Source organism: Pelophylax lessonae (genome assembly GCF_965119305.1).
Source record: "Pelophylax lessonae genome assembly, chromosome: 2".
In the NCBI taxonomy this organism is placed as follows: domain Eukaryota; kingdom Metazoa; phylum Chordata; class Amphibia; order Anura; family Ranidae; genus Pelophylax; species Pelophylax lessonae.
In genome coordinates, this window is record NC_138769.1 from 332,812,115 (window position 1) to 332,884,203 (window position 72,089).

The 72,089-nt window shown below is 43.4% G+C and overlaps 1 protein-coding gene across 1 annotated transcript; it reads left to right on the plus strand.

Moving 5' to 3' along the window:
• The first annotated feature begins 16,885 nt into the window (after nucleotides 1-16,885).
• Nucleotides 16,886-51,290, plus strand: PSMB2 (proteasome 20S subunit beta 2). The gene is made up of 6 exons (XM_082244492.1): nucleotides 16,886-17,093; nucleotides 26,832-26,954; nucleotides 28,625-28,695; nucleotides 43,048-43,210; nucleotides 49,888-49,937; nucleotides 51,084-51,290. Exons 1-6 carry the CDS (start codon nucleotides 17,003-17,005, stop codon nucleotides 51,183-51,185), a joined length of 600 nt encoding a protein of 199 aa, XP_082100618.1. The 5' UTR covers nucleotides 16,886-17,002; the 3' UTR covers nucleotides 51,186-51,290.
• The last annotated feature ends 20,799 nt before the right edge of the window (nucleotides 51,291-72,089 follow it).

The following is a 72,089-nucleotide window of genomic DNA, read 5'->3' on the forward strand; positions in this document are numbered from 1 at the left end:
GAGACCCCCCACATCAGAGACCCCCCACACAGAGACCCCCTTACATCAGAGAGCCCCCCACACAAAGCCCCCCTAACATCAGAGACCCCCCACACACAAAGCCCCCCTTACATCAGAGACCCCCCACACAAAGCCCCCCTTACATCAGAGACCCCACACACACAGAGCCCCCCTTACATCAGAGAGCCCCCCTTACATCACAGACCCCCCACACAAAGCCCCCCTCACATCAGAGACCCCCCACACAGAGCCCCCTTACATCAGAGCGCCCCACACAGAGCCCCCCACATCAGAGAGCCCCCTTTACATCACAGACCCCCCACAAAAAGCCCCCCTCACATCAGAGACCCCCTTAAATTTTTTGCAGGAGAGAGACCTCACTTACCTCACGCTGTCTGCAGCTTTTTTTTTTTTAAACTTCCCGCCCACACATCCCCGGGGAGTGTAAGCGGGGCGGGAGGGGGAGGAGAAGTGGCGGGAGGAGGAGGAGAAGGGGCTGGAGGAGGAGCTGATGATCTCTCCTTTGGTGTCCCTGCAGGGGGAGGGATCTGTCAGCGTGGATTGGAGGCTGAGCTGTGTGTGATACACAGCTCAGACTGCAGCAGTAGGAGACTGAGGCAGAGCTGCCCAGCGGGAGGTAAGCGGCGGCCGCGGCCTGTGTTGACCCTGTCCAGGCCGCGGTTACCGCTTACCTCCCACTGTGTGGCCTGATCTTCTGTGAGCTGTGATGGCCGCATGGCGCCCCTGTTGCCCATGGTGCCCTGTGCAGCCGCACAGCTCGCACACCCCAAAGGCCGGCCCTGACTGCAGGTCCCTGCATAAAACACCGGAGCTCTCCTGGTTTAATCTGCAGGCCTTTGGTCCTGGTGTGTGTGTGTGTATACTGTATATGTATTTGATGGATGCTGAAAATTGTGAAAAAATACCATTTTACTGGCCCTGGGCAGGGACCTTTTTTTTTTGGGTGGATATTCATATAAATCTGTTGTGCAGAAAAAGGGGGTTCCCCTATGGTGGGACTTTTCAGGTACTCTAGTGAAAATACAATAGTATAGTATAATACAAATTAATTTTATTGAAAAGATAAGTTCATACATATAAAAGCATGGCAAGCAGTTTGAAAATACAAAAGTTGCATACAACGTGAGTACTGTAGAAGCAGGGACGCAACGCGTTTCGAAGTGTAATACTTCTTCCTCAGGGGTACTGTTTTGCTTACAGTGTCTCTATTAACTGCGTTTGTATGACAAATATCTTGCTTGCACAATAATAAAAGCAACCAAACTATGTTGCTGGAGATAGCTAAAGCCCTAACCTCTCTTTCCCTGTGAGTCTGGAGCAAATAAACATCTGAAAAAGACAAAAACATTACTGGCACCCAATGTTATTTTCAGTCCTCTACTGTGGCCATGGATCCACCCTGGGGTTATGTCAGCTTGCCCAGCGCTAAGGGTTTTCTTTGCTGCTGGAGGGTCGCTACACACAATGGGGTTGATTAACTAAAACTGGAAAATGCAAAATGTGGTCCAGTTGTGAATTGTAGCCAATCAGCTTCTAACTTCAGCATGTTAAATTAAGCTTTGATAAAAATAAAAAAAACATGGAAGCTGATTGTTTTCTATGCTGAGCTGTGCCAGAGTTTGCACATTTTCCAGTTTTAGTAAATCAACCCCAATATGTCACACAAAGATCTCTACAACTTATTTGTGACCTCATAAAGAATTTTCACACAAGGATCTCAAAAACGTATTTGTGACCTTATAAAGAATTGCACATGTAATAAAAATAAAGATACCCAAGCAATGAAAAGTCCTAATATGCCCTTACGTATAATGTGAGTCTTTTGAATGTGTTCACGTTTACCATGCATTTTTAAGCTGTTATGTTGTCTGTGTGTGTCTTCAGGCCTACACATTCCATACAAACATTTTGTGGTACAGAGCTGTCATTGAAGACTGTGAAATGAGAGCACCTCTTAGCCCATAATACCATTTTTCACCTCAGGATATCTATTATATTGTCTTATTGATCTGTTAACACCAGTCACCTTGCATTCCAGTTGCCCCCATTGAGTAATCATTTTCTGAAGAAAATATTATAGATTAGTGCATAAACCTGTACTTCAACAGCAAGTGTGCATTTTACTTGATGACTGATAAATGCACGTGCTGAAACTTCTCAAAAAAGCATCTAGACTTTCACAGGTTTCATATATGGGACCAATTGTCTTTTTCAGTTTGCCCACAGAATAGGTGAAAAGACTATCTATGATAACCATCACAATACACCTTCACAGCTGATTTGCCAGTCATAGCACATTGTCAATATCGACTACCAACCATCCCCATCCTGTCACGTTTGTCATTTTTCAACCCTTAAAAAAAAGACTCTTTGATATTCCCCTACTAATAGCATGGTCTGCCATTATTTTGTATGCTTGTATTGTTCACATTATCCTTATGCTAGCAAAGTAAGCAAATATTAGGGCCAGCTGGTGACATTAGTAAGAGCTATGCTATTTTAACAGAATAGATATTCATCCAAATTATCAGACAGGGAGTAACTGTACCTTAAGCAGTTTTATTAAAAAAGTGCACAGACAGGAGCAATAATGCAAAGCAGGGTAAGGGTGGCAAAGAGCATCCATACACTGCAGAATAATACAAAAAAAATTATGAGGTACACCTTGCTAGTACCGGGTTGGACCCCCTTTTGCCTTCAGAACTGCCTTCTTCGTAGCAAAGATTCAAAAAGTTGTTGGAAACATTCCTCAGAGATTTTGCTCCATATCAGCATCACGCAGTTGCTGCAGATTTGTCGGCTGCACATCCATGATGTGAATCTTCCGTTCCACCACATCCCAAAGGTGCCTATTGGATTGAGATGTGGTGACTGTGGAGGCCATTGGAGTACAGTGACCTCATTGTCATGTTCAAGAAACCAGTGGTGAGATGATTTGAGCTTTGTGACATGGTGCATTATCCTGCTGGAAGGAGCCATCAGAAGATGGGTACGCTATAGTCATAAATGGATGGACATGGTCAGCAACAATACTTAGGTAAGCCGTGGCGTTTAAACGATGCTCAGATGGTTCTAAGGGGGCCAAAGTGTGTCAAGAAACTATCACCCACACCATTACACCAACACCACCAGCCTGAACCACTGATACAAGGCAGAATGGATCCATGCTTTCATGTTGTTTACGCCAAATTCTGACCATACCATCTGAATGTCGCAGCTGAAATCGAGACTCATCAGACCAGGCAGCGTTTTTCCAATCTTCTATTATCCAATTTTGGTGAACCTGTGCAAATTGTAGCCTCAGTTTCCTGTTCTTAGCTGTCAGGAGTGGTACCATGTATGGTTTTCTGCTGCTGTAGCCCTTTTGCTTCAAGGTTTGATGTGTTGTGCATTCAGCAATGGTATTCTGCATACCTTGGTTGTAACGAGTGGTTATTTGAATTACTATTGCCTTTCTATCATCTCGAACCTGAGATCTGCCCATTCTCCTCTGACATCAACAAGGCATTTTTGTCCACACAATGCCGCTCACTGGATATTTTCCCTTTTTTGGACCATTCTCTGTAAACCCTAGAGAGAGCTGTGCGTGAAAATCCCAGTAGATCAGCAGTTTTAAAAAATTCAGACCTTAAATCCCCTTTCTTCCCCATTCTGATGCTCGGTTTGAACTTCAGCAAGTCGTCTTCAGAACGTCTAGATGCTGAAATGCATTGAGTTGCTTTCATGTGATTGGCTGATTAGCAATTTGATCAAGCAATTGAATAGGTGTACCTAATAAAGTGGCCGGTGAGTGTATATAGAACAGCAGACAGTCTCGGTCCCTGACATGTCCGCGCGAGTGACCGGTGGCTCCGATGTTAGCCGGTCACCCGCGATCTCCCAGTGGAGAGATGTCTGTCATTCTCCCTGATGTAACTGCAGAGATCATACGATCCTGCTATGTAGGATCGTATGTCTCTGTGGTTACATCACTAGCCACGCCCCTTTACAGTTAGAATCACGCCCCTAGGGACACACTTAACCCCTTAATCACTAATAAAGTTAACCCGTTCCCTGCCAGTGTCATTTTTACAGTAACAGTGCATATGTATAGCACTGATTACTGTAGAAATGTCACTGGTACCCCCAAAAGTGTCAAAAATGTCAGTCAAGGGTCCGATCTGTCCGCCGCAATGTTGCAGTCCCGCAAAAAAAAAAAAAAAAAAAATCGCAGATCGCCGCCATTACTAGTTAAAAAAAAACAATAAAAATGACATAAATCTTTCCCTTAGTTAGTAAACGCAATAACTTTTGCGCAAACCAATCAACATACGCTTATTGCGATTTTTTTTACCAAACATATGTAGCAGAAAACAAATTGGCCTAAAATGTTAAAAAATTTTGATTATTACATTTTTTTGGGGGGGAATTTCATATAAAAAAATGTGAAAAATATTATTTTTTCATAATTGTCGCTCTTTTTTTTGTTTATAGCGCAAAACGTAAAAATCGCCCAGGTGATCAAATACCACCAAAAGAAAGCTCTGTTTGTGGGAAAAAAAAGGACGTCAATTTCATTTGGGTACAGCGCCGCACGACAGCGCAATTGTCTGTTAAAGTCACGCAGTGCCGAATCGCAAAATAGGCCCTGGTCTTTGAGGAGGAAAATCCTCCGGGGCTTAAGTGGTTAATGCTGCACATTAAAGGAAACCTGTCAGGAAGGCTCACACCTTTAAGAGCCAAGATTCCTATGCTGGAGAATACCCAACTCCTGGAAGCAATGCTAGTTGAAGTGCAGCATCATTTCTGGCAGTCAGGGAATTGAATGTACAGTGTAGCATGGAACAGCTGTCCTGATGCATCTACTATTACATACCCCTCAACTTTCTGAGATGGGAAAGAGGGACACCTCGTAGCACAAAATATTAGGTCAAAGGCCATACCTCCTTTTACATGTCTGGTCATGCAGACCATAAAGGGAAAATAATATCACCGAAACCCACTTATATTTTCACCACTATGTTTTCTTTATACTTACTTATAATATTTGTGGAAGTTAAAGCATATCTAATCCCAAAAAACATACATTGTACATATTGCAGGTTCCCAGTCTGTACATGAGATGGCTGCATTCCTTTTTTTTTCCAGGCCTTTTCTGCTACAACATCTAAGAACTGGCAAACTCCAATGTATTATATTTTTGTTCTTTAGTTTAGATAAACTTTATATTGTTTATTTGTCCATATATACATCAAACTAAAGAAGAGAGATTTGCAGAGGAAGGAAGGAACAGAAAGATTTGATTACTAAAAAGGCACAGTCCCTCAAAATGAGGGGAACTATATTATATATATTTTGCTTACCTACAGCACACTTGGGTAGATTTACTTAAAAAGGAGAGTGCAAAATCTGGTGCAGGTCTGCATAGAAACCAATCAGCTTCCAAGTTTTTTGTCAAACAAGCTGAAGTTTGAAGCTGATTGGCTACAATGAACAGCTTCAACAGATTTTTCACTCTCCAGTTTTAGCAAATCAACCCCAATGCTATTTTTTTGTGGGGCATGCAGCTATAGGCAGATAGGCATCTTATTTCATAACCTCTTTGTTAAACTTATTTAACCTCCCTGGCGGTACGATTATGTCTGGAATTACATACCAAAAGCGGTACAATTGTTTTCATGGAAATTTGGCGTTATGTATTATAGGCCTACAATTCTTAGTAATTACTGACTTAAACCTGACCAAAACAAGACTCTAGTAGACATCCCAGATGTGATAAATTTGAAACACAAACACGTGAATTATAATCGAATCAATAATATTATTTTATTATTTAATATATAATATATATAATAAAATTATATTATTGATTAGATTATAATTCATGCATTATATATTATAGATATATGTGTGTATATATATATATATATATATATATATAATATATAACGCATGAATTATAATTGAATCAATAATATAATTTTATATATATATATATATATGTGTGTGTGTGCATATATATATATATATATATATATATATATATACATATATATATATATATATATATATATATATATATATATACCGGTATATATATATATATATATGCGCATATATATATATATATATATATATATATATATATATATATGCATATATGTATATGCATATATATATATATATATATATATATATATATATATGCATATATATATGCATATATATATATGCATATATGCATATATATATATATATATATATATATATATATATATATATATATATATATATATATATATAATACAAAATGTTTTTTGTGTTTTGTGCAACGTTTTTTTTTTTTTTTGAATTTCCCTCCCTAGTTCCGCTCCAATGCAGCATTGCTGCTGCAGGGAACGGAACTAGGAAGTGATCAGACCGACGGAGGGACGGAGGAGCGGCGGGACTCTCGGCTGGCGATCTCAGCAATGAGAGATCATCGCTGGATCGCCAGGATAAGGTAAGAGAACACCGCTGCGCTCTCTGCAATCCACCCCGTGCGTGACTCGGGGTTACCGCTCCTGATATGAAAAACCAACCCCGAGTCACGCTCGGGATTACCGCCTAGGAGGTTAAGGAGAAGGGTGTTGCAACTGTGATTTAAAAGAGATGTATGCTTTTAAGAAACCCAAGCCTAGCAGCCCCTTTTTGTCATCTCTATACTAGGTGTACCTCCCTGTACATACCTCAGATTAGTAGGTACATCAGCTGTGGCCTACACCAGGCATTGCCATTATTTACACAGATATTTACAATGCATGAAGCCAATGACATCATCGGCGCATGCGCTCTGAAGAAACAGCCGCCCGTGCCATTGTTTCAGAGAACTGTGCCGTGACCGGCGGCTCTCGTGTGCATTCGCGGGAGAGACGTCACTCAGCTCCAGACAGTAATACAGCCAGAGTCCGCAGACCCGGAAGGAAGTCGCATGCGATGCATACTAGCACATTATGCATTTACTTTGCAGGGAAGAAAAAAATGGAAGACTTTACGGTTTTTCACCTTAATGCATTCTATGCATCACATAGCTAGTCAGGTTGAAAAAAGACACAAGTCCATCTGGTTCAACCAACAAAAAAAAACAAACAGTAATGAAAACACAACCATACAATCCCGTATAGACAATCCTATACCTGCAGTTGATCCAGAGGAAGGCGAAAAAACCCAGCAAAGCATGATCCAATATGCTACAGCAGGGGAAAAAATTCCTTCCTGATCTCCCAAGAGGCAATCTGATATTCCCTGGATCAATTTTACCTAAAAAAAATGTTAGTACCCACTTATATTATGTACACCCAGGAAAGAATCCAGGCCTTTTTAAAAGCAATCTAGTGAGCTGGCCAGAGCCACCTCTGGAGGGAGTCTATTCCACATTTTCACAGCTCTTATGGTAAAGAAACCTTTTCCGTATTTGGAGACAAAATCTGTTTTCCTCTAGATGTAAAAAGTGCCTTCTTGTCCTCTGTGATGACCTTAAAGTGAACAACTCAACACAAAGTTCACTATATGGACCCCTTATGTATTTATACATGTTGATCATATCCCTCCTAATCTCCTCTTCTCAAGAGAGAATAAATTCAGTTCCTCTAATCTTTTCTCATAGCTGAGCTCCTCCATGCCTCTTATCAGTTTGGTTGCCCTTCTCTGCACTTTCTCCAGTTACAAGATATCCTTTTGAAGAAATGGTGGTCAAAACTGAACTGCATATTTCAGATAAGGTCTTACTAATGATTTGTACAGGGGCAAAATGATATCTCTCTCTCTGGAGTCCATGCCTCTGTTAATACAGGAAAGGACTTTGGTTTCTTTGGAAACCGCAACTTGGCATTGCATGGTGGTTAAGGCGAAAAACTGTCCCGGCAGAGAGCCCGCACAGGTGCTCCTATGGAAAGTGGCTTTCCGTTGGGGCACCCAATGAAGCCAGGAGCGCCGCGGGGGGACCCCAGAAGGAGAGGATTGAGGCTGCCTTGTGCAAAACCCTTGCACAGAGCAGGTAAGTATAGGCATGTTTGTTATTTTAATACAAAAAAAGATTTACAACCACTTTAACCACTTTTACTGTGGCAGGCAGCCCCTCTTGTGCAAACCGACGTAGGTCTACAGCTAGTAGCGGGGACTCCGATGCACGGGGCAGGTGGCTCCGATTGCCGTCTGCCACCCACAATCGCTCCCCGCTGAGAGAGAAGAACAGTCAGCTGTTGTAAACACAGCTGTAAACATATAAACATATTGGACTAGGTGGGACTTTAGATGAGACCCAAGCTGGTGTTGCCCGGCGTCTCCATCCCTATAACGAGAAACAAAATGAGGTTGAAGGATTGTAAGAGGTGCTGACCATCCTTCTCTCTGGAATGTTCACAGAGTGCCTGTGATCCTTCTATGTAGAATCACAGGTCTCTGTGATAATTTCACAAGCCCTGCCCCCTTACAGTTAAAATCACTCCCCTAGGCTCACATTTAAACCCTTGATCACCCACAGTGTTAACCCCTTCCCTGCCAGTGTCATTATTATAGTAACAATGCATATTTTTAGCACTGATTACTGTAGTAATGTCACTGGTTCCCCCGCAAAAGTGTCAAAAATATTAGTTATGGGTCCGATCTGTCCTCCGCAATGTTGCAGTCCCGCAAAAAAAAAAAAAAAATCGCAGATCGTCGCCATTACCAGTAAAAAAAAAAAAAAAAAAACAATAAAAATGACATAAATCTTTCCCGTAGTTAGTAGAGGCGATAACTTTTGCGCAAACCAATCAAAATACGCTTATTGTGATTTTTTTTTTTTACCAAAAATATGTAGCAGAAAACGAATTGGCCTAAAATTAAAAAAAAAATTGGATTTTTAAATTATTTTTTTTGGGGAATGTAATATAGCAGAAAGTGAAAAATATTGTTCTTTTTTCAGAATTGTGTTTTTTGTGATTATAGCGTAAAAAATAAAAATCGCACAGGTGATCAAATACCACCAAAAGAAAGCTCTATTTTGTGGGGGAAAAAAGGATATCAATTTTATTTGGGTACAGTGTTGCACAACTGTGCAATTGTCCATTAGAGTAACGCAGTGCCGAATTGCAAAAAATGGCCTGCTTGTTAAAGCGGAGTTCCGGCCACGAAAATATTTTTTCAATAAAAATACCCCCGGGACAGTCAGGGCTAGTACATTCCACAATGGATAGCCTCTGATCTGTCCCGGGTTGCACTTACCTTTTAGAAGAAATACTTACCTTGAAAATTTCTTCTCCAGCGCTGCCATCTCAGGTGTGGGCAGCTGAAGCCAGCGCGTCCTCTTCTGCGTTCTCTTCCGTGTCCCCTTTTCCCAGAATGCGCCTGCACTGGGCCCAGCTCGTCACTTCCGGTGCGTGTGCGTCATCTCTCCACAGCTTCTGGACATGCCCAGAAGCTGTTTAGTCGGGAATGACGCGCCGTCACTGGAAGTGACGAGAGGGGGCCGGTGCAGGCGCATTGATTCCTGGGAGCGATAACGTTCGGCTTCCAGGAATCAATGCAAAGAGGAAGTGACGGCACGGGCCGCGGCCACAGAGGGAGGAAGTGGAAGAAAGGTAAGTATATTTTTCTTCAATAAGAAGGTAAGTAAAAAAAATAAATAAATCGTAACTATCCATTTCTTTTTCAAGTGACCATAAGCAAGCGGATGGCCCAAAATCGACTTAACCACTTGCCGACTGCCGCACGACTATTTACGTCGGCAGTCAGCCCCTCACAGGCAGAGTGACGTAGATCTACGTCGCTAGCCTGTGAGGGTCTAGGGAGCGAGCGCGCGCCCCCGGAGGTGCGCTCCCGATCCCACGCGGTCACGGACCCCCCCCCCCCGCGCGCGTGTGACCGGCAGACCCGATGTCCGCTGGTCACTCTGCGATCGTCGGTGGAGAGGGAGAAAGGCAGGCGGCTTATGTAAACAAGCCGCCTGTCTTTCTCCCCTATGTAGGACCGTTGATCACTGTTCCTACACCTCAAGCCACAGCCAATCACAGTTAGAATCACGCCCCTAGGGACACACACCACCCCTCCCTCTCAAAAAAAAGTTAACCCCTTCACTGCCAGTGTAATTTTACAGTAACAGTGCATATGTATAGCACTGATTACTGTAGAAATGTCACTGGTAACCCCAAAAGTGTCAAAAATGTCAGTCAAGGGTCCGATCTGTCTGCCGCAATGTCGCAGTACCGCAAAAAATCGCAGATCGCCACAATTACGCGTTTAAAAAAAAACAACAAGGGGGCGTGGCCTGGCGCAGCATGTAAGAGGACGCGTGTGAGAGGAGCTCCGCCGGACCGATATCCTTTACCGCTAATCCTGCAGCCCTCCGGGCACAATAATCCTCTCTTCACCTCCCACACACCCGCGGCACCGACCTCCGCATGTCTCCGCCGAAGAAAGGCTCCGAAGCTGCGGCAAAACTAGCTGCATACCGGAGACTGGAGAAGGAGGCCCCGATCCAAGATGGCGCCGGCCCGCCGCTCGTGGTGGAGGCGCCTGAGAGCTCTGCTACATCTAGGGTATTGGAAGCGATTGCCACTTGCCAGACCATGCTGACAACTAAAATCGAGGAGGTGAAGGTAGATATATCATTGATGCGCCAGGATATGCAGAAGCTAAGGGACAGAGTTGGTGAGGCTGAACACAGACTTAGCGAGGTGGAAGACTCCCTCCCCCCATTACAAAACTCCTCAGACAGGCTGCAGCATCAAGTAAACCTTATCCTCCAAAAACAGGATGACATGGAGAATAGGCTGCGCCGCTGTAACCTGCGGTTCATTGGCCTCCCGGAGGGCTCTGAAGGTGCAGACCCCTCATCCTATTTGGAACAATTGCTCATTCAGACATATGGCAGAGAATCCTTCTCACCCACTTTTGTTGTGGAACGTGCACATCGCCTCTCAGGGCATCCCCCCCTCAGGGTGCACCCCCCCGCACATTCATCGCTAAATTCCTGAACTATCGGGACAGGGATGCCATATTACGCCTGGCCAGAGTTAAGGGGAACATTCCATTTGGAAATCACAAAGTAGCGATTTTCCCCAACTTCTCTGCTGAGGTCCAGAGACGCCGCAAGAGCTTTCTGGAGGTCAAACGCAGGCTGCGTATCAAGAATATCAAGTACTCCATGTTGTACCCAGCCCGTCTTAGAGTGGAGGGTGAGGACCGAGCCCACTTCTTCGAGGATCCGGAGGCAGCCATCTCCTGATTGGAAGGATTGGAAGCCAGAGCCTGACCGCCTTGCCCTGGCGACTTCATGACACTTTCTCCCTGATTGCCTATGCCTTTCACTGCTGCAGGGGTGGAGGGGGTTTTGTAGATCCTGCGGAACTCAAGACTTTGCATCCCCCTCCCCCCCCCCTCCCCCCTCATTTCCCTGGCCTACTGCTCCTGTGTTTGACCGGCGGAGCGTCCTAGCTCCATGAATGGAACTGTCTTTTCTGTTCTCTTCCTATGGATTTCCACCTACCCATAGGCTTTGCTACCCAGCGATACACCTGTTGGTTTTCGCCCCCTACACCCGCTCAGGCGTGTGTTTGCGCCCAACTCCCCTGTTGCCCCCTGCGACTTTTGTTGGACCTGGGCCCCCGGGTCCCCTTGCTTATCCTAGCTGTATTTTGCTGTATTTTTGCTGACTTTCCTGGGGGTCCCTGGCTCCCTGGTTTTGCTCTTTTCCAGTCGCATGTGGGCCTGTTCTGGTTGAGGCGCTTGTTTGGGAACATGCCCGCACAAGTTGGGGTTGGTGCAGGGCAGGGTGGGGGGATTGGGGTATTGCCATTGTTTACAGTTTATATTTGGTACAATCTCTATACTGTTTATGTTCTATGCACATTGACCTCAAGTAATAACTGCCTGCTCTTTTACTGCCGTTTATTAATGCCAGTGTATGACCGTGAAATTGTTAGTTCTGTGGCCTTATTGCCTGAGATCCTGGGAGCCTCCGCTCCACGCTCCGTATTACCCCTGCCATGGCCGCATTGAAATTGTTGACGTGGAATGTCAGGGGTATGCGCGATAAGATTAAACGGACGGCTGTCTTTAATGTCCTATGCCGTGTCCGGGCTGACATTATAGTACTGGTGGAAACACACTTGGAGGGCCGCGTACAGCAGTCTCTCAAACGACCCTGGGTTGGCTGGGTGCAGCACTCAGCATATAGCTCGCACTCCAGGGGTGTGGTGCTTCTGGTGGCCAAGTCGGTACATTTCCAGCTCCTAGGATCTCAGGTCGACCCAATGGGCAGATATGTCTTTCTCAAAACGTCAGTCTATGGGGAGTTGATGTTGCTGATGGCTTTCTATGTGCCCCCCCCCCCTTACTCTACTGTGGTAATAATGGAGGGATTGGCGTTTATGGCACAATGCCCGGGGGCCCCGGTGATCTGGCTGGGCGACTTTAACAATGTGATGGACTCGGGTCTGGATAGATCCGGTGGCGCCTCTCAGGCGCCGCCGGGGTCGTCCCCGACCAGGTTCTCCCGATTGTTGGAGAGCTTTGGTTTGGCCGACTCCTGGCGCAGCAAATACCCCGCTCAGCGTGCGTACTCATGCTTCTCGGCTGCACACCATTCTATGTCACGCATTGACATGATATTGTTGTCTCGAACCCTGCTCCCCAGGTTACTGGCGGCGGGCTTCGCCCCACGGACTCTGTCTGATCACTGCCCTTTTTGGATACTGTTGTCCTTGCCCTGTAATAGACCTCCCCCGGCCTGGCGCCTGAATCCCGCCTGGCTCCCCTTGGTGTCTGATGGGAACGACATTGAGGGGACCTGGACACAATTCTTTTCTGATAATGAGGGCACTGCCTCCCCGGCTGCGGTGTGGGAGGCATTTAAACTGTTTGCCAGATCCACTATGATTTCCAAAATCAAAGCTGTTAAGGCGCGGGCTGCCGAGGAGATCTCAAGGGCAACGACAAACTTAACTGAAGCTGAACAGGCCTTTATGGCGGACCCGACTCCGACACATGAATCCCAGTATAAATTGACCTCTAAAGTCCTTTCCCAACTTGAATATGAGAAGGCGAAATCTAAGATGTTTTTTCAGAAGCAGAATCTGTTTGCACATGGAGAGCGGGCGGGGAAACTACTCGCATATTTAGTCCATTGTGAGGATAGGCCCCCGGTAGTTATTACTTTAAAGGATGACCTGGGTAATGAGATCACTGATCCTGCTGCGGTGACACAGTGTTTCCGATCATTTTTTAGTACACTTTACACTTCTAAAGCCCCTGCTGACTGTACTGACATGCATGACTTTTTGGACTCTATTGACTTTCCCACTTTGACATCCGACCAGTTGGCGACCCTCGAGGCACCCATTTCTGTGGAGGAGATTGCAACAGCCGTGTCCAAGTTCCCTAGATCTAAGGCCCCCGGCCTAGACGGCCTCCCGATTGAGTTCTTCTCCCAATATTCGGAACTCCTTTCTCCTAAATTATTGGCTTTGTTTCAATCCCTGTTCAAGGATGCAGTCCTGCCCCCTTCTATGCGGGAGGCGTTAATTGTACTCATCCCCAAACCGGGCAAGGACTTACACGCCCCGGAGTCTTACCGTCCCATCTCTTTGCTCCCAGTTGACACTAAAATCCTTGCGAAAATTTTATCCCTTCGTCTTAACAAGGTGATCCTTTCGCTCATACACTTGGACCAGGCCGGGTTCATGCCTGGGAGGAACACCTTATTTAACCTTCGCCGGTTATTCATGAATCTCCAGGCACAACACGACGGAATGGGTGGCAGGGTGGTGGTCTCCTTGGACACGGCTAAAGCATTTGACTCGGTAGAGTGGCCTTTTCTATGGACCTGCCTGGACCGATATGGCTTTGGACCTAATTTTATTAAGTGGGTCAAACTCCTATATAGCGCCCCGGTAGCTAGGGTCCTGGCCAACGGCTGGCAGTCGACCGCCTTCCCTTTATCCCGTGGCACTCGACAAGGGTGCCCCCTCTCCCCTCTGCTGTATGCCCTGGCCGCGGAACCCCTGGCGATGGCCATTAGAGCACATCCCGGGATTCGTGGCCTACGTAGGGGACCACTAGAGGAGAAAATCAGTATGTATGCTGATGACACTTTGCTGTATTTGGAAGACTCTCGAGAATCCCTGCTCACAGCCCTTTCTTTAATTGAACGGTACGGACGATTCTCCGGTTTTGAGATAAACTGGGATAAATCACAAATCTTCCACTCGACGAGAGCCCGCAGGCGATCGCCCCCGCAAACCCGGCCTTACAATGTGTATCCCGCATCAAATACTTAGGGATTCAAGTGACAACTAGCTCAGCAGATTATGTCCCGGATAATGTTCAACCCTTGTTCCCTCTGCTTAAGGCTAAAATTCAAGTATGGTCTAAATTACCACTGGGAGTGATGGGTAGAGTCAATTTAATTAAAATGGTTCTCCTTCCCAAAATTCTCTATGTTGTATGGCACTCTCCTATTTATCTGCCACTCAAGCTGTTTAAGCAGATGGAATCGCTCCTCAAGACCTTTGTTTGGGGTGCTAACCGGCACAAGATCTCCTGGCGCAAGCTCAAGAATCCTACAAATCTAGGGGGGTTGGCCCTGCCGGATTTTAATCTGTACTATCTGGCAGCTCAGTTGTCCCAGTTCTTTCATATAGATAAAACGGATAGAGAGCGCTTCCTGACCCTGCTCTGCCCTGGGTGGGCTCATCCCCTCGGGGACCCCCTTCTAGTTATCCTTAGGGGCGTCAGGGGCTCGTTGGAGCCCCTGTGCCCCAGATCACTTCTATATCACTATTGTCGGATCTGGGAGGTAGTAGCGTCCAGGCTTTGATGCCCTCCATTCCACACCCTTAACCCTCTGTGGCATAATAGCACATTGCGTGAGTTTCTTTCCATCCCTGATTTGTCTGTATGGAGTGGGAGGGGTATTCTTCTCCTTAGCCATATCTCCACGACCACTGGTCTGCGGTCTTACGAGACCCTGCGAGACCAGTTTGCGCTCCAGGGCCCCATGCACTACAGATACTTGCAGCTCTCCCATGCCTATAGATCTCAATTCCCTGATGGCCCTCCTGAGATGGAATCGATTACCACCCTTGAGATTGTTAAAAGTACAGAACCCAGTCACCTCATTTCCATGTTCTACTCTGAGCTCCACACACCTTCTTCGACCACTTTAGCTTTTGCACTTAAGACCCGCTGGGAGCGTAGTGTGGGGGCCATGGAGGATGAGGAGTGGGAGGATGCCCTGGAGACGTGCCGCAGAGTGTCGCCAAAACTGTCGGATCGCCTAACCCAGACCTTCATATTACACCAGGCTTATCTCACCCCACTTAGACTGTCCAAATATCACCCAGACTTGGCCCCCTCTTGTCCTATGTGCGGAGACCCTGATGCTTCCTTCTTTCATCTACTGTGGAGCTGTCCCCAATTACAGACTTTATGGCAACAGGTGGTCACATTTCTACATGACAAAATGGGGTCTCCTCTACAACTCTCTCCTAAAGAGTGTCTCCTGGGGGTCTATCCGGATGGAGAGATGCCCAAATCCACTATCATATTTCTTCAGGAAACCTTATTTATAGCACGAAAATTGATAGCCAGATGGTGGATGAGACCCACTCTTCCCACTTTAGGGTTGTGGATTAAGGAAATTAATAGTGTCATCCCATTTCATAAACTTCTATATAAACACAGGGGGTGCCCTCAGAAGTTCAACAAGATTTGGGACAAATGGGTGCAATGCCCTGATACGGCTCAGTAGTGATGTGGGTAGCTACTTTATGCTGACCGTCCTTGTTAAACCAATATTGTTTGCTTGAGTGTTGGGCCGCATGAAAGTAACTGACTACTGCCTTATTTTTTTATTTTTTATTTTTTACTGTGTCTGTCTCTAAGTGTTAATTACTGTGAATATTTGTATTCTTGTACCCCTGTGTATTATGATTAGTCGAAGTTTCAATGCACGGTTTATCTTTGTATTGTACCAAAAGTTTCAATAAACCTCACTGTTTTGAAAAAAAAAAAAAAAAAACCAACAAAAATGACAAAAATCTAGCCCTTTGTTAGTAAACGCGATAACTTTTGCGCAAACCAATCAAAATACGCTTTTTGCGATTTTTTTTACCAAACATATGTAGCATAAAACAAATTGGCCAAAAATGTTAAAAAATTTAGATTTTTACATTTTTTTGGGGGGGAATTTCATATAAAAAAATGTGAAAAATATTTTTATTTTTGCAAAATTGACGCTTTTTTTTTTGTTTATAGCGCATGATCAAAAAATCGCACAGGTGATCAAATACCACCAAAAGAAAGCTCTGTTTGTGGGAAAAAAAAGGACGTCAAATTCGTTTAGGTACAGCGCCGCACGATCGCGCAATTGTCCGTTAAAGTCACGCAGTAAAAAAAATCGCAAAATACCCCCTGGTCAGGAAGGGGGTAAAATCTTCCGGGGCTTAAGTGGTTAAGGGGGCAAATCCTGCCAGTCCAGAAGTGGTTAAAGTAGGAAGTAAAGAGAAGATAGAAATCGCTCTCTGAATAGTGATTTGCACACAGATTGCTATTCAGAAAGGAACAGTCGAACAGTCCTAAGAGTCAGTCTGAATTGTTAATAGTTTGCTTCACAAATGTCCCTCAATGTATGCCAAGTACACAGCAACCTCAGGAAAAATTATAACCTAAAAGTGACTGAATAAACCCCTATGTGCTCTTTTTAGCCCCTCTTTTGCTTTACACTGGCTTTTTCACAAAAACAGATACAGTGATACCCTTTTGACCATCATATTAGCTACAATCCTCAAACAGACAATGAATCACATGAGGAGGAAAGAAGCAAGTCATTCGTGCTCTCCACTACAATCCCCAGCATCCCTTGCGAGCGGCGCTGCTCCTGACGTCAGAGGCGTGCGCCAGGATCCCGGCCTGAGGTGAATTGCTGTGTAACGTCCTGAGCCCAGGGTGCTGATTTACCGGAAAAGAAGAGCTCATTGCAGCCATGGAGTATCTCATCGGGATCCAAGGGTCGGACTACGTAATGGTGGCCGCCGATACCGTGTGTGCCAACAGCATCATCAAGATGAAGCATGGTGAGTGCCAACCGCCATCAGACACAGCACCTGACTGCCATCGCCACCACCATTCTTCCCCGCCATAGGAACCATCAACACACATGATGTATTCATGGCTTATGTACACCTGAAACAGTGTCATCCTCTCCATTATACAAGATCCTTCATAATTATATTTATATCAACTCCTCGTGTAATTCTAGTGACATCTAAAATTATATCCAAGTCTGTATCCTTATAGTAGAGCTAAAGGCAAAACCAAGTTTTCAATAGAGAAAGAGAGGAGTAAAATCCCTGTCAGGTCTATTTTTGCCATCTGTGCCCCATTGGGGTGATTTCGCTTCACTTCCTGTCTCATAGCCAAACAGGAAGTGAGAGGAAATCCCTGCAAATTAAGGGAATTCCTTGCTTGTCACCAGAAATGCCCCCGTTAGAAGATATCCCCTTTATTCCCGTTCTGGGGACAACCCTAAATGTGTGACTTTCTTTTACTTTCACTTTTAATGATAATGGTAAATAGGGTAAATCTCACATACGGGGACACATAAATCTCACATACAGGGTCTCAAGCTCATCCTTGCGACTTGATGAAAAAGAGCAAACTGAACAAATGTTCTAAGCTCTCTCTATTCTATCCAAAAATAATATTGTTGTTCCATGAGTAGGGATGCACCGAATGTTCGGCAACCGAACATTATTCGGCCGAAAATAGCAAAAAAAGCACTTTCAGTGTTCGGCCGAATAAGTAAAAAGGCCGAATAAATTTGTGCCGAACAATGTCCCGACCGGCGACCCGCCATCCCCGAGCATCACTGTAAACATAGCCGGAGGCACTACAGCGGCGGTCACTAAATGGCGGCCCTCGCGATGCTTCCGCCCGGACCGCGAGCCCGCTACCTAGGAGTCCTTCAGTCCCCTTCCTCACTGCGGCTCCCTGCTCACAAGCCGCCGGTGTCCTGTCTGGCCGCGAGTAGGGGGTGTGACGTCACGCGCGCGTCCCGCCCCCTGCTCCTGACTGCGGCTCCTTCACACTCGGTCCAGCGAGCTAGGACGTGACACTATGTGCACGCCCCGCCCCCCTGTTCGCGGCTTTTGGCTCCGACCTGGCTGCAGTTCAGGTATGTGGAGCACATTTGGGGGAGAATACGGTAGCTGCACAAGCATTAGTGTGCAGACTGGCATATTTTGCCATATGTTGCCATGCTCATTAGAGTGCCCTATAAAGTGCCCCTTAAAAAAAAAAAAGAAAAAAAATGTGCCCAACAGAGTGCTCCCTTGACATAAAATGTGGCCATCAGCGTGCCCTTTATTTTATGCTAAGGGACATGCTGATGAGCATATTTTATGTTAAGGGGCACTCTGATGGGCATATTTTATGTTAAGAGCAACGCTGATTTAAATGTTTTGCCCATCAGAGTGCCCCCTAACATAAAATGTGCTCATCAGCGTGCCCCCTAAAAATTGGCAAAATAAATGGAAAAAATGCGAAACACCGCGTTCGGTATTCGGCCTTCGGCCAAGCATTTCATTATTATTCGGCTTCGGCCAAGAATTTCATTTCGGTGCATCCCTATCCATGAGCTTTACTTTACCCCTAAAAAAGGACCTGCTATTACTCTAAACCTCCTTTAAGTGCCGGTTCACATATGCCATGTCAGCCATCACATGTGATTCAAAAAAGTAGCGCTATATAATATGACAAAAGTTAATGAATTCATTCATCATTATTAAAATATCCATACTGTGAAAATTAGCCACAGGGTGAATCCTTCACCAAAACGAAATGGCCTCTTACCAGAAAATCGTGACCCTCAAGGTCATCAACACTTGTGGGATTATCCCGCCAGGGCCTCTGGGATGAGAAGTAGCATGAAGTCCATGGATCCAAAAGGCTGTTAACACCACGTCCACCTCCACTTGCTACGACTGTTAATCACTTCCCATGTTAAAGATAATAATCCTTCAGAGTGTAAATTGTATCAACTTTATTATAAAATTAAGGCTCCGTTCACATGTCAGCGTATGGATCGCGGGCAGAACCACCGCGGTTCCGCCCGCGATCCGGAGATTATTGCAAATCGCGGGACGCCTGTGCGTTCCCCGTTGATTTGCAATAGCCCCCCAAACGCTGAGCAATGTTGCCGCGATTTCCGCCTGCCGAATCGCGGTAACATCGCGCCAAAAAAAATTGCAGGACGCTTTTCGTACAAGAGCTTCTTTGGCGCGTATTGCGTCCCGCGATTTTTTTTGCGCGATGTTACTGCGATTCGGCAGGCGGAAATCGCGGCAACATCGTTCAGCGTTTGGGGGGCTATTGCAAATCAACGGGCAACGCACAGGCGTCCCGCGATTTGCAATAATCTCCGGATCGCGGGCGGAACCGCGGTGGTTCTGCCCGCGATCCATACGCTGACATGTGAACGGAGCCTAAGAGATGCACTTACAGCAATCCAAACAAAGAATGCATAAAAATAAAGCCAGCCGGCTAATCCAACATCGCCCATCCTTCCGGGATATCACGTGGTGATGTCAGCACGTCGCCACATATGCGAACTGATCTGGGGGTGTTGTTCACTACGTATTGACACCCCCAGCGATTCGCATATGGCAGTGTGAACTGCCTGCGAGTAGAGTGCGATGCGGGAACCCACAGTGGATTTGCAGGGTTCCTACATCACATATGTATGAACCGGCACTAAATTCTTTTTTTTTTGCTGCTGTGGACTGACTTTCTGTTTGGCCCCTTTCACACTTTTGCGACTTGGGATTGCAAAGTTGCATGACAAGTTGTACTCCATGATTTCCAATAAGTACTGTTCATATCTGTGCAGCTTCAAGTCGCAGCAGCTTCTAAGTAGCACCTGCACTGCTTTGGTCTGACTCATGCATTTTGAGGTCCATAGACCTCAAGATTACACAGGCATTGCCTCAAGTCCAGTCAACACAAGTGTGAATGGGGCCTTATAGGCAATGTAGTAGAGGTGCCCTGAATGAAAATGTTGGTGCCAAAACCGAAAACCACAGTTTTTAAAAGTATTATATATATTTATATAGTAGAGCTGCACAATTCTAGTTAAAATGAGAATCACATATATATATATATATATATATATATAAATGTGTGTATCTATATAGATAGATAGGTAGATATACACACACACTGTTTGGGGGTTCTAAGTTATTTTTTGCTATAAAACATACCCAATAAAAAAATGTAAAAATCTAATTTCCTCGTCAGTTTAGGCCAATATTTATTCTGCTAGATGTTTTTGGTAAAAAAAAAAAAAACACCTCCCAATAAGTGTATATTGATTGGTTTACGCAAAAGTTATTGCGTCTACAAACTTGGCTTCTGTTGGGCCCAATCACAGTGTGAGTAGGTCTCTTGCTTAATGCGTGGCCCAAATCTTATGCACAAAATCATGTACAGGGATGTGATTTAGTTCAGCCAGGCCACCCTGCCACAGTATATATGCGGCAGGAGGTCCGGAAGTGGTTAAGGGTATTCCAACATGATGGAATGAATACCCTAATGGACTTTTTTGTATGTCATGTATTTTACCAAATGTTGGTGCAGCAATCCCTCAATTTTTTTTTTTTTCTTCAAATGACCTGTGGGATGGTCTGATTGCATTACACACAGAGATTCACCAAGTGCTGTTCACCTCACCTGTTTTTGATATATTCAACTTTTTAATTAATATCATGAATTTAAATGAATATGAATTTGTTGGCCATTATTGGCACCTTTAGTGTAGGAAAAGCCCAAGAAATTCTTTGTATGTCTTCACACTGGTCTGTTGGGCTTCTGTTGTGGTGTTAAAAATCTTGCCTGCTGCATTTTTGGTCAGTTAAAAATCCACATCAAAAATGCACCTCCTCGTTGAAATGCATTGAAAACGCATCAATAACGCACCTGTGTTGCGTTTTTGATGCAGTTTTTGAGTGACGTGACCTATGAAAAACACATTATAAGCGCAGTAAAATCACAGCAAAGTCGTGTGTTTTCAGTGCTTTTGTTGGCACCTTTTTCTCTCATCGGCAAAGTGCCAATAACACCAATTTTCGCCCAATGAAATGTCAGTGCATGTGGGAATGTAGCCACTCTCTGTTGCTCACTCCTGAGTTGACCTGTAGTACACCTGATCACAACTAACATGCCCTGCTCACTCCAAAACAACTGAAGTTAGAGGTTTGGGAGCTCACTGAGGACATCACAAAGAGACAGAAAAACTCAGTAAGAAACAGTTTCATGAAAAATAGTTTATAAAAATATTTTATATAAAAAAAAAATAGTTTACAAGACCATTAAAGTGGCTGTAACCCGCAGACATGAAATATGAACAAAGCATATGCCTCTATTGTGTGCTTGTCTCCAGACAATCCAGAGCACTAAATGTTGTTTCTGCCTGTTTTGTTCCTTTTGTTATCAGCATAGAGTCACTTCTGACAAGTTTTCCTGAAGCCAATAGAAAAATGGTGACAGGGGAGGGATCTCCAGCTGATTGACAGCCTCAGCTCTGTTCCTGTGTGATGGGGGTGTGTCCCTTCCCTCCAATCAGCTCTCAGAGCTCTCCTCACTGACCTAATTTCAGCTCTCCACACCCCTGCTTTTCAGAGATGAGATCCCCTGTAAATTCTGCTCTTTGAATGGATGTAGGGGAAAGTCATCTACAGATAAACAGATACAACTTATGTAGGAGGATTTATTTCCTCTCTGTGTATCATCTGAGGCCAATCAAGTAAGTAGTTACTGTATATGGATTATTTTTGAAGAATAAGGATGTTGTGTAGTGTCACACCTTTGTGTGTTTACAAGGTGTCAGTGCACTGTGGCCCCATAAGACAATTTTGGACACACCGTGGGGTTGATTTACTAAAACTGGAGAGTGCAAAATCTGGTGCAGCTCTGCAAAGAAATCCACCAGCTTCCAGGTTTTATTGTCAAAGCTTAAAGTGGTTCTAAAGCCTGAAGGTTTTTTTACCTTCATGCATTGTATGCATAAAGGTAAAAAACCTTCTGTGTGCAGCAGCCCCCTCTCTATTCAGTGATGTCTACAAGAGCTGTGACTCGATGGCTCCCACTGCTGTCAATCACAGCCACAACCTTGTTGAAAACAGCAAAGTGCGCTTATACTATCCAGTCCCCTCCACCTTTAAAGAGGAGCTCCCCCCCCCCCCCCCCAAAAAAAAATGTATTTTAATACAAGAACACTTACCTGTCCAGGGATCCAGCAGTGACCTCACCCAAGCTGATTTTTCAGTTGGCTTCAGGTGCCAGGATCTCAAGTTAGGGAAACAGGCAGTGAAGCTTTGCATCTTCACAACTGGTTTCCTCTTGCGCATGCATGGGCCTTGCTGTGCCTTGTTAATGCTCCCGTAGTCTTCTGGGACTTGACATGTGTCCCAGGCTGCGGGGGGGGGGGGGGGGTACGATGACAAACCTCCCGCTCAGATCGTTGCGGCGCATCTGACCAGAAGTGGGATTGGGTACCTGTGATATCCAGGTACCTGCCCCCCCCCCCCCCCAAATTGCCAAATGTGGCAGTGGAGGAGTTTAGGTGAGGTTCTGAAATGTATCTGTAAGGAAGAGCATTAGATTTATACTTGCCTTACCCCCATCTTCCACCTGTAGCACCTAAACGAGGATGACATTAGACTTTCTGACTAGGTCCTGAGGAATACAGAGCTTGTGAAATCTTGCAATGGTCTGGAGTGTCATGTTGCAATATTTGGCCTGCACTACACTCCCCAGGAATTTCTCCAGGAGGACTGTGACATTACACCCAGCAAGTGTTAAATACAGGGGTAAGGTAAGTATAATTCTAATGTTTTTTTATTTTTTGGTAACTTTATGGAACTACCAACATAAGCAGAGTGTCCAAACAGTTTATGCTGAACATTGCATGTGAACACATTAAAGTCCTGCTTGATAGCAGGCAGCAGAAGATATGCACCAGTATTCTAATTAGACATAGAAGTCGTCTTTGTGTACCTCTCTTACACCAGTTTCCTTTTGTTACTAAGGCCTGTCCTCTAGACCCCACTAACTGCCTTTCTCTTGAACAGTAAGCACCTTCATTGGTCTCTTGACATACTCACTGGATATAGTTATGTAAAGCCTCTTTTCCACTGAGTGGTACGGTACGGTTTGGTTCAGTACGGTACGGTTTGGAACGGTAGACATTGCGTTTCCACTGCCAATAGTACCCTTTCATGATAGGCGTGGTTTAGCAGAAAAGCTGTGATAGACGATTCTCTGTCAACCAATCAAAGTTCTGCAGAGTGTAGCTCCACCCTGTTGGTACGGTACTAATGTGCTTGGTACCCCAACGAAAGGGTCCCAAAAAAGTGGTACAGTGCGGTTCGGAATTAGGGTACCATTCACAATGGAAACGGCAAAAATAGCGTACCGTACCGCTCAGTGGAAACGAGCCATAAGTTGGCAAGGCTTAGGCTGGCCATGCATTATGCAAATGTATTTCCTTCAACCATGGGTTGAAGGAAATAAAATTTCTTAATTTTCCATCAACACATTCAGTATTAATGGGGGTATCCCTCCCACTGCGATATTGTGTTCTGACAGTGGGAGGTTACCTTGTTGTCAGAATCTGGTTACTGACAGCAGTAATTGTACAAAAAAAGTGACAGGCTGGTTGTATTGAAGCTGAATAATCGACCAACTTAAGTACAACCAGCCTGCCCATAGATCAAAATTTTGATCTGTCTATGGCTTCTTTTAGCCATGAAGCCAAAAAATGTAGGCCTCAAGTAACAAAGGTAAATTTCTGTTCTAAAGCTGAACAGGGAATTTTGTTTTTTGCATACTTACATTGGTCCAGCTTGGCATTATATAAGTATGTAAGTAAGTATATAAGTATCTGATAAGTGGAAGGCCTTTGGGGATGCTGGATAGCATGATAGCCATGATCTTCCAGCTTCCCCCCCACACTGCCTGCAGAGGAACACTCACTCAGCACCTCCATTATTCATAGAATGCCTTTTTTCAACAAATACAAGACATTTTGTGATTGGGCGAGGTGGAAATTGTGGTGGTGAATTCACCATCCCCCATCTCATCCAATTAGAGAATGTCTTGTATTCACTGAAAATAAAAATTAGAATTCTAGAATTTATTCATAGAACTATGAATGGTGGCGGTGCCGAGTGAGCTAACATCCCCCATCCCATCCATCCATGCGCAGAAGGGCAGTCTGTTGGAGCAGCACCTAGAATCGCAGCTATTACTGCATGTAGTGCAGACTACTACAGTGTGGCCCTCTGGGTATCACATATACATATTTATATTAAGCCAAGATGGACCAATGTACATTTGCAAATAAATAAAATTCCTGCTGAATTCAGCTTTAAATCATACATTTGCCCCCTATGCCGGATGTAAGAGCCTGATAATAAAACAGCGGGAAGAGCTGAAAGAAACATAGTGTTTAAAAATGTGTTTATTGAGGAGCTGTATAAGATGGGAGGTAGTGAAGAAAGAGAAGGTTAGAGCGTGTGGGCTGGTTTGAGAGCTGTGAGTCATTGTAGAAATCTGTCACATCATGGTGTCGGTGTGAGTTGCTGGAAGAGAAAGTGAAAGAATCTGCAGCTCCTCGCAGCTTCCTGCTTTTCTGCATATCCGTTCTCAGCAAAAATCCCCAAACTTTTATTTCCACCTATTCTCATACACATGTTACATTATATCATAGACTGGAATTTTTCCTTTCTTATTTCTTTACCAATATGTTCAAATAAAGATGGATCTAATCCAGGGGGTGACTAGAAATTGCGTCCTGGCTCCTGGGTTGCCGTCTGAATGCTCCACACACCCTGCGGCGCGCCCCCCTCACTATGTATCTTGGGCTCTGCTTGCCCAGGACCGGCATAGTGGGTGCTTCCGGGTAGAAAATATATGTAATGATTTGGGTGTTTTATGAAATATTCGGGACTAAAATTTTATTTATTAAACATGTGCAAAAAAACGCAAAAACGTCTCTGGCAGCGAAAGGATAAGTTCACCTTCAGGAACATGTTACATGTTCTACCCGTAAGCTTCGTTCGTTAACTTTTTTTAGCTGGCTCCTAGATTCAAAGCAAATTTGTCAAGGCCTGATCGAACCCACTCTGTATTACATGGATTTAGGAGTGTCAGCATTTAAAGGTGGGCAATGTAATGTCTGTAGGACTTTTACTGCTAGCCTTAAGAAAAGCTCTACTCCGATAAATAAGCAGGCATCCTTTTCTGTCCGCCTTATGAAAATGCTAAGTAACTGGCCGCCTGTTAACATCAGTGCTCTGAGTCTTTGATTCTGTACAAGCATGCATTAGGTAAAGGCATAGGGGGAAGTCAGAGTGCCTTATCTGTATACCTGTTGTGGATGAGTGCCTTAGAAAGTTTTGACTCCTTTGGATAAGCAGGTCAGCCAGACAACTACCATTTTCTACAAGATAGTGGTAGCCTCCATACGCTGATCAGCCATAACATAATGACCACTGACAGATTAAGTGAGCAACATGGATTAGCTTGTTACATTGGCACCTCAAAGTGGGTGGGATTTATTGGTCAGAAAGTGAAAATGTTGTCCCTGAAGTTGATGTGTTGAAAGCAGGACAAAATGGGCCTGGGTAAGAATTTGTGCGTCTTTGACAAGGGTTAAATGGTAATGGCTAGATAACTGGGGCAGAGCAAGTCCAAAATGGCAGCTCTTATGGGATGTTCCCAGTCTGTAGTGGTCAGGAGGTAAACTGGTGAACCAGCAACAGGGTCACGGGCGGCCAAGGCTCATTCATGGAGTTGTAAAGTCAGGAAGGTTTTTTATCTTTATGCATTAAGATAAAAATCCTTCTGTGTGTACCAGACCCCCAGCACCCCTAATACTTACCTGTGCCCTCTCTCTGTCCAGCGATGTCCACGAGTCCCTCAGCTGTCCTGGGACTCTCCCTCCTGATTGGCTGAGATACAGCCGCAGTGCCAGCTGCTCCCACCGCTGTCAGTCAAAGTCAGTGAGCCAATCAGGAGAGGGGACGGGGCCAACTAGCAGCTCTGTGTCTGAATGGACACACAGAGCTGCAGCTTGGCTCGGGTGCCCCCATAGCAAGCTGCTTGCTGTGGGGGCACTCCATAGGAGGGAGGGAGCAGAAACGAGGGACCCGAGAAGATGAGGATCCATGCTGCTCTGTGTAAAACCAACCGCACAGAGGAGGTAATTATAATATGTTATTTTTAAAAAATAAAAAAATGAGACTTTACAATCCCTTTAAAGCATGTGTGGCCCATGTGGTCTTATTCAATTGAGAAGATACTGTAGCTAAAAAAGCTAGTTCAGATACCATGTGTGTTCTGACAACTTTCTCTTGCAGTTTGTTGTGCATGGGGGCTGTGTAGCTACAGACCGGTTAGAGTGTCCATGCTGGCCTGTAATGTATTCTATCATTTCTGATCATGCGTGGTCTCAGTCACTTACAAATACTATACTGATTACACCAAAAACGCTCGTTCTATTCTCTTACGAGAGAAATTTTCACGCTTGTCCTTTCAGATAGTTTTGCATGAACTGTTGTGATGGGTTCTCAAAAGCTGCATACTAACGAATAGATTATCGCACGATCGATTCGAAAGCGTTATTTTTCATCCGATTTTCTTGTGTGATAGACGTCACTCTATTTACAATATTACCGTCTGTACTAATAATTGGGGTACATGATGATTTTAACTCCTATATTTTTTTAAATATGCCATTGTGCTTTTTCCTACAGATGTGGACAAAATGTTCAAGATGAGTGAGAAGATCCTTCTTCTGTGTGTGGGAGAGGCTGGAGATACCGTGCAGTTTGCAGAGTACATTCAGAAGAATGTGCAGTTGTACAAAATGAGAAATGGTGAGTTTTAGGAATTACTGATTTTGTAATTTTTTTGGTTGACTTTACTGATTATCTCCGCGTCTGTCAATGCTGGTTTTCACATGGTGGAAACAAGGTTTCACAGCCCTCTACTACCTCTGATTGGTCAAGATTTTCTGAAATTCCTTAACGTGTATCTTGATAAAACCTTTTTTTTTTTTGAATAGAGTAGGGAAGGGTTAGGACCCCAGAATTTGTGTGCAGTCAGTGTCATCGCTGGCAAGATTCACTCTCTTCCTGGTGACCATGAGAATGAAGCAGGGAAATTAAGGGAGTTCATCCCAGCAGAAGCAAAAATCCTGACAGGGGTTCAACTATTCTCTATTCTCTCTAATCCGGTGAGGGGAACTCTTAAAACATGACCTGATGAGGATACTCGAGGACTGCAAAAACACAGAAAAAAAAGTTTTTGGGTTTTTTTTTTTTGCATACTTCCAGATAGGGACAAAGGTATGTTAATTGACACTAATGCTTTCACCTCCTGATTCTGTAAAGAAAGAAATCTGGAAATTATTGCACAACTAATAAGTGCCTGGTTACACTAATGCCTTGCATTAAGTTCCGTTGTAAAAAAAGAAAAAATTGCTTCATTCTTAACTTTAGCATATTTAAATATATAGTGTAGCATGCCTTTAAAGGAGAAGTTTAACCAAAGCTTTTTTGGCCCTACTTCTGTGGATCTAAGGAGTGCAGTTAATTCTGCACTCCTTAGACCCGTTTTCAGCTGACAACGATCTAAGCCCAGCTGTTGGCTGATGTCAAAGACCCGGTCCAGGCTCTGAAAAGATCATGACCATATGGTCAGGATCCGCCCACAATCCTGGACCGGCAGCTGGCTCAGCCTCTGAGCGAGTCACTGAAAGCCTGAGCTAGCTGCTTCCACCCCCTTCACAGGCCAGTGCTCTAGCAGTCCAGTGCTCTAGTGAGCGGTGGAGGGACAGCACAGAGAGCCAGTGATTGACAGTCATCAGCTCTCTGAAGGCTGAAGACTGAGAACTGAGCGATCAGGAGTGTTTGATCGCACTGTTCTTGGTCTTAGAGGCGGCAAGGGACAACTTTAGCTGGGATTGGTGCTGCAGCTATTTAGGTAAGTATGATTTTTTTTTTTTCAACCCAATACCTTTCTTTTAAATGCACAGGCACGTGCAACACTAGTTATTTTTGCATTTAAAAGGAAACACAAACTGAAGCTGCCAGTGTTGACTTCTTCTAGAAGCCTGGCTTTGAAACCAGTGACTTTGGGTCTTTTTTTTTTTTTAATCAGTGACTTAGAAGAAGTACATAAAGTACATGTGCACATCAGGTTTGATTTCACCTGTGGTATGCTTGTTTAGGGTCAGTGACTCAAAGTATTGAAATCAGAGACAGCCAAATATGTAGTATTTTCTGCAGGAGATTCGAGCAGAGGTGCTGCATGTTTCTCTCAGTGCAAATGCCCATTAAATTGCCTTTGGTGCAAACATGCCTTAGAACAGCAAGTTGTCCTTATGTAATGGATGGGAGTTGAAAGCATGCTTATCTTTTAGAAGCAAATAAACTCAGAGTGATCCTTTCCTTCTCTGTGCGAATAGTAAATATTAAAATATTTTAAGAACTACCAAGATCTCATTTATATCTATTAATTTTTTTTATTATTATTATTTTTGTAGGGTATGAACTGTCTCCCAGTGCAGCTGCAAACTTTACACGCAGAAACTTGGCTGACTATCTTAGAAGCAGGGTGAGTTCATTATGATCTGTAACTATTTTAATGTTCCCTACAGACATCAATGGTTACGCAGAGACAGCTGGCAAACTAGATGTCTCTGCCAGGCAAATGGCATTTTCAGAAGCAGTCCACCGGTTTCTCCCATTTTTCTTTCATGTCAACTTTAATTAAATAAACATGGGAGGCATCCTACATGTTTTGTTCATGTATTGCCTATCTCCTGGTGAGAACCGTCAAAATAACATTTGTCTTTATCATCCATTGTGTCAATTTCATTTTAGCCTTTGTGATTGCATCCTAATGTCGGGGGATATTTTCTGGACTTTTAAATGTATCGTTGTTAAATACAGCTGTTAGACATTTTGTCTGTTTGATCATTGTTCTTCTTTCCAGTAAAGTATTATTTATGGGAGAATGTTGACAGCAGCAAAAATCCTCATCTGTATTACAAGCTGCTACTTAGGAAGGAAGCAGCAGGAACCTTGTGAGCTCCTCTCCTCATTTAACATCTAGCTACAGTTTAATATTCGGGTGCTCACATAACCCTCTGAAACAGATGGTGCAGGTAAAGCTGTTATTTTTAAGTATCCTGTCTCCCAAGTGCTGAAATCCATTTGCTATACACGCCGAAAGTTAATGCCGCTAACGAGGGTAATTGAACACGCTTTTTGGCAGACACATTTAGCAGGATGTGACATGGTGCCATGTTTAGTCCTGACTCCTTTATTTTGTGAGTGCCAGCCCTTTTCCTCCCTCTGATAGGGGTCCTGCATCGCCCTTTCCATTCTCCTGTGTGCCCGTATTTTCTGCACCTGTTCCAGATGGGTAACTCAGTGGGGGGACACTGGCAGAGGCAGATGTGTTTTGCATGCCGGAGATGTAGCGCTGTGCTACAGATGGTGATGCCTAAGAGGGAGTGGGGTGTGTAAAACTATTGTTAAAGATCACAGTGTTCAGAGCCCCTGCTGTTACCACTGTACAGCTTCTGAAATGTAGCAATTGGTACAGATTGTCCCCTCTTTTTGGTGACCAATTATTACATTTTATTAACATTAAATTTGGAGTCCAAATAAGTTTTTCAAACGTGATCATTTTTTCCACATGACATAATGTATGATTTTTGAATTTCATTTTGATATTTAGAGGTAACAGCTGAAGTGCCATTCCCATATTATTATTATTATTATTATTTCCATCTCTAGTAATGTGGCAGTAGCCTCATAAACAATGACAGTCTTTTGTAACCTGTTTGCACTCTCTTGGCGTATGTGAAATGGAGTTTTCAGGTATGCTTACAGGTACAGCTTTTTGGAATAGATATACTAGTAGGTGTCAACGGCGGGTAGCAGGACATGTGTCTGGCACAGCAGAATCTCAGACCTCTAAGGCTACATGTCTGGACAGCATTAGCCAGGGGTGGCGTCTAGCGAGAATTACTAGATTCTTGTTGGCAGTTCTGCTGCAGCTGTCAGATTGGTACTCTATACATCAATGGCTGACGCCACTACTGTTCACATGTATCTAGAGCATTACATGCAAATAGAGACTTTGACTGACAAGTATGCATGCAAGGTCGGTGTTTCTGCAAAGTTTTGGCTGCACACATACTGGCTGTGGATAATTGGTCATTTTGTAGGTGGCCATATAACCGAGTTTTGCTTCCTCCAGAGGCAGCCTGTTGCCACCCCTGAATGCAGCAAATTGTCCTCACCCTATCGCCTATGTGAATGTAGCCTAACTTGCAGCTGTCGGATAAGAAGGCAGTATGTATATAATCATGAATATGGATAAAAAGAGAAATTACCCATTGTGACATAAACTGAAGACTGTTTCAGCTCTTGGTACTGGCATAACAATCATGGGGTTTGTAAGGCTTCTAACTTGTCCCCAGTGGGATGAGGGTTGCACAAGACCAAAAAGAGCCACTCCCTCCAACACCTATCCTATGCAGGGCAACTCGCCACCTCGAAGGGACCACTGTCCCCTCCAAAACAAGGGGCTTGTTTAGTAACTGGAGAAAAACACATGCGCCATCTGAGTGCAGCATAACATGTTTATTAGTGGCAGAAGAAACGTACTCACACTTAGGTACAGAGTGTGCTTCTGGCTCATAAAGTCATGTCCTAACATAAGGGTCCCCTAGGAGGAGGGATGCCTCAGGATGGCCTCGGTGGCTGCCTAATCCTAGGATGTGGCTGATAGTTGTCAGCCTCTCTGCGGCTCTGTAGATAGTCCGGCGGCTTCTCCTGTGCTCGACTTCCGGGTGCTGGAGGGTTGCCAAGGCGACGCGTTTGCGGAGCATGCGCTCCTTCTTCAGGCCTGAATGACTAGCCTATTGCATTAGACTTGTCATGCTGTAATGGTCTCATATGCATTGTACTTTAATGTATGACATTTTTATTGCTCTTGGCCACCCACCCTGTCCCATTACCCATAGGGGCCAGCACAAATCCGCCTTGTACCAGTATATTTTATTTTTTGTTACCTCCAAAACAATATGGGTGGTGATAAGGTACAGAGAAGGGCTTTGCCACCAAATGAGTGGTAGGATGAGGAAAAAAACAGCGTAAGCTGCACATTGGAAACTTTTACTAAAACCACCTGGGGTCAAAGCTTCTCATACATCTTCCTGTTCAGTGACAGGAAAACAATTGTTTAACTTTGTCTCTTGTCCCTTAAGTGACCTGAGACTATCACAAATTATTTCATTTCTGATAACTTTATTAAATAACTCAGTATATTCTAAGTTAAAATGGTATTTTTTTAAATAATAAACATGTTATAGTTGCCTACCATGTGCAGTGGTTTTTCACAGAGCAGCTCCAATCCTCTTCTTTTCGGGTCCCCTGCGGGTGCTCCTGGCTCCACCCCCCTCAAGCAGTGTCCCCAGAAAAAGGCGCTTGCCCCAGGGGCACTGCTGCATGCTCACTCCTGAGCTGCTGCTGTGTCCATACGACTCATAGAACCATGGCTCCGCCCCCCCTTCTCTCCTTATTAGCTTACTGGCTGTGATCGACATCAGTGGGCGCTAATGGGCTCCCACTGCTGTTTAAGCCAATGAGGAGGAAGTGTCCTGGGACAGCCGAGGCTCTCGTGAACATCCCTGGATCGGCGGGAGCTCAGGTAAGGATTGGTTGCTGCCCACTGAAGGTTTTTTTTTTTTTTTGACTCTTCAACCTTTAGTACTACTTTGGGCTTTGGGAGTTGCGTTACCCTTACATAATTGTTCGAAGGTTCTAAATCAGTAATACAGAAATGGCCTCTTTATGCCAGCTTTATCACTTTATAGGCAACACAAGTATGTTTTATGTTATAAGTTTCAGTATGAAATTTAAGAACATATTTTGCTTTTTTAATAAAGGAGCATGGTGATTTAGGACTGAGTACACAGCTTTATACACTTGTTGTTAAACAAGGAGCCTGTTGCCATGTCACTTAGCCTGGTTCCTACCCTTTGTGTAATAAGGTAGGTGTTTGTCTTTACTCTGCTGATACAGATACAGCATCACAGGTGTAAATTCCCTAGCCCCTATGCAAGTCTCTCTGGGGGATCTGAAACTGAGACAGCGTTGTTATCTCACTCCTGAAGAGAGAGCGTAGACGTGCTAAGCAGCAAATGCCTGCTGAGAGCTGGTAACTCGCCTGCTCAGCAAAAGAAGCTTTTCTTTGCTCTGAATTGTAACAAAGGTGTCCAAGTCACTTTGGGAACATTTAAACAACCTAGGAGTTAGAGCTGCACGATTTAATCGTAAAAAAATTGCGATCTCGATTCCCCCCCTCACGATCTTAATGCATGTCCTCGATTCTTACAGAGCTGTTCTCTGCTCACTCACAGCTGTCAAAAAAAAAAAAAGAGCCCCAACAAATGTTTATCAACATTGTTAAAGAGGTTGTAAACTCAAGAAATGAAAAAAAAAAAAAAACCTGTAAGACAAAGGCATAATGAGCTAGTATGCATGGTATACTAGCTCATTATGAAATACTTACCTTAGAACGAAGCCCCACAGTGCTGCCCTCTCAGCAGTGACACGGCCGACATTTTCGGCTGTCCTGCTTCCTGGTTCGTGTCCTCCGGCCATCTGATTGGCCGGAGGCGCGATGACATCACTCCCGCGCATGCGTGCGGGAGCCGCCATTCACGGCACGAATGGCTGTTCCTTCAGAGCGCATGCGCCAAAGACGTCATCGGCTGCATGAAAAGTAAATATCTCCTAAATAGTACATGTTTAGGATATTTACAGTACCTATAGGCAATCCTTATTATAGGCTTACCTATAGGTACATCTTACACAGGGGGCTTTACAAGCTCTTAGAGCCGGTTCACACTGGGGCGACCTGTCAGGCGACCTGGTCGCCTGACAGGTCGCCTGCCATAGAGAAGCTGTGGACCCGTTCTAATAGGAGCGACACAAGTCGCTCCGACTTAGAAAAAGGGTTTGGAGCTTCTTTGGGGCGACCCGGAGCGACCTGCATTGACTTCAATGTTATGAAGTCCGTGCCGGCCGCTCCGAGGTCGCGGTGCGAGCAGCGCACCGCGACTTGTGAGGTCGCCCCGGCAAGTCGGATCGCTCTAATGTGAACTGGCTCTTAGGCTGCATTCACACTTGAGCGTAGCGTTTTTTACCGCGGTTTTACCGCGATTTTTTCAGGCGTTTTTCATTGACATCTATCAAAAACGCTGGTAATCAGCCCAAAAAGAAGCTCATGTACTTTTTTCAGCTACAGGCGTTTTGCAAAACGCTCAGATGTGAACAGGGGCCATTTAAATGAATGGGGTTTTACTTGTTGGGCGTTTTGGAAGCGTTTCTTTTGAGCGTTTTTGGAGCTGAAAACGCCCAGGTGTGAATGGAGCCTTAAAGGCTGCTAGATAACTATAAACACAATGTTTTACAATGTATCTTTTAGTTCTTTTTGATCAAAGGGATGAACTTAGGTCTGTAAGTGAGGGCAGTTTAACCTCTTAAAGACTAAGCCTTTTTCTGACACTTGTTGCTTACAAGTTAAAATCAGTATTTTTTGCTAGAAAATTACTTAGAGCCCCAAAACGTATTTTATAGATATATATATATATATATATATATATATATATATATATAAATCTCATTATTTTTTTTATAGCAGAGACCCTAGAGAATAAAATGGCGCTTGTTGCAATCTTTTATGTCACACTGTATTTGCTCAGAAGTCTTTTAAACACAGTTTTTTGTGAAAAAATACACTAAAAAACGAAACAGTAAAGTTAGCCCAGTTGTTTTGTACAATGTAAAAGATGATACGCCAAGAATTGTGATCCTTATTCTAAGCAAAAAAATTGTGATTCTCATTTTATCCAGAATGGTGCAGCTCTTCTAGGAATCCTATGAAAATATTGCAGTGAATGCAGAAATTAGAGTTTAGAACTTATTTATCTAAGTAAGCTAGTAAGCTCATTTTAGACACCCAAGTACTTTAACTTAACTAAAGCTAAACCTCTATATATACAGTGTTAAGAGTTGTTTTCCTGCCAAACGAGTTGTAATTTCGTTTAGCCACTCATGTGATTTACACACCAATACCATACTGATTATTAAACAAGAAAGTGATGCCATTATTTACTGCCTGTGGCTTGCTGGGTTGGTTGCTGACCTGCCTCCAACCTGTTTATTGGGCTTTTAGTAAATATTCATATACCTTAGTGTAGCACAATCAATTTAAGTGCAATTTGAAAAAACAATAAAATGAACAATGATAAACAAAGTCCCAATATGTACAATCCACCGCTGTGTGCATCAAGTGACAGTTCAAATTAGAAAATCAGAAAATAATGTGACCCAGTGAATTCCGCGACCACCACCTCTGGCTAAATTGCCTGCTCACCTCCAAATGATGACCCCCACTACAGAGTCACATTCATCATAAAGATTGTCCCACAGGATGCCACCTGGTTACTCCTCTAGGTGTCTGCAAGCTTCGCTCACCTCCTCTTAGGGTCTCAATCATATGCGGCCATAGAAATTATAAGAGAAAACCATAGTGCTCTCTGCTTCGAATATTTATTGTAAAAAAACGTAATGGATTTAAAATACTCACAAAAGTATATAAAAACCATGCATGTCATTGGCACATGTTGCTGATAGAAACAAAAGACATCCAAAAGTAATGGCTCATCCACCTGTAGGCGTTATGCCTTCTGCTGGGCTTCTCCAGTTGCTGAAGAAACCCAGCATTTGTCTTTTGAGCTAAAGTTCTTTTAATGGAGAAATCAAAGCTGCCTTCTAAGAATGGCGTTTTTTTTTGCAGCAATTCCTCTTAAATATAAATCTATAATGACCCATTTTGAATTTACAAATGTGTATTTTCAGTTGCCGGTTGGGTTATTTAATATTTCTGCTCATATATAGTTGCTGCACAACTTGTTGCATTCTTGTTGACAATAAATAGGTAAGTAATCCAACAGGGAAAGTTGAACACAACTATTTTAACAATACCGCTAGAGTGATTTTAAAGTATAACTAAAAGTAAAGCTTTTTTTCTGGTTTTGGATTGAGTAGAGGGGGAGTTTAGACCACTTGTCAGGTTTTATTGCTGTCTGTGCCCTCGTTAAGGAGAGTCACCCTCTCTATTTGTCCTGTTTATCATTAAAAGTGAAAGTAAAAGAAAATCCCAAATTGCGGATTGTGCCCAGAAAAGTAAGAGTGGAAATCATTTTATAGGGACACTACTTCTGGTGACCTCGGGGTCTCCAAGCAATCCTCTGAATTTGTAGGGATTTCCTCTGACTTCCTGTTTATCTATGGGACAGGAAGTGAAGGGAAATCTCCGCAGTGAGACACAGATGGCAAAAAAAAAAAAATTTGACGGGTTGTAACCATTCTTTTAATTAAAGTGAAATGATATTCCCACTAGCCGTGCATTAACCCAAAACAAACATAATAAAATATAAATGAATCAGTGTCATAAACATATAACTATGTATAAATGAACAAAAGTCCAAAAACGTGCACTGCAATAAATCAATTAATTATTGCCAAAAAGTCCACAGTGTAATCAGGGAATTAGGTGATCTTCGGTATTAGAGTCCCGTGCTGAGTAATGAGTCACCACAAAATCCATCACCATTATGAATCCACACCCTTCAGCGAGGCAACTCACCCCATACTAATGCCCACCATCTTCATAGTTGGGGCCCAATGCACATAATAAATCAATGTAGAAAAATCAAGGAATCCTCCTCAGACTTGCTCCTGTGTCACCTCTTCCTATCTGATGTAAATGTAAGGAGAAAAAGAGTCCACTAGTGCAATACAGTTTGAACTTTTTATTAATTAAAATCAAGCCCAATATAATTGCACTCACATAGGATAAAACAATATTAGCGCATAAAGTTATCTAGAGGGTTCGAGGTATTCCTTCAGTCCTTACCACCTCCACGATGGTGCAACGGACTATCGGAAAGTACCTCTGCTCACCCGATCACAGCATACCGGAAGATAGTGATCTATCTACTTTTCTACAATGTAAAGTGTCATTTCTTCAGTGTTGTCACATGAAAAGATATAATAAAATATTTCCAAAAATGTGAGGGGTGTACTCACTTTTGTGAGATACTGTATATTGCTTGAAAAACTTTTTTTTTTTTTTTTTTTTTCATGTACTCTAGGATCTAAACACAACCAAGAACTTTTTTTTCTTCATTTGTACGTAGAGTATGAAATTTCTGCATTTGATCATAAATAACACATAATGAAACAGTGTATCTACTTGCATTGCTTTTGATACGTGACTGAGAGGTGTCAGCTAGTGACCCAAGGTACTAATTGTGTTCTGACATTGCGCCCTGCATGTACATGTCACTTTCCGTGGGTGCAATTCATGCTGTGCTGGATTCTTTTTCCTCTCTCTCCACCTCTGTTACTTTTCCTTCCGCCAGATGTCTCACTGCTGCCAGTAACCACCCATGTGCAGTCTCACTGTTTGGTCGGTCTTGGTGTCTGTTGTCACTACAGCTCCCCTGGAGGTGAGAGCTCAGTGGAATTTCACGCTCTGCTAAATCAGAAAAGTGTTCCAACAATCCTAAGAAATTACATTGTATAACATTGCCCACTGTTGGTGTATACATTAAAATGTCATACTGCCTAAAATAAAGCATAATACAACCTGTGTATTTAGTGTATATACAGTATGTCACATATAACACATGGGACAAGTTGCTCTAGGAAGGTCATTGCAAAGGTGATTGAGCTGGCTTAAAGGACCCTAGAAGTAGTACATCTGAAGAGAGAGGGTGAGAAAGTGCAACCCATTTCACTTACCCTCGCATAATTCCCTTTTGGGCAACAGGAATGCAAAAAGTCATCAGATACTGATTCTTTAAAAAAAAAACACACCTTAAAGGGGGTTTTCTTTTAAGGAACTTTTGTAGCGCTAAAAGACATGCCAGCTATTCGCATTTCAAGGTGGGGAAAGAGTAGGGTTGCACCAATACCGGTATCGGTGTTGATACTAAGCATTTGAACAAGTGCTCATACTTGTGCAAATGCTCCAATATCCCATACAAAATGAATAGGCTCAAATCACACTGCAAAGAATCTCATGCGATTTGAACAGGAATGTGGTGCAATTCCTGTCCCAATCTCATTCAGTTTCCTGCACAGCTCCTGTGTGAACCCAGTGTGCAATCATTTGAGCTGTGGATGGAATGCTTAAGGGCTCTTTCACATGGGTGGACCCCACCAACAGATCCACCTGCTCAACGGAGTATCTGTCCGCTGATCCCCACTAAACAGGCAGATGACAGGTCCATGTCTGCTCTGCTTATGCAGAGTGGACACAGGTACAGCCCACTTTACTCTATGGGTGGTCAGATGTAAATGGACCGCCTGTCTGTTTACATCTGACATCCAATCTGATCCGCCAGACGAATAGGGAACCGATCTCCCATCCCTCTGTTTATGGCCGATCGGATGTCGGCAGGTTTCAGCGGAGACTGACACCCGCTGCTCCATAGAGGGCAATGGATGTTCTGATCGGGGCAGCCTAATAGACTGATAGCAGACCCGATCGGTCCACTTGCGTGAAAGGGGCCTAATATGTTTTGTATACAGATTGATGCTGCCATGTGTTATAAGAAAAAATGCCAGATTGCGGATTGCAATGCAAAAGTTGTTTTTCTATTACATTATGTTACAAAATAGTCTGGGTAGCTAATGAGATATATACACACACACACACACACACACACACACACACACACACACACTGTGTGTATGTATATATGTATGTGTGTGTGTGTATATATATATATATATATATATATATATATATATATAATATTATTTTTTATTTTTTTATTTTTTTTTTTTTCTTGGTGTTTGTTTCTGGAAATTACTGAGGTGTAGCGGGTGTGTGGATGTATCCAGAAAAAAAAATCTGGAGGTGGACACAGAAGCAACAAAACTCCCACACTAACGCCCAGTAATTATTAAGTATAGCTTTGCATAACAAAAGGGTTATCACAAAATGTATAGTCATTGTTTAGGAAGCTAAACTTTTTTCTAGTAATACGATCATAATACACTGTCCTCTTTAAACCAGCTAATTTGGAACATGGAAATCTGTCATTTACACGCAGCACCAGTAGTTTTTGCCCAGTTCTTTTAAGTAAAAGTAAATGTTTGAATTTGCCTCTGCTGGGAGAAATTCATGGGCTGTCATTTTTTTTTTTTTTTAACCATCCTCTAAAAATGCTAGTAGCCTGACCATTACTGTCCTAGAACAAGCATATAGAAAGTGAAATTAGATCTCTTAACATGTTCTGGGTATTGTATAGGGCAATCCTTAGTCCTCACTCTGACAGTGTGGTAACTAGCATTTTAAGAATGTATACAAATGCAGCTATAAAATTTCTCTAAAGCCCCGTACACACGTACCGATCGTCGGCCGAACGATCGGCCGTCTTTTGTCCAGGGCTGTCGGTGTCTGTTGAAAAGTGCAAAAGACTGCACAAGAATTTTGTCCGCCGACTACAGCCGACTGCAGAAGTGATGTCATGTAATGGTTAACTTTCCCTGTGTTTTTCCTTTTCTGAGCATGCCCAGTCTTGCAAATCAGCTGTCTGTCGGCCGAATTCTGTACTGACTGGCGAACAATCGGCCACTCTGGTGTCGGCATACAAAAATTTTAATGCTTGCATGACAGATTCTTTTCGGCCGAATGTGCGCTGTTGGCTGTCGGAGGCATCATACTAACAAGCCTACAATCGGCAGATCGGTCGTCGGCCGAAGCTTTTCGGCCGACGATCGGTACGTGTGTACGGGCCTTTAGCCTAGGTTTCTCTACAAAAATCCTAGACTTAAGATATTTGTGCTGCCTCTATTTCAACAATGTTCAGGTGTGAGTTATAATCCCCAATCCAATGATTTTATGAGTGAGTGGAAGGGGTCAGTGCCAAACTTGATTGTAAAAGTAGGGGTCTATAGGATTGCACTGCAGTTTGTGGCCTTGAATGGGTGAAAATGAGTCAGCTCATCCCTTGTGCCCGAGCCGTGTCAAGAGGAAGTCTGACATGGTAACTGGCACAGATGTATTGGTTTAATTAAAACTGCCTCACACCCTTTTATTTATGCCTGAGCATCTCACACATGCAGAAAGCTGGCATCTCGAGAGTCGCACAAACCTTTGGCGAGACATCTCCTGCACCGCTCTTTAAACACTGAGAGAACCCCCACTCCCCCCCCCCAATCCTCCTCTTGTTAATTGTGCCTGCGTCTCGGATGTGTAGGCATAAATAAATGTTAGAGCGGCTAATTAAATTAAAGTATCTAGGGAACAGTGGCTAAAACTGCATCATCTTTTCTGCCCATTGCACATGACCCTGCACTGCCATGTTCTTATAAATGCGCTCATTATTTATGCTGTATGGTCATTCCAAGTATCAACTGTACATGCCTAAACTGGTAGTAACCTGTAAATATATAGAAAAATGGACAGAATGTACAGTGGATTGCTAGTGCAGTAATGTCTTTCCGTCTAGCATTTTAGCAATGATTTTGTAGCCTTTTATAGTAAGGGGTCAATATCTACAGAAGAAGGTGTCAGTGTAGGCAATTGGTCAAATACACAGTTGAAGTATATATGTACTGTATCACTCAGAGGAGTCACTACCAAGGAGCCACATAGTAATTTTGGGTTCTCTGTTCTGCACCTTCAGTTCCCTCTGGCACACCTGGTTGAATGAAAGTCACTGCAAGCACATATAAGGGCACACAAGTATAGATACCTTTGACCTGGACTCAAGGACCTTTAGTGGTAGATGAACTCAATATATTAACTACTTGCCTACTGTGCACTTAAACCCCCTTCCCATCCAGACCAATTTTTAGCTTTCAGTGCTCACACTTTGAATGACAATTGCGCGGTCATGCTACACTGTACACATATGAAATTTTTATCATTTTTTTCACACAAATAGAGCTTTCTTTTGGTGGTATGTAATCACCTCTGGGTTTTTTATTTTTTACAAAAAGAAAAGAGAAAATTTTGAAAAAAAAAAAAAGTTTTTCTTATTTTCTGCGAGTAAATTTTGAAAATAATTTTTTCCTCCTTCACTGATGTGCGCTGATGAGGCGGCACTGATGGGCACTAATAGGCTGCACTGATGGGCACTGATGAGGTGGCACTTATGGACACTGATGAGGTGGCACTTATGGGCACTGATGAGGAGGTACTAATATGCTGCACTGATGAGCACTGATAGGCGGCACTGCTGGGCACTGAGAGGTGGCACTGCTGGGCACTGAGAGGTGGCACTGCTGGGCACTGAGAGGTGGCACTGCTGGGCACTGAGAGGTGGCACTGCTGGGCACTGGCGGATGGCACTGCTGGGCACTGGCGGATGGCACTGCTGGGCACTGGCGGATGGCACTGCTGGGCACTGGCGGATGGCACTGATGGGCACTGGCGGATGGCACTGATGGACACTGACGGGTGGCACTGATGAGCACTGATGGGCGGCACTGATGAGCACTGATGGGCAGCATCATCAGTGCCCACACTCAGTGCCCATAGTGCTGCCAGTCAGTGCTCATCAGTGCCTAGATGAGCAGGCACTGATGGGCACTGACTGACAGCACTATGGGCACTGATTGTGGGCATTGATGGCGGGCACTGTGTGTGTTTTTTTTTACCTCTAGTAATCAGGGCACTGGTGATCGGTGCCCTGATTACATTTGTTCTGTGTCCCCGGCGCTGTGCAGCTCTCCCTCCTTCCTCACACTGCAGGCTCCGTGTGAGGAAGGAGCGCTGGCGATGAGAGATGATCTCATATGTTTACATATGAGATCATCTCTCATTGGACGGTCCGATCACGTGGTGAATGGCCGCTGTGATTGGCCATTCACCACGATCTGTGATCGGCTGTGTCCAAGGGACACGGCCGACACAGATTTTTCCCGATGCGCGCTCGGGGAGACTGTTTCTGGGAGGCCGTATAAAGACGGCCTCCCGAAAATGTGAGTCCGCGCTGCAGCCGTATATAGGCTGTAGCGCGGATGGGAAGTAGTTAATAGGGATTAGAATAAATGGTGGGTTGAACATAAATGAGCACACAGCAGGTAAATTCAGACACAGTCTGCTAGAGAAAGAACAGAGTGATAGGTTTACCAAATTAACTTAAATTCAGACACTAAACTGACATCAACAGAATCCGCAAAAAAATATAGCAAGTAAGTGTGCATAAAAATGTTGGAGCGTGTAAACCCAACCTTATATTCCTGATATGTGCCTGCTGTACCATGTACTTGTATTCAAAAGTATCCTGTTCTCTTTGTATTGCTTCCTTTGTGTGAAATCCCTGGTGTTCCTGTTAGTTCCTGTCAGTCCCTCTGCTTTCCTATTAAAAACTGACCGCACTAAGCAGGAGAACACCCCACCCCCCCCCCCCCAAGCCTCAGTGTTCGGTGCTTTTCTGCATCTGAGAACAGAGGGATTGTGATCCCTTTTAAAAAAGGAAAAATATATTTTTATATCTATACACAAATGTTTTGCCTTTCATTTGTATTTTAAACTGAATAGGTTGTTTTACAAGGTGCTTGTTTACAATCATTTTAACTGCAAGATGAATAATATTACCACTAAGTTAGAGTGCATTCTAATCAAATGGCTAGGTTATGGTGCAGTGTCCCCTGAGAAGGTACTTCTTAAACTAGATAAGGGTCAAGGATAGCAACAGTATAGAGCAATCCTTAGCCCTCACTCTTCAGCCGGCTAATGTTGGGGCCCAATAACACTGTTGGTGCACATGAAGATAGCCAATAAGGCCTGCAGGCAGTAATAAAGCAATTGTGTAGTTAATACTTAAGGGGCTCAGTCTCCAATGGTAGCAACAAGTGATGGCCACAAGGCACTTTCACCAGACCTAGTGACAAAGCAGCAGTAATCCCTCTGGCTAGGTGTCCATTCACTCTGGGTTGCCTGAAGCGACTCCGATCTGTAGCACAGCAAAGTCTGTATCCAAGCAGTGGCTCTGTTCCTCCACACTCAGGCTAACAGCTCTGTACTATTTGGTTTCCCCACACAGCAATTACTTTTCTGCGGCTCAGTCTCTTTCTGGAAAGGTCCCAACAACACAGTCCTCTTACAGTTTCTTCCCACACTGCGCTGACGACTTCTCTTCTAGTGTGCCCTGGAATCCTGGGTAATAAAGTCGAAGCCCCATTAATTTGTACTGTGCAGCACCCCTTTAAAACTTCAAATCCCAGGTTCCATTGTGGCTTCATCATAATACACAGAGCTTCCTCCTTGCTGCTGAATGGCTCAGGTCACTTCTCCCAAGGAGGATGGGTGGGACAGGAGCAAGGGCGAGGGATCTTCACACAGAACCCACAGCTGTGCCTCTCTTTTCTGCAGCACCTGGCTACAGTATGAACTGTCATACCTGACAAAAAAAAGTTTAACTCTTTACAGCCCGCTTTCTAATCTAGACATAGATTCAATGCCCTCTCACATAGTGGGGTTACAGTGCACAACTCTCTCTCACAGAAAATGTACTTGTAGGCTAATTGGTGCCAACCCAAAACTGGCCTTAGTCCACGTGCACATTTGGCTATTTAAGGATATATAGGACAGTTCACACCAGTGGGCACGCGTTATGGTTTGGCAATTATGGAGAATGTAGGTAAGTGCGAATAAGGTTTATGAACCTTTAGGTGACTTTATTGGATTTATTTTGTCTTCTAGCTTCTATAGTTAGTTTTCACACTATGATCTCATATCTGAATGTTTTGCAGCTTTCTGGTATTATGCGTTCTACATTTTTAGCATATTATTCTACAGGTAAGCTGATGGGTGTTGCATAACTTTAGTTAAATATGACTCTTTTGTTTACAGACTCCTTACCATGTTAACTTGCTGCTGGCTGGTTATGATGATCATGACGGCCCTTCCCTCTATTACATGGATTACCTGGCAGCTCTGGCAAAAGCACCATTTGCAGCTCATGGCTATGGGGCCCTCCTCACTCTCAGCATCCTGGACCGCTACTACAAGCCAGGTATGACCTGCCGTATGCGAGTCAATTCATTGTGTCAGTAAAACAAGATATTTATTGTTAATTTATTTGAACTTTGAAAAAAAAAAATCAGGATATAGATTATAGTGCCTCTATTCATACAGATAATTTCTCCTCTCCTAGAAAACCTGAGGTAGGGTTTATGTGAAGATGTAGATAAATTACAGTTTGCTAACTTGTGTTTAGCATTGGGGGAATAGGCTAAAAGAAAGCTTAAAACACACAATTTGCCCTGTAACAAAGTAATAGTACTATTAAGAGTATATACAGTATCTAAACGCTGACCTTGAATAAAATGTCTTTCACTGAGAATTTTGAAATGGACAGGCTGTATGCAGCAAAATATCACAAACTTTTTTTTTTTTTACTACTTTTTTTCCAGATGTTTTAAGAGCCTTTCTCATTGTGGTGAGGACAGGCAAACTGCTGTAGCAATAAAATGCAGGCGCATACCTTCAGCAGCCTCTTAAGCATTCTTGCTGAAAGGCAGTACCCGGCCACTTTGGTAGACCAGGCTCCACACTTTTGGGAGTATCAGGGCATGCCCCTAAGCTATACTACCGGTACTACCATTCCTATTGTCCCATCTTAACGATGAATAGAGATGGGCTCAGGCGCGTTCGAGTTCCCACGTGCCCGATCCCGCCAGGAATCTGACACTGCACACCGCTAATCACAGTCACTGAGACATTTCCCAATGTGTGCAGCTGCGGATTGGAAAAATGTCTCGGTGCCTGTGATTAGCTGTGTGCCGTGACGGCTTCCTGGCGAGAACGGGTACGTGGGAACTCAAACACGCTCGAGCCCATCTCTAATGATGAACAGCTTTGCTGGCCCACTGGTTTATCATTCCAAAAACAAGAACACACTTTTCATTCTGAAAAAAGCTCATTGCATGACTGTCATGCTGATCCTCTGCTTTTATCACTGTAGGTCACTAACCTCGAGCAAATATATTCAGATGTTTAGGATCGTTGACTAGAAAGTGTTTAAACCAGTGGGTTAGCACAACAGCCAGGCAACTAGGAGATCAACAATGACTGCCCCAGTTGTTCTGTCATCACACATTTATTTATTTCAGATACCTATATAGCTCCATCAATTTGCACAGCACTTTACATATACATTGTACATTCACATCAGTCTCTACCCTCAAGGAGCTTACAATCTAAAGTCCCTTACTCACATTCATACATACACATACTAGTGCCAATTTAGACAGGAGCCAATTAACCTACCAGCATGTCTTTTGAGTGTGGGAGGAAACCGGAGTACCTGGAGGAAACCCACGCAGGCACAGGGAGAACATGGAAACTCCAGGCAGGTAGTGTCGTGGTTGGGATTCGAACCAGTGACCCTTTTTTGCTGCTAGGCGAAAGTGCAAACCACTACACTACTGTGCACATTCTCTTAAAAAGCAGCCTTCACCCAAAACTCCTATTTGGATTTGGGAATCTAGTTGTTCCGCACTCTGGTAGCATTATTCTTATGGGGATTCCAGTGGCTCTTCCCACCATCTTAACCACTTCAACTCTGGAAGGTTTTACCCCCTTCCTGACCAGGCCATTTTTTTGCAATACGGCACTGCGTTACTTTTAACTGACAATTGCACAGTTGTGCGACGCTGTACCCAAACAAAAAGGATGCCTTTTTCCCCCCCACAAATAGAGCTTTGTTTTGGTGGTATTTGATCACCTCTGCGGTTTTTATTTTTTGCGCTATGAACAAAAAAAGGCCGACATTTTTGGAAAGAAAACAATATTTTTTACTTTCTGCTAATAAAACACATCCAATAAAAAAATTAAAAAAATTAATTTCTACATCAATTTAGGCCAGTATGTATTCTTTACATGCTTTTGGTGAAAAAAAAATCACATTTAGCGTATATTGATTGGTTTGGACAAAAGTTATAGCATCTACAAACTATGGGATAGATTTATGGACTATTTATATTTTTTTACCATTAATTGTGGCAATCAGCGATTTTTAGCGGGACTGCGACATTGCGGCGGACAAATCTGAAACTAAGTGACACTTTTTGGGGACCAGTGACACCAATACAGTGATCAAAGTGTTAAATGTAATGTAATGTAGCCTAGTAATGCTTTCTTACTGTGTGGGGGATAGTTGCAGTGTGGGAAGACAGAGATCCGGTTCCTGCTTGGCAGAAACACAAGATCTCTGTCTTCCTTACTAGCAGAATGGCGATCTGCCTTGTTTACATAGGCAGACTGCCGTTCTGCCTCACTCCAAATTCTGGCTGACATCGGGTCCACCAGACCCGCTAAATGGCTCCCGCTGTGTCCAATCGCAGCAGGAGTGGGTCTCTGGCTCCAGACCAGGAAGAAAATACACACGTACAGGTATGTGATTTTGGGCTTAAGGGCCGCCCTGCCGCAGTGTATGTACGTGGGGTGGTCATTAAGCAGTTAATGATACAGAATAAACCCAATATAGAGTAAGACTGGGACGCAAATGGCATGTGGAGGCTTATATCTAGCTGTGTGTAGCCCGAGTTCCGGGTCACACTGCCATGACTTGTCATGTGGCTTGAGAGTTCATTAACAGCAATAGAACCGTTCTAATCGGTGCGACTCAAGTCGCTCCCACTTAGAAAAAAATTCCTGCACTAATTTGGGGTGACTTCAACACGACTTACAATGACTGTTAAAAGTTGTATGCAAGCCGAGATGAAGTCACGTAGGGATATCCAAGGAAAAAAATCTGTGCTTACATCAAAAATAGGAAAGCAGTAACTTAAGTGCAAGCCAAACACAGTAACAAACCAAAATATCAAAAAGTTGCCTTGTATAATGTGACAGAAATCAATAACTCATCATTGATAATGTCCAAATTCGAACAATTTACCATAATGTGAAAAATTCATAAACGGGTGTGAATGAAAAAACACCAGTGATAATGTCCAAATAGGTAAAGAAGCCACAATGCAGCTGTAGAATTCTTCTGTGAAAAGAGCCTTCACAAAAAGTGATTCCTCCACCAAGCTAAATGGCCTCTTACCAGAAAAAAAATGACCTGCAAGGTCATCAATGCTTGTGGCACATAACCCAACCGGTGCCTCTAGGGTAGGAAACATTGTGTATTGTATGGATCCAGAGGGTTAGTGAACACCGCATAAACCTCCACGTCCACCTTCACTTACTACGGTCAACATCCTTCCCAGTAATATGTGCAGGCGGTAATATTGTAGGCTCACCTACCTAATATTGTAGGCATAACCGCCTGCACACATTACTGGGAGTGATGTTGACCGTAGTAAGTGAAGGTGGACGTGGAGGTTTATGCGGTGTTCACTAACCCTCTGGATCCATACAATACACAATGTTTCCTACCCTAGAGGCCCCTCTTGGGTTATGCCACAAGCGTTGATGACCTTGCAGGTCATATTTTTCTGGTAAGAGGCCATTTAGCTTGGTGGAGGAATCACTTTTTGTGGTGAAGGCTCTTTTCACAGAACAATTCTACAGCTGCATTGCGGCTTTATCTGTTTGGACATTATCACTGGTGTTTTTTCATTAATACACATTCATGAATTTTTCACATTATGGTCAATTTTTTGAATTTTGACATTTATTATCAATGATAAGTTATTGAAGTCTTTCACATTACACAGCGCAACCTTTTTGATATTTTGCGTAGGGATATCTGACTGTCGTGTGAACAGGGGGCTCAAACCTAAAATGGCTTTGGTTTGGGTGTAAAAAATGTAGCCACTTTACTTCTATAGAAGACCAATAATCCCCTGCAAATAAGTTTTGATCACATTAGATTTAACTATTAAAACACTCTTCTTTACTTAAAATGTAAAACATTTTCCTATGTATCTTAAATGCAAGTGCAAATGCCATATCCGCTTTCCTCTAACATTCCAGTGTGCAAAGTGCCTTCAAGTCATTGCTCCTGCCTGGAGCACATCAGTTTTCACAGACGCTTCCTATGCTGTTGTGACATGCAGGCAGCCCCAGAACTATACTTTACTTGACCAATGGCATTGAGAGATGCACAGAAGGCATGTTGTGTAGTCCAGCCATAGATATCACACAGTGGGTTTATAATACTGCCGCAGCTCTGTGAGGGTTGTCAGCACATTAAATGAAGTTGGATATAGCCTATTATTCTAGCAGGATCACCAAGAATCCTTTACTGCTAATAGATCTCTGGAAAATACCCGGTGATGTACATGCTTGGTCAAGCTCTGCTACATAGAGTTTTGGTTTTTAATGACCATACATACTCAACGCTGTTTGTTCGTGTTTTGAAGGATTAAAATGGCAAACCATCCCTTTTCTGTTGTGGGATTAGTATTACTTTGGGATTGCCGGAGGCTGGAAAAACACAATGCATTCAAAAAGTGTTTTATGGAGCTATGCGGGTTAATTCAACATGTTTATGTGCATTTTTTTTTTTTTTTTTTTTTTTAATTGGGGTGAGATATTTGCCCATAAGCACACAAGCAAGTTTTTTATTATGAAGCCTATTTTTGACACGGGGTAAAACATATTCTGCAAACACTGCACAATATTGTTTCCATCATCTTATTTGAAGTGTTACTTTTAGAAAGCTTAAAAGAGCAGAGAATGGAGTCTGAAAGCAGCAGCAATAATTAGCCTAGAAATGGTTATAGTTATTTTTTCTTTATCGTTTAGCACTCAGGGGGCAGAGAGGCTGTGGCATAGTGTCAGTTCAGAGAGCCTGCTTTGAGATGCAGCCCTCCAAACATGTTATACCAGTGCTGATAAGTTAGTGTGATAACACCCTCACCTTGCTGGGGCGCAGATCACAGAGTACCCCCTGGTGGGTCTTCAGTATCACCAACACCTTCCTTCTATAGTCCCTCAGGTCCCTTTCTAAGCACTACTGTCAATCAATCATTGCTTGTCTTCTGAACCCTTTCATTGCTAAAATTGACTGCAAGTCATTTGCAAATCAGTACTGGTTCAGTCTCACCAGAGCATCTAACTGAGGGCTCCCACAATAACAGTAAGGATGACCGTTCACAGGCAGATATCTTACAGAGGGTGATTGTCATGAGGTTGAAGGAAGCTGTAGAACTGCGACTAGGCTGCCTGTTTCTGCCATCCCCAGACCGCCGTTCTAAAAGTGACCTATTTATGAGCAGTTGTACCTAATATTCTGTGTTTCAGTTGTTTTTTTTTTTCTACATGTTTACATACTTACAGACCTTCCCAGGTCAAAAATTATTATTGAGTAGAATTGAGTTTGGCCCTGCACAACAGTCCCAGTTTCCCATGTGGCCCTTTGGCAAAATAAATTGCTCACCTCTGCTATAAATATGACACCTATAGACCATGCTTATGCAATTTTATACTTTAGTTGACCGAATAGATGGATATATTTCACGTTCTGTATTTGGGGAAAAAGAAAAAATACTTGATGCTTGCTAGCATTTATATTTTCATTTTCAAATGATAACATTCTGTTTGTGTTATTAGGCCCCATGTACACTGGCCTTTGCCCAGCTCTTCTAAATGCTTTTGGGTCGATTTAGACATGTGTCTAAATATCCCTTTACTCTGATGCCTGATCCGTGTTCAGATCATGCTTCAGAGGCTACTCTCAGGTGGTGAGGAGCCATGTTTGCTGACAAACGTACCGCAACAGCTTGTATTTCTTTTTTTTATAAAAAAAACTCACATTGTGCCCCCCCCCCCCCACCACACATCTAAATGAAGCGGTTTTTACTGGCAGGAAAAAAGCAGCATCAAAAATCGCACAAAGCCACGTTTTTGCAAACGCATTTAGGTATGTCAGTCGCTTGGGCGTTGATTCATTTCTTTGGCCTGAATAATTTTCCCCATACTCATTCACGAGGGGGCTGGATCAGGTCCAGATTCTGATAAGTCCCTCCTTCTCCCCCGCACCCCCACAACCACCAGGACAAGTTTGTCAGGAAGAGGCCCTTGTCCTCATCAACATGGGGGTAAAGTGCTTCGCCAGAGCATGTTCTAACCCCCTCCTCCTTTCCTGGCCTGTGGGACTGTATGCTGGGATAAGGGTCTAGTATGGATTTGGGGGGGGTGCACTTTTTTTGTTTTTGTAATATGATGTGAGGTTTCCAAACCCCCACTACGCTCTTTTTTTACTTTTTTTTTTTTATTTTTGGCTCTTATGTTTACATTCTGCTGCCAGCAGGGATGAGTCATGTTAGAATGGTTGTTAGGATGCTGGCGGGTGCCATCTCCTTAACAACCAGCGACCCTGAGCTGAACTGTCACATTTAGCAGTGCTAAGAATTCCAACTGCTAGCGATAATTACAAGTAAAATTCGGCAGGCTGGTTGTACCCCTGTTGATTGATAGATCAACTTCGTATATTTAGCCTGCCTATACATGATTCAAACCATTTTGGCTGGCACAAAACAGCGTGGTAATTTGTGTAATCTCCCAGAAGGCCAGACTCTTTTGATTAGGTAACTCCTGCCTGTTATCAATAGACTGAAAATGTAAGGTTTAAAAGGTGTACACCGAAGCCTAAAAATGTAAATTGCAGCTCTAAGTGAAACACAGGAGATTCACTAAACTTGTTACATTACCAGGCTGATATGTGTCCATATTGTATATCCTCTGCATTTTTTTTTTTTTTTTTTTATATAATTAAAGTAAATTTTTGTATTCCAGATCTCACACGAGAAGAGGCAGTAGAACTTCTTAAGAGATGTATAAAAGAGGTGCGTATGATTATGAAGAAAAGCCATTTACATATAAGAACCATCTAATTTCTGGCCATACGCTTCCCCCATTTCATTTTCATTCTTACCAATTTTGAGCATTTCTGTGTAATTATCAGATATTACAGGGACCAATATGTCAGGAAACTGTTCTTTCATGCCTATGGGTTCCACAAAATCCCATTACATGCACGTAGTGGAATTAGATTTGTGTTAAAGTATACGTTCACCTTTTGGAACATGTTACATGTTCAAGTTCCTGCACCTTTACCCCTTGATTCCCCCTCCTCGTGACAGCAGAGGAGGGTTCCTCTCCATGCACCTGCTGTCACTTTTATAAAGTAGCGCAGCTGTGCGGGGCTGCGCCCATGCAGCTGCGTCAATCATTTACAATTTGAAATAACTGTGGGTGCACTGATCGGCACACCCATAGTTTATTTACTCTGCCTACAGTTCTGCAATGCCAGCCCTTACATAGGTGGGGAAACAGAGCTGTAGCCCAGGAGCCTGACATTGCACTTGCAATCTGCTGACCATAGGAGCAATGCTTTCCAGGCTGCTGTTTTAAAAAAAAAAAATGCACATTTTTTGACCAGCAAAAAGATGTGCATTCAGTATTTTTGATGAAAAGGTGAGCCTTTTAATTTGACTCCGAACAGACATTAGTGTAGGGATAAGAAGACCAGTGGGCAGACTTTTTTTTTTTTTTTTCAGCATTTGTCATGTTTTATTTCTTAGTATCTTCAGAATGAAGGGTACATTAATTTGATTGCACATTACTTGGTCTTTATGATCTGTTTCGAACTTCGAACCTTTACAGAAGATTTTATTCACTACCAATCAATTGCTGTGGTTTTTAAATGCCTGTTCAAGTTTGCAGTGTAACATTTACAGATATTTTATTTTTGGACTTTCAGTTGCTGTTCTTTTATTTTTGACATTGTTTTCAGTATCATCATTACACCTTAAGAATTCAACTTTGTAAGCTAGTCAAAATATTTGCATGTTTACCTGCATAATTGAATACCAACAGGCAGCTAGCTTTTTAGCCTCCTAAGCATTATTCCCTACCTTGCATTAATTTATGCTGACACCTTTTACCAGGAGAAAATTGTTCACACACCTCTTTGTCTCTGTTTCTTTCAGCTTCAGAAGAGGTTTATCTTGAGCCTTCCCTCATTCACTGTGCGGGTCATCGATAAGGATGGAATCCACGATCTGGAGAACATTCCAGCATCAAGTGTATAATCTTCCCCTACCTGACAGTCTTTATTTTTTACATTGATTTCTACTGCTTTTGGAAATTAGGCTCAATAAATTCTCCCAGGATGACAGAGCTTGGGATATGTAAAACTCCTGCCTGACTTCTGTGCTTTTTAAAGACCCATTCGTTCACTTTTGTGTACAAGTTGGTGGACAAGTCCAATTTAACATTATTTAGTTGTATGTTTTTTTTTTTGTCTATGCTGTCCTTGTATTCCTACATGGGGGACACCAAAAAAAATTCCGAATTAGGTTTTTTCAATGCTCTCTTTTTTAAATAAGGGGCTGAAATTGGATTTGTAAGGCTGGCCATATATGGTTTGAATCTTTGATGGTTCAGCATGACCCAGACAATATTCAAACCATGTATGGGCAGGCTGAATGTACCAAGTTCAATTGATCAACTTGTGTACAACCAGCCTGCCAGATTTTGCATGAGATTATCTCTAGCTGCTGGTATGTGCCTGTGTTGATAGGGAAACAGAGCCCATGCTTGCAGGAAAGTAATTCGCTCCATGTATGTGCTGCGTAAAGTAGGCCATGCATTAACCTTTTTTTTCTTTTTTTTTTTTCTTTTCTTCCCTCCATTTCAACCACACTCCTTGTGGATGGGGGAATTCCTTCTGCTGAGTTTTTGTATTCTGACAGCGGGGAGACTTCCCCACTGTCAGAATAAACTGATCAGTGCTGCCAGCTATAGCCAGCAGCACCAATGGTCCAAGAAAAAAAATGACAGACTGGTTGTACAGAAGTTGATTGGTAGACTGGCTTCTGTACATGCCACCTGCCCGTATATGGATCAAAATTTGTCTGATTCTTACTGAAACGGCTGAATTTCAATTAATATACGGCCGTCTTATCTCATGAATCTGAGTGCCTTCCTATTCAGGTAATGGACCGAGAGGAATGGTCATGAAACTAAATACCTGTCTCAGAAAGTTCTTATGACAGCAGATGTTATGTAGTTCTCAAAGGCTGAATAGTAGTTCTGGGCCAATAAAACTCCACCTGTTATCACTGCAAGCAATGTGCTTACTTCTGAATTAGTATGTGCCTACATAGACAATGGGGTTGATTTAATAAAGGGAAATCCACTGTGCACTACAGGTGCACTTGGAAGTGAAGTCACTGAAGATCTGAAATGAGGGGAAGCTCTGCTGATTTTTATCATCCAATCACGTGCAAGCAAAAATTGTGTTTTTTTATTTCCCTTTATGTCCCCCTCAGATCTACAGCGACTGCACTTCCGAGTGTACTTGCAGTGAACAGTGGATTTGCCTTTAGTAAATCAACCCCTAAGAGTTCATTGGCTTCCACTAGCAGTATCGGCTAAGACAGATTTGTCACAATGTGAGGTGGATTTACTAAAGGCAAATAGACAGTGCACTTTGCAAGTGCTGTTTCACTCATTTTCCCCAGAACTTAGTGAATGTGGTGAAACTTCACTTTGGGTATTCTTTACAATCAGGTGCAAGAAAAAAAAAACAGCATTTTTGCTTATACGTGATTGAATGATGGAAATCAACAAAACTTTACCACATTCAATCATTGTGGAAAATGAGTGCAACTGAATTTGCAGAGTGCACAGTGTATTTGCCTTAAGTAAATTTGCCCCACTGCTTTTATCTCAATAACCAGTTCATTTTGTACTACTGAAACATATAACACAAAGTATCCACATCACTGATCACCGACTCCACTGATGAAGCCTGCCAGTTTCAACTACAGGTGCTTATTCTATAATGGAAGGCGTGCAAATCAATTTTTCTTTGTTCATTGGGGACACGATGGTGATTCTGAGACAAGGGTTATACATACTGCCTACAGGTGATTAGACACTAGAAAACAAAGCTGTTTTTTCCCCCTCTCTATCTCTGAAAGAAAACACTTTCCAATATACTTTTTCCTGCTTTTATCAAGATCCCTTTTTTTTTCTCAGTAAAGCTTAAACTGCAGGGCCAGAGATTTAAAATCTTGCACTTTTCCAGACTGACTGGTTCTTGGCATAGCTTTGAAGGTTGTACTCGCACCACGCCATGCTGATGTGGGGTTAACCTGTAATTGGGCCTATGGGCTCTGCTTGGGGTGCTTTCCAGACACCCAGTGTACTTTTTAGGTCTGCTGCAGAGCAATTTACTGGTCCAGGTCTGCAATACATTCTTTAGTAAAACCCTGTTAATGAAGATTCCTTAGTAAGCGCACCGAATGGGGAAGAATGTCTGGATGTGGCATGTTCTCTGGGTCCTGCTCTGGCATTCTGCAGCTTTGGAAGCAGCAGGAACCTTCTGGATTGCTACTGCGGTAAATCACAGGGCCTTGCCCTTTTGAAGCCTGGTGTGTGTTTATTGCATTCCTGTCCCCAATTGCACCAATGCAGGGGTTGATGCCGAGAGCTCTGGCTGCGGACTCCCCATGTGTCACAAGGCGTGGGTGAAAATCAGGCACTGACGAGAAAGGCGATCAGCGCACACACATAACTTAATAAATTGCCAGCTGAACACTTATAGGTAATCATAAATCCTCAAATATATGCAAAAGTTAAAGTGTAGAGCAAAAAAGTCTAATCAAAATTCCACAAGAATAATAAAAGCAGTGCCAAAAATAATTGGGTAAGATGAACCACAAAGCCCAGACAGTAGCCAGAGAGATCCACATGTGGGAACACAGAAATCCGAAGACGACACTCCCTCCACCACTGAGATGCTTGCTTGCTCACCTTAGTTATTGGACTCCTGAACTAACGGGGAGTCAGTAGAGCATGTCCCCTTGGGGGTAACAAGTAGCCAATACAGCAGACACCTATCTCCCAGGGAACCCACAAGCACATGTAAATAAAGGAAAATCTAAGTGCTCTCTGTTTAAACTAATCTAGGCGTTATTAAAAAATGACAATTGCCTACTTTACATTTGAAACTATCATATACAGCTCTCAGAACAGAAGGCAATGTGAGATCCGCTGCCATCCTACAAAACTGATCTCACATATGGCACTTTTCCACTGCAAGTACCGGCTCGGCCCTGCTTGGCCCGGTTTGCTTTTCCAATGCTGGTACCACATGGTATAGTGTTGGTACGGTACGGTATAGGTTTGCTTTTCCACTAAAGAAGTACTAAAGTTAAGTGGGTGGGATAACAACGGGGTGGGTGGGATTCTCTGACCAATCAGTGGCTAGTAGTGACTGCATGCAAAGGATTGTGGGATATGGTACCAGTTTGGTACCTGTTGGAACCACAATCGAGTAGGTACTGTTTTTTCAGAGCCGTACCGTACCGTTCGGTTCCATGCAGTGGAAAAGCAAACCTATACCGTACCGAACCGTTCCGACCCTATACCATGCGGTACCAGCAGTGGAAAAGCACAAAAGCGTCCCGAACCGGTACGGTTCCATGCAGTGGAAAAGCGCCAATTGTCTTCTGTTCTGAGAGCTGTATATGTTCGTTTTAAATGTAGGTAGGCAATTTTGTTTTTAATAAAGCCTGGATTCCTTAAAACAAAGAGCACTTAGATCTTCCTTTATTTACATGTGCCTGTGGGTTCCCTGGGAGATGGGTGTCTGCTGTATTGGCTACTTGTTACCCCCCAAGGGGACACGCGCTACTGACAGTTAATGGACTCCTGAACTAACAAAGTTGAGCTAGCAAGCAACCCTATGGTGGAGGGAATGTCACATATTGTGTGTCATAGGATTTCTGCCTTCCCACATGTGGATCTCTCTGGCTGCTGTCTGGGCTTTGTGGTTCATCTTACCCAATTATTCGCACTGCTTTAAGTGAATCTAGTGCAATTTTGATTGGACTCTTTTGCGCTGCACTTTTTTAACGTTTGAGAAGCAGGTGCTGCCTGGAACAATCCTTGTATAAGGCGAAAAACATGTTACTTTGTGCTTGTCTATCTGAATTTGGTGATGAGTGTGGCCCTTTATTGGCGAATGTTTTGCAGGACCAGGGATTGCAAACAAATATTCTTGCCTTGCTTACCTCATATGGATCCAAATGCTTCCCCTGCCTTGGCGAGCACTTTCCGTGAGTCGACCACCGCATCTAACCTGTCCTCTCCTTCTGTAATGACCATCCAGGACTACCTTAAGGAGGTGAATCTCCCTCCTTTCCCCACTAAAGACTAAGAGATTTTGGCCCAACCTATCACAATAGGGGAATTCGCCTTCGCCATTGCTGACACCCAACCTGCGAAAGCCCAAGGTCTGACAGCTTTATAATCCTCTATTATAAAACGTACCAGAAGCAGGCACTGCCCAATTTTTGTATTTGGCACCTCTTGCCTGATTTACTGAACTTGTGTTGCTTTTACTGTGCATGGCCTGTGCCGCTTTCTACGCAGTATGCACTTTTACAACCTTTCTTCCCCCTCCACAAGAGGCTTTCACCACCTCTAACACACTCCTCTGCACAGACAAACCACTGGCTCCAAGATGTCTTACAGTGACTAGGCCACGGACGGTCATATAACCCCCCTGCTCCTGCAGCTAATTATGAGTATCCCTCATGTGACCTGCACTCTTACTTGTAGTATGTTGGATTATAGGTACGGAGGAAGCAGTTCTGCAGGCTCTCCCAGCTCCCCATCCACTAACGGCTCTGGAGTAGCTTGCGGTGTCCCGGGTCAAGGACCTCATGTTGACTACCTAGACAAGGGGGTGCAGAAATGTTTCTTACTCTCCTTCAGAGTGTCCCTGATTTGCCTTTAGCTGCATCTGCCTCTGTATGACTTGGCTGAGGAGGAGGACCGCAACCTATACTTTTTGAATGAGTTTGTGCCTATGGCGCTTCAGTCTGCTGACATGCCTAGGCTTAAAGTCTATCTCCAATGTTGTGGGAAAAAAAATTAACACAAACCATGTTGTAATTTAATATGACTAAATTAATAGCTTTCTTTTTCAAACCGAAGTCCCCCAAGCATCCACTGCAACAAAAATGTAATTTTTGGTGATATACTCCCTAAGGGTTGATCACTTCTAAAGGAATGCAGACAATGCTACTTTTCTCATCAGAACCCTGGAAGTGCATCAGCTGACTAAAATGAATTAGGCACTGCCATTCAGAATCAGTATCCAAAGGACAAACCACTTTTTCTCCAGAGCCGAAACAGGTATAAATGTGCAACAATATCCTTGCATTGTACATTGATTACCCAGACAGGTCTGTTTTTTTCCTTAACAAAAGTGGAGTTACTCTTTAGACATTTCAGTGGTCTGCCTACCAGAACTTTCCCAGTGCACTCGCTACTGAAACCTACTTTGTATGGTAACTGGCCTAATGTGGATGATTACTCCTCCCAAGCAATTTGCCCAGCAATATTCAATTAAGGAGGAATTCCTTCAGAAGAGGTCCGATTCTGTTGTGGATCCAGCCATTTTAAGAAGATTTTGACTGTTCCTGCTCAGGACTTTTTTTTAAAGACCCTGTGGATAAAAGCCTTATTCTCCCTAGCAGGCCCTGTCCTGCAACCAGTCATTGCTGGGAAATCCATTTGCCAGACCCTGGGTGTATGGTCTAAGGACAGGTCTTGACATCCTGTTTAATTATTACTGATCAAATTGGTTCTTCAACAATTGGAACTTGCATCTGGTGCCCTGCATTACTGTGTTAATGGACTTGCAGATATTGCATGTCTGATATCTTAAAATGGGCCTACTACTTGTTTGTATTTAGCTGCCCTAGCAAAGTGCACATTTATACGCGACATAATGTGCATGCTTTAACCGGTTGCCGACCGCCGCACGACTACATACTGCGGCGGTCAGCCCCGGCCAGGCAGAGTGACGTAGGGGTACGTCACTCATCTGTCACTGACTTGCGAGCCAATTGCGGATTGCGCGCGCCCGCCCCGGCTCGTTCACTGACAAGTCAGTGTGTGTGACCGGTGGACCCGATCGACCGGTCACTCACGATCGCTCCGGTGAAGGGAGAAAGGCGGACGGCTTATGTAAACAAGCCGTCTGTCATTCTTCCCTGTGTAAAAATAAAGATCAGACGGTTCTACTACGTAGGACCGTTGATCTTTGTTTTTACACCAATAGCCATGTCCCTTTACAGTTAGAAACACGCCCCTAGGACACAACCCCTCCCTCTCCAATACAGTTAACCCCTTCCATGGCCAGTGTCATTTTTGCAGTAACAGTGCATATGTATAGCACTGATTACTGCAGTAATGTCACTGGTAACCCCAAAAGTGTCAAAAATGTCAGTCAAGGGTCCGATCTGTCCGCCGCAATGTCGCAGTACCGCAAAAAAAATCGCAGATCGCCGCCATTACGCGTTAAAAAAAAAAACACCAAAAATGACAAAAATCTTTCCCTTTGTTAGTAAAAGCGATAACTTTTGCGCAAACCAATCAAAATACGCTTTTTGCGATTTTTTTTTTTTTTTTACCAAACATATGTAGCATAAAACAAATTGGCCGAAAATGTTAAAAAATTTAGATTTTTACATTTTTTTGGGGGGAATTTCATATAAAAAAATGTGAAAAATATTGTTATTTTTGCAAAATTGACGCTCTTTTTTTGTTTATAGCGCATGATCAAAAAATCACACAGGTGATCAAATACCACCAAAAGAAAGCTCTGTTTGTGGGGAAAAAAAGGACGTCAATTCGTTTAGGTACAGCATTGCAGACCGCGCAATTGTCCGTTAAAGTCACACAGTAAAAAATCGCAAAAAAAACCCTGGTCTTTTAGCAGCCAAATCCTCCGGGGCTTAAGTGGTTAATGGACCCCCCTGGTGTGAATGGGCCCTAACTAATCTAACTCCAGCGCATTGATGCTTGGGGGTATATTTATATACCTGTGAATGTGACATTCTCCAAAAATGTACTTCTGATGAATCATTCATTGTACATTAGCCTAGGTTCTCACGAAGGGTGGGTTTGAAATCATGCAAGCTCAGCAGAACTCGCATGATTTCAAACCTGCATTTTCAGTCCAACTTGCGGGGTGATTTGACAGACATCTGTGTGGGAGTTCCATTGAAATCGCCCCCCAAAGTCACCAAAAGTAGTGCAGAAACTACTACTTTTGCGAATCGTTGCGGCGTCGCACCAGTTCAGACAGTGCCATTGCTGGCAATGGGCTTCGATTTGACATGCGATTTGACACCTCAAATTGGCCCAATGTGAACATGGGCTTATGCTCATTCACCAGAAAGATTCAGCTGCTGTTTGGTAAACAGTATATTCACTGCCTTGTAAAAAAAAAATGCCCCTTGGTTGGTATGGGTTACTGCGCTTTGCACAATATAGTTGCGCTACCTCACTGAATAAGTTTGCGCTGATAACCGGATGGAGGAATGTAGACTTGGGTATATGTGCTGTGTCTAATATGTTTCTGTTGTTACCATTTAAATTGGAGTTTTGGAGAAGGTATATTAATTTTAGAAGTTCTGTGTCAATCAAAATAAGAGTCCTTTCAGTGACTATCCTGTGAATGAAAGAAGTTATACAGGTGCTTCTCAAAAAATCAGAATATCATCAAAAAGTTTATTTCAGTAATTTAATTCAAAAAGTAAAACTCATATTTTATATAGATGCGTTACTATCTATGAGTGATATATTTCAAGCATTTCTTTCTTTTAATTTTGATGATTATGGCTTACAGTTAGTGAAAACCCAAAATTCAGTATCTCAGAAAATTAGAATACCAATTAGAAAGACCAATGAAAAAAAAAAAAAGGATTTTTAGTACAGAAATGTTGGCTTACTGAAATGAATGTCAATGTACAGTATAGTATGCACTCAATACTTGGTCGGGGCTTCTTTTGCATGAATTACTGCATCCTTGCGGCGTGGCATGGAGGGAATTGACTGCTGAGGTGTTAGGGAAGTCCAGATTGCTTTGATAGCAATCTTCAGCTGGTCTGCATTGTTGGGTCTAGTGTCTCTCACCTTTCTCTTGGCAATACCCCACAGCTTCTCCATGGGGTTTGGGTCATGGCGAGTTTGCTGGCCAATCAAGCACATAGTTACATAGTTGGCATCCAGCGACAATAGTACCCTCCGTCCCCCGTTGTCCGCTGGAGTTTGCATATCAACATATAACCTCCTCAAGTTCACAGCCGTAGACTTATTGGGCATAAACCCTGCCTGGTCCTCGTGTATAATAGAGCTCACCACTCTGTTCAGTCTCCTGGCGTTAACTTTCACCAGAAGCTTGACGTCAGTCTGCAAGAGGGAGATGGGACGATATGAATTAGGTTCAGTCGCTGGCTTGTCCAGCTTAAGTAAGTAACAACACAATGCTGGCTCTAGTCATAGATTCAGGCAACCACTGTCTGTCCCTAGCTTCATTAAAAAACTTCCAACATTTTGGGCAACAGCGACTCTGAGTAGGTTTGGTATACCTCCATTGGGAAACAGACCAACCGCCTCCCGCAGCTCCTCCAAAGAAAGTGGAGCCTCCAGTTGCAACATTTGAGCAGCAGTAAGCTGGGGAAGGGGAATTTTATGTAAATAGGTATGCAGTTCCTCGGAAGAATAGGTCACCCAGGAAGCATACAAATCAGCATAAAATCTAACCAATTCCTGCATAATCCCGTCCTAGGAGTTAACCATGTTACCATTTGGGAGTGTCAGAGCCTCATTGGCTGGAACTGATGGACGTACATTGACAATTTTAGCCAAGCGGCGGCCAGTCTGTTCTCCCTCCTCATAGAATGTCACCTTGGAAAAGAAACGTTTCCTCTCCTCCTTCAAATTAATTTCCTTAGTCAGTGCATCCTGAGATGCAAGCCAGGATGCCCTGGTAGCATCCCCAGGGTCAGCAACATACTCCTCCTCCAACTCCCGCACCCGCTGCGTCCGCTGAACCTCTAGCGTCCTTGTACGGGATTTAATTTGGCTGATAACAGAAATTAAAACTCCCCTAAGGAAGCATTTGAAAGCATCCCATCTAAGCAATGCATCCTGGTTAATTTGAGATGAGATGGCTGCATCCGGTGGAATCAATTTAACCAAAAGGCGTTCATACGCCACAGGGCCTTCAATAAATTAGTCGGAGCTCTGGCCATAACCCGCACCACAAGTGGGGAATGTTCGGAAATCCCCCTCTGCGCATATTTCCGCACCAGGGCCACTGCAGACCCTGAGCCCAAACACAGATCTATGCAGGAAAGAGAGGGTTGCATCTTAGAGAAACATGAAAATTGCATGGCATTAGGGAATTTTGTGCGCCAGACATCCACCCAGCCCACCTCCAGTATAAACTGCGAGAGGGCCGTGCTCCTGGACAAGGGTGAGGCTGGTGCAGGGGGGTGCCTATCCAATTTGGGATCTATAACCCCATTGAAATCCCCCCAGAACAAACAGGGGGACATCAGGCCTCGTAAGCAATCAATTCTCGTAGCACCACAGAGGAAAACAGAGGAGGAATATATAACATTGCCAATATGCAAGTCATAGCAAACCGTGTACAGTGCAAAAACATATATTCCCTCCTGATCTACATGCGTATGTAACTCCTGAAAGTCCAAGGACCTGTGCACCAGAACACTGGCCCCTCTTGAGTGGGAGGTGTGAGTGGAGTGGTATGCCCAGCCCACCCAGGAGTACCGCAGACATGTCAAAGTATCCCCCACCAGGTGCGTTTCCTGTAAACCAACAATAGCAGGCTGGTATTTATGAAGGACTGAAGATACCATCCTGACATTCCAGGAAATTATGGGGGTAACCGCCATGGCAAGTCAGAGATAAATTGTGGGGTCACATTACCCAACTCTGTAAGCAGTCCCAGACTCAGGCGGAAGTACGGAGTCATCAGAGTACAATGCATACAAGTATGCCGAGAGCACCTGCAAAAAATTTTTGTGGTTGGACATATCCTGAAAAAAACATAAGCAAAGTAAAACACAGTAAGGCACAATGGTGTCTGTAAACAGTTAGCCCGGAGGGAAAGAACTCGCTCAAACAAAAGAGCAGCCAGTACATGGCCATCCCGTTCCCCTTCAGCCTGCCCATACACTTCTGACAAGGCAGGGCAGGGCCAGACTGGGGAGAACACTCACAGTCTTTCAAAAATTTAGATTCCTCAAAGGGCAAAACAGGTACCCATAGAAAAAAAGATGAAAGAAAAAGGTAATGTTCCCAAGGAAACAGTGCAGAGTAAATGTTGCTTCAGTGGAACTACCAATCAGTGCAATAAGACATGTTAAGGTGGACCAAGATTCTGTCCTCAGGTGCCTCCCTGTTGCGATGATGGAAGGAAGGCTCATTCACATCCAGCCATGTTGCTGCTTCGGGGCTGTGTTGAAAAAGTGCACTCTCCCCTCCGTTGTAATCCTGAGACGTGCAGGGTAAAGCATGGCATAGACAAGGGCTAATCTACGCAGCCTCTGTTTCACATCCACGAACTTAGCCCGCTGTTTTTGCACCTCCATTGAAAAGTCGGGTTAGAATGACACCCGGTTGCCATTATAAGTGGTTAGCTTTTTCTCTGGCTAGTCTCAAGATTTTCTTCCTGTCCTGGTAATGCAGTATACGCGCCAGCATGGGCCTGGGAGCATTGCCTGGTATAGCTCTGGTTGGGACGCAGTGTGCTCATTCCACCGCAAATATGGGGGAGAAAGCTTCTCACATAGCCAGGATTCAACAAAATTGGTCGGGTCATTGCTCTCCACTTTCTCAGGCAGGCCTACAATGCGCACATTATTACATTTGTTTTCAATGTCATCAGTTTTATCCTTGGTATCACGGGCCAGCCGCACAGTGTTGCAGGATTCAGTTATGAGGGGTGGAAGTTTGTCCTCCAAGTCGCTAGCGCGACTTTCCACAGCCGTGGTACGTTCACAAATTTTCTGCAAATCTTGGCGAATAAGGGACACGTCCTCAATCCCCCCAAACGGTCTTTAATAGAATTAACTGATGCAGTGCAGGTATGAACTGCCTGCAAAATATGGCTCAGCATGGGTTGATTGTCACCCTCCAGTGCACCCCCCCCCCCTGAGATTTAGGCTGTTCAAAGTACATCAGGGCTATGTCAGCAAACTCCTTTCCCTGTACAGTGTCAGTCCCCACACATGCAGACACACATGGTGCTCTCCCTGTCCTCCTCGTCCACTGATGGCAGGGATTGCAGTTTTTTGGCATAGAGGAGGATGTCATAGTCACTCTCCTTACCTGGAGGGCGAGAATGTTTGCTTTTAGTGCCCGTGTCCTTAGTTTTATCAGCCCCTCTCAGGCCCCTGTGCGGCGTGGACGCTCCGGCGCCATTTTGAATTTCCTGGGCTGCGGCCTCTTCTTTGTTTTTTCCACCTCTAGTCATGGCAGCCGACAATGGAGGAGGTCTGGTAAGTCACCGAGTGCTGGGGAGTCACAGAGGGCGGCAGCTGCCCATGTATGTGTCCTGTCCGGCCCGGGAGAGGATCGATGATCATGGTCCTGGACGGGAACTCCATGAGAACGGTCTTCTCACATGCCCTGCTGGACCACCCCCCCCCCACATAGTTACATAGCTAGTCAGGTTGAAAAAAGACACAAGTCCATCTGGCTCAACCAATAAAAAACAGTAAAGAAAACCCAATCATACAATCCCATATACACAATCCTATACCCGCAGTTGATCCAGAGGAAGGCGAAAAAAAACCACAGCAAAGCATGATCCAATTTGCTACAGCAGGGGAAAAAAATCCTTCCTGATCCCCGAGAGGCAATCGGATATTCCCTGATGAACTTTACCTATAAATATCAGTACCCATTTGTATTATGTATACCCAGGAAAGAGAAGAATCCAGGCCTTTTTTAAAGCAATCTACTGAGCTGGCCAGAAACAAGGTCTGGAGCGAGTCTATTCCATATTTTCACAGCTCTTACAGTGAAGAAACCTTTCCATATGTGGAGACAAAATCTGTTTGCCTCTAGACATGAAGAGTGCCCCCTTGTCCTCTGTGATGACCTTAAAGTGAATAACTAAACACCAAGTTCACTATATGGACCCCTTATGTATTTATACATGTTGATCATATCCCCCCTTAACCTTCTCTTCTCAAATGAGAATAAATTCAGTTCCTCTAATCTTTCCTCATAGCTGAGGTCCTCCATGCCTCTTATCAGTTTGGTTGCTCTTCTCTGCACTTTCTCCAGTTCCTCGAAATCCTTTTTGAGAACTAGTGCACAAAAGTGAACTCCATATTCTTGATGAGATCTTACTAATGATTTGTACAGGAGCAAAATGATATCTCTCTTCCTGGAGTCCATGCCTCTGTTAATACAAGAAAGGACTTTGCTTGCTTTGGAAACCGCAGCTTGGCATTGCATGCTATTATTAAGCTTATGATCTATCAGAACACCCAGATCCATCTCCGCTATGGATTCCCCCAGCACAGTGATACCATGATCATTGAACCAGGTATTGTTTTTCTTGGACAGTTTTGTTTTTTTATGGCCAAGTCCTGCTGGAAAATGAAATCAGCATCTCCATAAAGCTTGTCAGCAGAGGGAAGCATGGAGTGCTCTAGAATTTCCGGCTAGAGGGCTACCTCCTCTTATTGGGTCTTCTATATTGAGACTTTATTGCTCATTCACTATTCTTTATTTTTTCTCACATTCACTTTGCATTGAGCACAATGGTGGTAGATTGCATTTGCTCTTAAAAGGACAGCACACCTTATTTTACATTACAATGTAAACTATACTGTGTTCCGATCACTATGCAGTTTTTAAAGCTAACTTGCAAGCACCCTAGACTAGGGACTGTGGACTATGGGAATTGTGGAATGCATAGAGCTGTGTACATGGCCACAACTAATAATGCCCCGTACACACGTGCAGATTATCTGAAGACTTTTGTCTGCAGACTTACCAAAACCATATAATATGAGGTCAAACCTAAACACTTTCAATTTGTATGCAATCCGGCAGGCCCTTGCACTACATAGAAAAGGTAAGTCTGCAGACAAAAGTCTTCAGATAATCTGCACGTGTGTACGGGGCATTATGCTCACTGTTTCAAACAAAAAGATCAGTTCAGGAACTCACAGAGGATGTTACAAGAAGGCCGAAAAGTAAGACACAATGGGGGAGATTTACTAAAGCTAGAGTGTGAAAAATCTGGTGCAACTCTTCATAGTAACCAATCAGCTTCCAGGTTTTATTGTCAAAGCTTATTTGAATATCCTGAAGTTGTAAGCTGATTTGCTCTAATGCACGGCTGCACCAGATTCTGAGTGCTCCAGTTTTAGTAAACCTCCCCCAATGTCACAAAAAAAAAATACATTATAGGGCAATTAAGTAGTAGATGCGTATGGATTATGTTTGAAAAAAAAAAAAGATATCGTTTATTGTTACTTTAAGCCCTTGTTCACATCGGAGGCGGGTTTGAAATTGTGCAAGTTCAAACTCGCATTTCATTGCAAGTTTGGGGGCAATTTGAAAGACATCTGTGCGTGTTCATACACAGATGTCTATTGATACTGCCCCCCGAAGTCGCCAAAAATAGTGCAGGAACTATTTTCGGAAATCGGTGCCGTGCCGCAAAGTCGGTGCCGTTATCGGCAATAGGCTGTGATTTGACAAGTCAAATCGCCCCGATGGGAACAGGGGCTCAGTGGGTTTCTGTGCCAGAAGCTCTATACTGAGAACTACTGCAAAAAACTTGCTTGTACTTTAGAAGCAGACCCTTAAAGTTGCAACAAGTGTAGTATGCTATTATGTCTACATACTAGAATATGTATACATTTGTGTGCTGATAACACTATGACCATTAAATAACCTGTGTTTTTCTGACAAAAAAGGCTAAGACTGTCTGCTTCTTTGTAACATGGTCTGCAGCCTTTAATAGTCTGCACATCCACCAGTCCTTACATCTTGTGCTGCTTTAGATCGGGTCTCTGATGTGAAGCCCCTCATATGGGCTATATTAACGCATGAATCTGATCCCTGCTCACCTTTTGAAAAAATGTTATTCATTCCTTGAGTTCAATAAGTTTCGGCTTTGCAGTGTAATAGGATTTCAACCCTCTACTTACCTTCTTAAAATCTATGGGTCCTTTCACATTGTGTTTCAAAAATGTGCATTTGTATCATTTTTAGCATGCATTGAACATGGCAAAAATAATGCAAATTGCACGCATTTTACACATTAAATCTGGAACAGACTCTTATGTTTAATTTTGTGTACACAAATGCAATCTTTGATTTTCTTGCAGTTTTTTTTTTGGGATCCCAACTTGAGTATTTAGGGCATAGCATAGCATAGCCTTACAGGATCATTTTTGCTACAATCCCATCCAACTTTTGTTATAGACAAGAAGTGCATTTGTACTCCCTGCAGTCGTTTTGCTCTCAGCTTCGAGAGTGAACACTTTTAAGTAGTGATGATCTGGTGGAATCATTGACTTCCATTCACAGCAGGTGATTAATAAACATAAAATAATTACCCACTTCCCTCACCCCTCCTATCCTCACGCCCTGGCAGTAAGAAAGGGCGGAGGGGTGAGGGTGCAAGGCAACATATGTTATGCCTGGGGCAGGGAAGGTTCTTCAAAGTCCCTTCCCCCAGTGACTGAGAGGAACTGGGGTCACACTCTGTCTGGTGGGCACCACATAAAGCGCATTGCTTTAAAAGAGTGAGAAAAATCTATAAATATTCAATTGATTATTTATACCTCCATCTTTTTTTTTTTTTCTTTTTTTTGCTTTTTGAACAATGTCGAGCTTAGTGTTATCTGGATTTTTTTTAAGTAAATGTTCTAGGGGTCAGGGCTGTAGTTTTATAAATACTTCTAGCCAGTCACGTTTTTGTTTTCTACAGCTTTATTCAGATTCCTTGCTAACTGGATCCCATCTTTTTTTTTTTTTTTTATCTTTTTTCATTTTTTTTTTATTATCGATTGCTGGACAAGTGTTTAAATTGATTTCCCATTTCCTTTTAGATTCTTAGCTGTTTTTGTATCGGGGGTGACACTGGTGCAAAATGTTATTGTTACTACCCTTTGTTCCACAGACTTAGCACTAGTGGTGCACCCAAATGAAAATTCTGGTGCCAAAACCAAAAATTCAGGAAATACTTGGCCAAAACAGATACCATAATTGGTGGTTTTTTAAAAAATTTATATTTTTTTTATAGAATTGTATTATATTTTACTTTTTAATTATTATAAGTTACAATTTTTATGAATTCATTGTCTGCTGTCATTGACACCTTCAGGGTATATGTATGTATCTATATATATATATATATATATATATATATATATATATATATATACAGTATATATGTGTGTGTGTATGTGTATATATATATATATATATATATATATATATATATATATATATATACAGTGGGTACGGAAAGTATTCAGACCCCCTTAAATTTTTCACGCTTTGTTATATTGCAGCCATTTGCTAAAATCATTTAAGTTCATTCTTCTTCCTCATGAATGTACACATAGCTCCCCATATTGACGGAAAAACACAGAATTGTTGACATTGTTGCAGATTTATTAAAAAGGAAAAACTGAAATATCACATGGTCCTAAGTATTCAGACCCTTTGCTGTGACACTCATATATTTAACTCAGGTGCTTTCCATTTCTTCTGATCATCCTTGAGATGGTTCTACACCTTCATTTGAGTCCAGCTGTGTTTGATTATACTGATTAAACTTGATTAGGAAAGCCACACACCTGTCTATATAAGACCTTCCAGATCACAATGCATGTCAGAACAAATGAGAATCATGAGGTCAAAGGAACTGCCTGAAGAGCTCAGAGACAGAATTGTGGCAAGGCACAGATCTGGCCAAGGTTACAAAAAGATTTCTGCTGCACTTAAGGTTCCTAAGAGCACAGTGGCCTCCATAATCCTCAAATGGAAGATGTTTGGGACGACCAGAACCCTTCCTAGAGCTGGCCGTCCGGCCAAACTGAGCTATCGGGGGAGAAGAGCCTTGGTGAGAGAGGTAAAGAAGAACCCAAATATCACTGTGGCTGAGCTCCAGAGATGCAGTCAGGAGATGGGAGAAAGTTGTAGAAAGTCAACCATCACTGCAGCCCTCCACCAGTCGGGGCTTTATGGCAGAGTGGCCCGACGGAAGCCTCTCCTCAGTGTAAGACACATGAAAGCCCGCATGGAGTTTGCTAAAAAACACCTGAAGGACTCCAAGATGGTGAGAAATAAGATTCTCTGGTCTGATGAGACCAAAATAGAACTTTTTGGCCTTAATTATAAGCGGTATGTGTGGAGAAAAACCAGGCACTGCTCATCACCTGTCCAATACAGTCCCAACAGTGAAGCATGGTGGTGGCAGCATCATGCTGTGGGGGTGTTTTTCAGCTGCAGGGACAGGACGACTGGTTGCAATCGAGAGAAAGATGAATGCGGCCAAGTACAGGGATATCCTGGACAAAAACCTTCTCCAGAGTGCTCTGGACCTCAGACTGGGCCGAAGGTTTACCTTCCAACAAGACAATGACCCTAAGCACACAGCTAAAATAACGAAGGAGTGGCTTCACAACAACTCCGTGACTGTTCTTGAATGGCCCAGCCAGAGCCCTGACTTAAACCCAATTGAGCATCTCTGGAGAGACCTAAAAATGGCTGTCCACCAACGTTTACCATCCAACCTGACAGAACTGGAGAGGATCTGCAAGGAGGAATGGCAGAGGATCCCCAAATCAAGGTGTGAAAGATTTGTTGCATCTTTCCCAAAAAGACTTTCCGTACCCACTGTATATGTGTGTGTGTGTGTGTATATATACAATATATGTTTCAATACGGCCAATAGGATGCTTTCACACTTAGCAGTATTTAAAGCACTTTTGCATTAGAAAAAGCGTGAGAAAAGCTTAAGAAAAATGCCTCCCTTTAAATTCTATATATGTCTTCACACTGGTCCGTTGTGCTTCCGTTGCAGTCTTAAAAATCCTGCTTGCTGCATTTTTGATGCATGTTTGGTCAGTTAAAAACCACACCAAAAATGCACCTCCCCATTAAAATGCACTGAAAACGCAGCAAGAACACATAAAAAAATGTCCTTGGGTTGCTTTTTTGATGTGGTTTTTGAGTCACATGACCTATGAAAAACACACTGTAAGCATGGTAAGATCCCTGCAAAATCGCAGGTTTTCAGGGGCCATTATTGGCACATTTTTTCTATTAGCAAAATGCCAATAACCCTATTTTAGGCCGCCAAAATTTCTGTGCATCACTATCTAGCACTTTTCTGTAGGTAATGACTTAAATCTCTAATTTTGCTTAAAGAATTCAAATAATTCCTACATGTGTTGTATGTGTTTAGATGTTGCAAGTTGGCAGTTGAGAGGCCGTTCTGTGCACTCTTGGTTTACAGATCTCCCCAGAAGTCTTATTACCAGCTCGTGTGATCAGCTCATAGCTAATCCCAGATGTCTGCACTAAGATGCAAGTCACATTTTTGTTTCAGTCATCCCTTGCAATAGTCTTTTTTTTTTTTTTTTGGCTACAGCATTTCTCATGAAAACCCTGGGATTGTACTGGTGTACAATAATTAGGACTGACCCTCCTATTTGGAAATACCGTATATACTCGAGTATTAGCCGACCCGAATATAAGCCGAGGAATCTACTTTTACCACAGAAAACTGGGAAAACTATTGACTCCAGTATAAGCCTAGGGTGGGAAATGCAGCAGCTACTTGACCCAACTGGACCACCACGAGACCCAAAACAGGGGCTGCGGGCATGGTGCAGGGGCTGCGGACATGGTACAGGAGATGCAGGGCTGTGGGCATCGTACAGGAGATGGTACAGGCATGGTACAGGAGATGGTACAGGCATGGCACAGGAGATGGTACAGGCATGGCACAGGAGATGGTACAGGCATGGCAAATCAGATGATTCAGGCATAGCACAGTAGATGGTACAGGCATGGCACAGATGATACAGGCATGGCACAGATATGGTACAGATAGTACAGGCATGGCACAGATATGGTACAGGCATGGCACAGATGGTAATGGCATGACACATATATGGCACAGATATGGCACTGATGGTACAGGAGATGCAGTGCTGCGGGCATGGTACAGAAGTCTCACTTACCTTTACCTGCAGTGCCGCAGAGGAGTCTCACACTTACCTCTCCACCTTACATTTAAAAATAGCGCCGCCCGGCACCAACACGTCACTGCGCATGCGCCTTCTGCCCGGGAATGGCCGAACGTGTACGGGCTTTCCCAAGCAGCGGCGGTGGGAAAAGGTAAGTGAGACCGTGACTCAAGTATAAGCCGAAGGGGGCTTTTTTAGCATGAAAAAACATGCTGAAAACTCGACTTTTACTCGAGTATATACGGTAAGTGCCGGTTCACACATATGTGATGTCGGACATCGCATGTGATTCGCACAGCACTGTAATGCAAATCATACAGATTATATGGCTGAATTCGCATTCCATCCAAAGTCGCACAGGGCCCTTTTTTTGGTCTGCACCAGAATCTAATCGCATAGGTGCTCACACCAATAGGATCCGATTCATGTCCGAACTGACAGTTTGCTCTGCGATATGCAAACTGATCTGAGGGTGTCATTTACTTTGTATTGACACCCCTAGCGATTCACATATGGCAGTGTGAACTGCCTGCGAGTCGAGTGCGATGCAGGAACCCGGAGTTGATTTGCAGGGTCCCTGCACCGCATATGAGTGAACCGTCACGAAGTATGAGAAAACTTGTGATGACAGCAAATCTAGGTGACTAAATTGCTTGAATACTTGCAATATACAATATATGTTTCAAGTTTTTTTTTGTTTTTCTCTGCAAAAGTTAAGCTTCATTTACAATAAATAAACACATATCTAGATCTTACTAAAAAATAAATAATCAAATAAAAACATAAAATACCACTTTGTTTTCAAACTTAAAGCCGAGCTCCAGCTAAATGTTTTACTGCATTTAGGATAAGATAAGGAAGGATTATTGCCTTTTTTAGGGCTTTTTTTTTTTTTTTTTTTTGCTGTGTTTACCTTTTGGGAAGATTTCCCCCCACTTATTGTCAACACAAATTGACATTTCCCGTTTGTCCAATCAGGAACTCACAGTATACACTCTTGGTTTAGGCCTGAACTCCAGATACAAATACTTCCTCAATAGTATATTCCTCAATAGCCACAAAGGATATCAGTTCACTTTGTGTGCCTTTGCAAACCCAGTTTTTACTTTGTAAAGGTAGCAGTGACATCATGACTGTTGTGCACATGGCTTTTGCAGAAATCAGAGCTGTGGGAAGGGCCCAGGAGGCTCCACCTACTACAAGCTGTCTGCTGAACACAACAGGAAGAGGCGGAGACAGGACCGCTCACTTTGCAGGAGAGAGAGCAGCAGTGATCAGTCTTTGCTACAGAAAGTTGCTGTGCAAACTTTTACACTGGATTATTGCACAGGTCTGAAATAAATACACAAAGCAAACCGAGATTCAAGTATGTGTGCACATGCCTCCTTTATTTATATCATATTTGGTTCTCCCAGAGCTCAGCTTTATTATCCTCCTTGCTTAATTCACTATCATTGCTAATATGAACAGCCATTCGTAAAACATAATTTTAAACAAAAAGTCTACTGCGCTGCCACAAAATGGGTGGAGCGAGGTGAGCCAAAGCCAAGGACCAAGTGCAGCAATAGTGAGGTGTACAGTGCCTTGCGAAAGTATTCGCCCCCCCTTGAACTTTTTAACCTTTTGCCACATTTCAGGCCTCAAACATAAAGATATAAAACTGTCATTTTTTGTGAAGAATCAACAACAAGTGGGACACAATCATGAAGTGGAACGAAATTTATTGGATATTTCAAACTTTTTTAACAAATAAAAAGCAGAAAAATTGGGCGTGCAAAATTATTCAGCCCCCTTAAGTTAATACTTTGTAGCGCCACCTTTTGCTGCGATTACAGCTGTAAGTCGCTTGGGATATGTCTCTATCAGTTTTGCACATCGAGAGACTGAAATTTTTGCCCATTCCTCCTTGCAAAACAGCTCGAGCTCAGTGAGGATGGATGGAGAGCATTTGTGAACAGCAGTTTTCAGTTCTTTCCACAGATTCTTAATTGGATTCAGGTCTGGACTTTAACTTGGCCATTCTAACACCTGGATATGTTTATTTGTGAACCATTCTATTGTAGATTTTGCTTTATGTTTTGGATCATTGTCTTGTTGGAAGACAAATCTCAGTCCCAGTCTCAGGTCTTTTGCAGGCTCCATCAGGTTTTTTTCCAGAATGGTCCTGTATTTGGCTCCATCCATCTTCCCATCAATTTTAACCATCTTCCCTGTCCCTGCTAAAGAAAAGCAGGCCCAAACCATGATGCTGCCACCACCATGTTTGACAGTGGGGATGGTGTGTTCAGGGTGATGAGCTGTGTTGCTTTTACGCCAAACATAACGTTTTGCATTGTTGCCAAAAAGTTAGATTTTGGTTTCATCTGACCAGAGCACCTTCTTCCACATGTTTGGTGTGTCTCCCAGGTGGCTTGTGGTAAACTTTAAACAACACTTTTTATGGATATCTTTAAGAAATGGCTTTCTTCTTGCCACTCTTCCATAAAGGCCAGATTTGTGCAGTATACGACTGATTGTTGTCCTATGGACGGAGTCTCCCACCTCAGCTGTAGATCTCTGCAGTTCATCCAGAGTGATCATGGGCCTCTTGGCTGCATCTCTGATCAGTCTTTTCCTTGTATGAGCTGAAAGTTTAGAGGGACGGCCAGGTCTTCGTAGATTTGCAGTGGTCTGTACAGTGAGTGTATAAGGGGTAAGCAGAGCAGAGAACAGGTGTCAGCAGGGGAGTGTATAACGGGTAGGCAGAGAGCAGGGGAGTGTATAAGGGGTAAGCAGAGCAGAGAACAGGGGTCAGCAGGGGGGAGGACAGGGGTCAGCTGAGAAGAGGACAAGGTCACTACTGGCAGAGCACTCAGCAGATCT

What these genes read in the sequence shown, in the direction of transcription:
- PSMB2 (XM_082244492.1), top strand. Translation starts at nt 17,003, where the DNA reads ATGGAGTATCTCATCGGGATCCAAGGGTCGGACTACGTAATGGTGGCC. An exon ending in CTGACTATCTTAGAAGCAGG is followed by an intron (nt 28,696 to 43,047) that starts GTGAGTTCATTA and finishes TTTTGTTTACAG; the next exon opens with ACTCCTTACCATGTTAACTT. An exon ending in GGACCGCTACTACAAGCCAG is followed by an intron (nt 43,211 to 49,887) that starts GTATGACCTGCC and finishes TTTGTATTCCAG; the next exon opens with ATCTCACACGAGAAGAGGCA.